Source organism: Megalobrama amblycephala, linkage group LG15 (assembly GCF_018812025.1).
Source record: "Megalobrama amblycephala isolate DHTTF-2021 linkage group LG15, ASM1881202v1, whole genome shotgun sequence".
NCBI classification, from domain to species: domain Eukaryota; kingdom Metazoa; phylum Chordata; class Actinopteri; order Cypriniformes; family Xenocyprididae; genus Megalobrama; species Megalobrama amblycephala.
The window spans coordinates 23809681-23881769 of record NC_063058.1 but is presented as its reverse complement, the minus strand read 5'-3'; the positions used below and the strand labels follow the sequence as shown (position 1 = coordinate 23881769).

Sequence of the window (72089 nt, the reverse complement as noted above, 5' to 3'; positions counted from 1 at the left end):
AACATTGGATTCGGACGTGCCTTGATGCCTTACTACCTTGAAATGTGTCCTCAGAAGGCAGCATTTTCCAGTTTTCGGACGCAGCCATAGTATGCATCGAAAACTGCCTTTGGAGGATGCATTCCAAGGTAGGAAGGCATCAAGACACATCCGAATCCAAAGTTAGCTTCACTTCCTGTCTTCTGAGATACCTTCATCGCAGCATAGATGTATCCTTCACTGCCTTTGATGTCCCACAATCCTGTGCTTTCCATTCTGTGACAGTTGAGCTAAAAGATAAGGATATTTGAAAGTTGCGGTTGGTGGTCAGTTTGTGTGTAAATGTATGTTTTTGAACATTGTTTTCCACTTTTATGTCCTTTCTAGTGAGAAATTACTGTTGTAGTAATTAAATATTCGCTTAGATATCATCAAAGCTTGTGCCATTTTGTTGTAGATCATTAAACCGCTATGCTGCCTCAGAAATCGGTCCTAAATGAGTTTCGTGAGGTGCCTTCAAAGTCGTTGCCTAATAGGGCTGCAAGGCAACAAGTCAGCTGCCTAAGTTTTCGGATGCAGCCATCGATTCAAAGATTTATGATTGAATGATTTGTTCACTTGAATTGAAATGATGCGGTTGAATCATTAATTCAAAGGCTTGATTCAGTGATTCGTGATTTGTTCATTGTAATTGGAATAAACCATTTAAGTCATTGTTTCAAAGATCTGATCCAAAGAACTAACTCAAAATATTTTAGAAATTTTCAATGAACAAATAAATAGTATTTAAAAAAAAAAATTGCAATCCAGCAAGAATTTTGTTCATAAATATTCAAACTGATAACTTGAGAATTTGACCAATTTCATTCAGTTCACTCAAATTCACACTCACACTGAGGGGAAAATAGGATTTCTCGTGCTGTGGGTAGTTATCCGAACTCTGTTTGAATCTCTGATATGCTCATTCCTGTGAAAGTGATTTCAGACTCTCCAGGCAGGTCTATCTCTGCCAGCTCACTGAAGCTCATCCGAGATGTTTCGGACGGCTTTAGAGTGTTTGTTTGCTCGATGTCAAGTCTGTCCCTGTATGTTTGACTGCGATAGCTCCCCCTCTGTCTCTTCTGAGACCCCCTGTTCCATTAGGATGACAAAGGCAATAACAGATTCAATTTAAAAATGGACGCAATCTTGCCGACAGCAGTGGGGTGGGATTTTGTGTGCGTGCGTATGCGTTTAAAATCAGACCGAATGGGACAGAGACGAATAAAACAATGATAGAGAACGAGTGTGTGTGGGTGTCTGGCAGGTACTCACCTGTGTATGCTCTGATGGTTCTGGAGCCTCAGGCTAGACTTCCTCTCATCCTGACCATTGTCAATCACACAAGCATGTTCCCATGTGTCCTACGGCGTGATTAAAACCCCAAACCCTCATGTGTGAGGTGCCAGCTTATTAAGTGTTTCGAGCTGTCACACATCTCATCACAGAAGCTGCAGGCGCCTCTGGCTGATAGACGGCTACACCAACACCTTATATATAGCCACAACCAATGTCCTTTCTGATAACTGGCCAATAACACAACTGACCTTTGCATCTAACTTTGTGTGTGCAGGTGACGACGGACCTGAGGAAGAAGTGCACAGATTCGCACACGGGCACGTCCGCCTCGGCTCCCTTGGCTGCTGGAATCATCGCTCTCGCTCTGGAGGCCAAGTGAGTGATGACAACCATGACACCTGTCTCTACGGACAGACATACGCACACATGTTCTACCCACTCCTGTCCATCATTCCCCCTCATCGGTTAGACTTCATTACCCCGTGCACATCATCTTCAGCCCTCTGACACACTCTGACATCAGCTTGACATAGCTCATCCAAAAAAAAAAAAAAGAGAGAGAGAGAGATGGAGAGAGACGTGTGATGGCTGCCAATCTACACTTCTCATTCAACGCCGATTGACCCCAAGGCCCCTATACATCATGATCATCATGTTCAATTAAAAGATCCTGCAGAGTATTTTATCCTGTACGCTGTGAGGCAGTAATAAGACATGGAAATCATGTCTCACACAAGCGTCAGGTTTCTTTGTCTTTTTTGTGTGTGGTGGAGTCTCGGGGCTTCTGGTTCGCACACAGTGTTTGTTTATGTGTGAGTTCGGCCCCTGCTGTGCAGGGCTGTGAACCCCACTGGTTCTGGCTTTGATCTTGCTTGCCCCACAATGAGAGAGACAGGGGACGTTTTTGGGGACATTTTTTATAAGGACCTCCATTTCTGTTCTCTTTCTGTCACAACTCTTTTCATCAGGCGAAAGTCTTTGTGATGTCGCGCTGTAGGTGACTTTTGAACGTCTGTGTGTAAGAAAGTCATACTCATTTTCCACTGAAATGCTTGTGCCTGAGCCAGTGCCTGGCCAGGGGATCTCAGAACTAATTTTACATTTTAATTTGTAATAGAAAAAAACCATTACCAAGGCTGAAAAAAACAGTAAAACAGCAATACTGTGAAATATTGTTACAATTTGAAAACATTTTTTAAATATTTTTTTAAATATTATGTATTCCTGCAATAGCAAAGAATTTATAGTTTCATTACTCTAGTCTTCAGTGTCATATGATCCTTCAGAAATCATCAATATGCCGATTTACTGAAGAAAACATTTCCTATTTTATTAATTTTGAGAACATTTGCTGCTAATATTTTTGTGGAAACCATGAACAATTTGATTATTTAAGGAATAGAAAGCTTAAAAGAATAGATTTTGTTTGCAACATTATAAATGTCTTACTGTTACTTTTGGTCAATTTAATGCATCCTTTCTGAATAAAAATATTGATTACTTTTAAAAAAAATAATCATACTTCATAATGAAGAGTTCAAATGCAAAATCCTCTAAGTCTGTCTGACATCTTTTCTTTTAATTGAGCATTTTTTTCCTGTTTAGGAAAAAAAAAAAACTGAATTTGAACCAGATCATCTTCAAAAAGTTTTGGAATTCAAGTTGATTCCTCAAACCGTTTTTGTAAAACACGCGAACGAATTGTATGTAGTGCTTGTGAAAATAGACGTAAGGCTGTATCTCCGCAATGCTTTATCGTATTCAAAGTTGGTACATGTCATCACAAGCATGACCTGAGGCATCATGCAGTGTTTCAGCGCAGCGCCACCTACTGGTGCGGAGATATGAAAAATTGATATTTTTGCTTATAACTTCTGATAGGTTTGTCCAAAAATCATTTGGTCTCGTTGGATTCGGGGCATCATGGTGAGTCGAATGATGTCCAATTGTCCCATATCGGACATTTTGACCATCGGCCATTTTGAATTTTGTGCTAAAATGCTGTATTTTACGAACGCATTAGTTTATCGTTACGAAACGTGGTATGGGTCATCAGCCCAATGACCTGAAGGAGCCTTAGAAGTTTCGGACCAGCGCCACCTTGTGGTCAAAAGTTATAACAAAATTTACAAAAATGCTAATAACTTTTGACTATATTAACTGATTGTAATGATTCCTTGGGTCATGCCGAGAACACAGATATCAAATTTGCCATCGTCGGCTGAAATTCCTGTCCGCCGTATTGTTTTTCTTTAATAACCTACTTTTTCGAACTCCTCCTAGACCGTTGCTCCGATTTTCACCAAAATTGAACCGTATCATCTTCAGACCATGCCGACAAAAAGTTATGGATTTCAAGTCGATACGTCAAATCGTTTTCGTATACCGGAGCAAAGAATTTGAGGCATGATGCAAAACCCACTGTTGAGTCTGTATCTCTGTAATGCTTTGACATATTGACACCAAACTTTGCAAATGTCATTGTCACCTCACTCTGACCATACCACATTAATTTGGTCATAGCGCCACCTATTGGTCGAAAGTGATGAACGAGTAAATTCTCATTTTTTATCTTTTTTCAGCTCTTTTGCCTAAAATGATCTTAATAGGTCTTTAATTGCTCACTGTTGCAGTTGGTCTGATGCTCACAGCCATGTTGGCTGGCTTATTGTGCCGTTTTTGTGCTTGGCCCCGTAATTGCTGCTTGCAGCTATATTTATTCTTGAAATCATGATTTCACATCTTCTAATTGGTTCTTCTGTGGACTTAGAGGCTTTTGCTGAAAAGGGAAGTGGCGTTTAGTGGTTTCTGCCAACGAACCGGTATTTCTGAATGGGTTAACACTGGGATTTAGCAGATTTGAAGTGAAAGTATTTAATAATTGTATACTATGTGCGGAGAGCATACGCTTAATATCATATCTCGTTTTTGACAGAAGTTTAGCGGCTTTTGCATCTCAACTCTTCGATTGGGATGTCTGCCAACTGAATGTTTGTCTCAGAGCTCTTATTGTAATTTATTGTTTATAATAGGAGTGATCTAGTGCTGCTTTGCAAGTCTAGCCATACTGTTGTTATTTATGAAAACTTGAGGTGGTGAGGACATTATTCCTCCCACTGTCCATTAATTTTCACATTCCTTTGAGTCCAGTATGGCATGTTTTCCAGCACTGCCACTTCATCCATATAGACGGGAAATCTGTTCAATATCTGTGCAAGTCCTCCCATGTACAACATGAAAATTTCAGTAGTCTTACATCTGTTAATCACTGAATGTAAATCGCTGCATCTGTGTTGTGGCTTTAGGTTTATAAATTGTGAATGTGACATGAATTTACACACTAAGTCAGGTCAAAAATATTGAAAGCTAATGAATTGGATCACCTTCTTCATAAATCACCCAGAAAAATATACGGATGCCAGAGAAGGATGTTTTTATACTGTTCTGCAGCATATCTTTACGCTAAATCCATTTCATTTGGGTGAAAATGGCTTGTCATGCAGGTATTTTTGTCAGTGCTTTGTCCAATCGCAGACATGGTTTGACCTGAAATACCCTGTTGAGAAATAACAGGGCTTTTCAACCTTGCCCGTGGGGGTCATTAACTAGTCTCAAAGCCGTTTGTTTCCGCCATGCAGAGCAACAGCCGACAAAACAAATAAGCTGGAGTCGTGAACCAAGGAAATACAGTTATAAATTGAATCTGATATTGCTGCTTTTTCTGGGAATACAATTTTGGGTCTTTAGTTGAAAAAAAAGGCCTCGTCGGCCGTGTAATTACAAAATGATGCATGGCCCCCAGGACGGAATATTTCCATTTGCAATTTTCTGTGACTCGGGTAAAAGAAAAGCTTTAATTATGTGTCTTTCAAAAAGACATCCCGTCACATCCAATAGGATAATTATGTGCAAATTATCTTTTGAATATAAAAATAAATCTGTTTCCCTGCTGCAGTGTAATACTCTGTCACTTTTCTTTTTTTTTCGGTGACAACCAGCATGAACCTGACCTGGAGGGACATGCAGCATCTCGTAGTAAGAACCTCACGTCCTGCCCACCTAATAACCAACGACTGGAGGACCAATGGTGTGGGCCGATTAGGTAAATGACAATTCACGTAACTAGTCAATTAGAGCTGTTTATTTATTGGACATGTCTAACCTTGTTACTTTTTCCATCTCTCTCTCTCTCTCTATGTGGCAGTGAGCCATTCTTACGGCTATGGTCTGCTGGATGCAAGTGCCATGGTTGCTTTGGCTCAGAACTGGACCAGCATTGGGCCCCAGCACAAATGTGTCATTAATATGCTGACCGAGCCCAGGTAAGGAAGGTCAAACACCTCATGCAGCACAGGCAATACATCAATACACCAGATTGGTAATGCCAACTAATGCCGGGTACCTGGGGAGCCAGAGGTCACCTTTTAAGGACAGGCAAACTAGACACATGAATTAGACAGCAAAATTATGGTGCATCATACAGTTGCTTGTGAGAGTGGAGTATAATTTCAGATTCTTCTGTGTTGTAGGGACATAAGAAACCACCTGATCTTCAGCAGAATTGTAGAGGCCTGCTCTGGGCAGCAGGACTTTGTGAGCTCTTTGGAGCATGTGCAGGCCAGACTCACCCTCTCTTATAACCACAGAGGAAACTTGGCTGTTCACCTCATCAGCCCACTGGGAACTCGTTCCACGCTACTTGCTCCACGGTAAACAAACACGTTATTAGCATGCATACATTTGCCTACACTGATTGAAGGCAGTATTTATTTGATCATAAATGCAGTAAAACAGTAATATTGTGCAATATTATTACAGTTTAAAATTATGTAATTTATTTGTGCTGAATTTTCAGCATCTTCAGTGTCACATGATCCTTCAGAAATCATTTTAATATGTTGATATTTGGGGGGGGGGGTTGTCAATGTTAAAAACAATTATACATTTTTTTCAACATTTTTTTGAAAGTTCAAAAGAACAAGATTTATTTGAAATAGAAATATTTTGTAACATTATAAATGTCTTTACTGTCACTTTTTTATGAATTTATTACATCTTTGCAGAATAAAAGTATTAATTTCTGAGATAATGATATTGAGGGAATGCTCTCCACACATAGTATACGTACATCAAATACTTTCGCTTGTCCCAGTGTTAACCCATTCAGAAATACCAATTTGTTGGCAGAAACCACTAAACGCCACTTCCCTTTGTCAGCAAAGCCTCCACAGAAGAACCAATCGGAAGACGCGGTTGTGTGTGTGTGTGTGTGTGTGTGTGTGTGTGTGTGTGTGTGTATGTATGTATATATATTAATTACAGACATTCAAATGTCTGCATGTACCATGAACCATCTGATGCCCAAAAAAACACATTTACGCATTTGCCTGGCCACATACAAACACAATTCACACCATTATGTTTATGAAACATAATTATTTGTATTGTAAATACACACTCAATTCATTTTATTGGCACATTCTCAGATAGACGTGCACACACATAGAGATCTTCCTTCTCTTCTGTTTGTTTACAGGCCTCAGGATAACTCAGCCGAAGGCTTCAACGATTGGGCGTTCATGACCACACACTCCTGGGACGAGGATCCACGGGGAGAATGGACCCTGGAAATCGAGAATGTGGCCGGACTTAATGACTATGGTACTGCAATAAGCTTTTTCATAATCAGTATTTTTGTCCTGTTTTTTACTTCAAACATCTAAACCTCCTTTAAAACAAATATAAATTTATGTGAAAAAGTAAAATGGTTGGGAAGAAGATAAAAGATGTTTCAGAGTATAAATATTGAATGAAGTTTAGTTTTCTTACCCCTCTGGCAAATTGTTTTTTTTTTCTCTCTCTCTCTCTCTCTCTCATTTTAAGAAGAAACCTCACAAAATTTTGTTTGATTTATGCTTGAAAGAAAAAAGAAACAATTTGACAGTGGGATAAGAAAAAAATAAACTGAATTCAAGATATTTTCTCTGAAAACAAGTCTTACTATCTTACATAAATTGCTTTTGAAATATTATCTGTTTTAAGGAGTACTTTTACTGCAAAACAAGACCAAAAAAAAAGATTAAGAAAAGGATTTTTGTGCTGTGTTAATGCCATTTGGCTTTTTGTTGATGGCCAAAGCGTCTTTAAAGTTCAAGGTCTTTTCCACAGGTGTTCTTTCTCAGTTCACACTCATCTTATATGGCACCGGTTCTAGTGCAGCGGATCCGTCCATATCCGATTACACCCGGCCTTCAAACAACAGCTGCAAAACCTTTGACACCCAGCAGATCTGCATCGGTAAGACACACATGCCCTGGACCAAAGGCCATACAAATAACCATACACAACCCTTAATAGACAAGCTTTTATAGGTTCAGAATCAGAAGGAAATATTTACACACACACACACACACACATAATAATTCCCTTGGCAATACCTCTGTCATATAGAAATGTTCATATGTCTCAGTATGACTACCAGTTGTGCTTATGAATATTAATATATGTTTATGAGTATAAATAATGCAAAACACTTCAGAGTGATGCCAGAGGTTTAAATTAGATAAACAGTGCATTATTAAAGAAGGGGGAAAGTTTTTAAATGCTCAGCCTCTTCTTGATGTCAAGTCGTACCTTTCCAACCTTCAGAGGGCAGTAAACAAACCTTAATTTTGTTAAACGAATGCTTGATTTTGTGTTATTTAAAATTGCTGTAGAGACTTGATGATGGATTTTTCCATCATGGCCTCATATTGTGCCTGCAGTACAAACTTTGCTAAAAAGTTATTTCTCTCATTTTTCATAAGGCGTTCTCAATGTTACTGCTGGTAACACTGAATTTTACTAGCTGAATAATTTGTCTCTTTAGGGACAGAAATGAAAGCACAACATGAAATGACCCTATTAACTTTAATAAATGTACCTGGTCTTATTCCAGAAACATGCTAATGAAAATGTGAATGTTTTGAAAGTATGCAGATCATAGTACGTAGTAAACTATGTACTAGTCACTAGTAAAGTAACAAAATAAGTTACTTTGTTTTCCCATGTATTGACCGACAGCTCTCCTGTCCTCATGTTCAGAAATTGGGAGTAAATGCAGAGACTAAATGCGAACATGCATTTACTCTTCTCACTTGCACAAGCAAACAGTCAGTATTCCCCAAAATCAATAAAAACAGTGAAATGCAATCTCAGAATATTACACAAGCCTGCAATCATTAAATATATTAAATTAAACAAATATATTTTATGTATTTAATCTTACTTTATTAACCAATGTCTTTGATGCTGACCTTTGATGATCCAATTGAGATGTGAATTTGCATTTCGTTCAGCCTGAGGCTTATTTATTTCACTTTTGGTGTGAAAGGGTCTTTACATTTGCAAAAAAACAGAACTTTTTTTTGTTATTAATATAATTACTAATATGTTATTATTATTACATAACACATTACTTTCCATAAAAAGTAACTAAGTAATGCAATTAGTTACTTTTTTTAGGGAGTAAATCAATACCGTAATGCATTACTTTTAAAAGTAACTTTTTAAGTTTTGTCAAAATGTTTATTTCCATATTCACTTTCTTCACAACCTTTGAAACAACCATGTCTCTTCTGCTGACATAACTAAGCCTGCATGAGTGGGGAAAAAAATCATTAAAACCAATAATATCATAGCCCACAATCCTTTTGGTTTCTCACAAAATTGTCACATTACAGAAGTAAAATATGTTTAAAATGCTATTTCATGTTCGTTACATCTGCGATTAAGCGTTCTTCTGATCTCTGTTTTCCAGAATGCAGCACGGGTTTCTCTCTTTTCTTGCAAGGCTGTGTGAAGTCCTGCCCTCCCGGCTTCAGCTCTGGGCCGCAGGTGCTTAACTTGTCGTTGGACAACTGGGTGGAGCACTCCACCGTACAAGCGTGCCTACCCTGCCACCCGGCCTGTCTAACATGCTTCGGGTCCGGGGAGAACGAATGTCTTTCCTGTCCCCCCCACAGTCACTTAGCAGTCACTTCTTGCTTGCACCAGAACCAGGTGCAGCGGAAATCCCCCAGCATTCCCGTGCTCCAGCACGAGGGGGATCCAAACCCGGAGGAATCCTTGCGTGAACCTGGGCTGTCCTCGAGACTGCCGGCGCTGGTGGCGGTGCTCAGCTGTGCCTTCATCCTGGCCACTTTCGCAGCCGTTTTTGTGCTGCTTCAGCTGCACTCCGGAGCAGCCAGCGCCCCGTTCTGTCGGAGGACCAAACTGCCGGTGACGGACGCAGGCGGAGGGGGGATACGAGTGGGCTTTGGTTTTGGACTCAGCCGGGGAAAAGTGTCCTACCGGGGAATCCCCACTGTGTGGGGGGACGAGGATACGGCGATGAACTCTGAGTCAGACAGCGAAGAGCTGGAGTATCACAGCGAAAAGACTGCTTTTATACGGACTCAGAGTGCTCTTTAGCACCCCCTATAGGGCATTTTTTGTACATCTGTCTTCCTCGTACTGGGATACAGAACTAATCTGCACTGCTTAGACTTAGAGATCTACTGCAACTGCGAGATGTTTATGTGTGTGTGTGTGTGTGTGTGTGTGTGTGTGAGAGAGAGCGAGAACGCCGTATATGAGCTATAACGTTGCAGTTGTGGTTTGACCCGAATGCGATTAAACCCAGGACATCTCCGCTGCGCTGAATGATTCCCTTTATATTCTCCTTTATTTGTCTTATTGGTCTGGCTCTAATGCCCTGAGATTTGAACCACTAAAGAGGATCAATAACATCAGTGGGTGTGTGTTTGTTTGCACGCCACAGCGCGTAGATGTGTTTGTTGTGCGCGTGCAGCTTTTGAGTAAACTTTGATCAGACTTTGTAACACGAAAAGGGCTGTAATTTGTTCCAGTCGACTTTTTATTAAAGTTTGGACTGTTTTATGCACAAAACTTCTTGCACTTTCTGCAACTTCCATTACTTCTTCATTTGTGCGATAAGTCCTTACAACAATATCTGCGTTCTGCTCTCTCTGCTAGTCAAAGACAGCTGCGGGACATTTCCACTGATTCGATCAGGGATGATTTAACTGTGCATAATTTCTGTTGCAATAGAAATGTTGCAACAACATCAGCGAAGTGAACCATAGCAGCATGGAATTAGATAACACACACAAACCTCTGCCTGCTAAGAGCCTCCGGCACGGATTCAGAACAGTGGGAATCACAGACAAACAAACGATCGAAATGCTGAAGTGAAACGCGGCTCTACGTGCAGAGATCTTATCTGTCAGTCAAGCTAGATACAGCACCATCTTTGGTTGATATGAGGAGCTCTCAATCAGAAAAACCTTGACAAACATCACATTTATGATTTTTTTGTTGTTGTTGCGTCAAAAGTTTCATTGTAACTTTTTACTTTACAGTACTTTTTTTTTTTTTTTTTTAGATCATTTAGGTTTGTTTTGTCTGTTATATCTCTGAGCTAATTAGCTTGTTCTTTCTCAAATGGCTCAGTGGATATTTATTGTGGGTTTTTAATACTAGTGTTTGAACAAAAAGAAACTTTGTCCCAGAGGTTATTTTATTGATTTTCACATCAGATTTTGACTTCAAAACTTGTCTGCGCTAACACAGAGAAGCCTCAAGAGGAAATGTGTCGTATATATTTCTCAAAAGGTCAATGTCAGCCCTGAGATATGAATTCAACTCGTATTTGAGGACCTCTAGTTGTCTAGTTGTGACATTTAAGTGGTACACAGATACAATTGCACTACAAACCCTACAATTCAACTGGTCCGAAAAGCTAGTATACTGCCTGCATAGGCAGCTACCTTCTAAGGCAGCATGCTTACTGAAAGAGAACCTCATAAATGACATATTTGGAGAGCTCTTCATAGGCAGCCACAAAGGAAAACATTCCAGTGTTTTTCTCCATATTGTGGACTTCAATGGCTACCAACAGGTTGAAGGTCCAAATTGCAGTTTCAGTGCAGCTTCAAAGGGCTCTACACGATCCCAGCTGAGGAATAAGAGTCTTATCTAGCAAAACTATCTGTCATTTTCTTAAAAAAAAAAAAAAAAAAAAAAAAAAAAAGTATATACTTTTCAACCATAAATGCTGATCTTGCACTAGCTCTACGATGCGATCATCATGTTGAAAAGGTCACATGTGATGTAGGTAGAAGTACCGAGCAAGTGTCTACAAAGCGAACGTGCAAAGACTAAGTCAAACGGCCTTTACAAAAAAAGGTAAAACAATGATGCTGGCTGAGTTTGAAGTTGGAGGAGAAAATAAGATGAGTTTTTCCCTACCCCAGTACTTCTACCTATGTCTACGCATCGCAGAGCTAGTGCAAAATGAGCATTTGTGTTTAAAAAGTGTGTATATATGTATGTATATATATATATATATATATATATATATATATATATATATATATATATATATATATATATAGTAAATAACCAATTGTTTTGCTAGATAAGACCCTTATTCCTCGGCTGGGATCTTGTAGAGACCTTTGAAGATAATTTATTCATTTAAACTGCAGTTTGGACCTTCAAAATCCTGGAATGTTTTCCTCAAAACCTTAATTTCTTTTCGACTTAAAGAAAGAACATGAACATCTTGGATGACATGGAGAGGTGAGTAAATTAAAGGGAAATTTTAATTCCGAAGTGAACTAATCCTTTAATTACATTTATTATCCATACTTTTTGAAATGTTTAAAGAAATGGAAGTATATCTACTGTATTACCAAAGGTGTCATCACTTTGTGCTTGAACTACTACAGGATCAACCTACCGTGGATAAATGTGTCCACTGAGCTCGTCTCAATGCATTCTGGGATTACCTTATACATGCATTACATGAATTCGGACTTAAGAGTAATTATCTTAGAAAGCAGCATAATGTCGCTCGGAGCACCGAATGCACGCCTGTGATGCCTTAAAATGCAGTCTCATTAGACGTTTGCCATTCTCAGTTATACCAGCATTTGGAAAAACACAATGAGGGCGATTCATTTTAACAGATCTTTCAGCACTGCATTAAAGCATTTAACAGTTTTGTTGCTGCTGTCAATACTGCAGTCATTAAATTAATTACAAACATCTGTTGCATTTGTGTTTAATGCCATTTAAAAGTACTTGAATATCTGTTGAAATGTTTTTTTTTTTATTGATGCCAATTTGCCATAATTCACATGGAGACACGCACCATCAGTCTAAATTAATAACACACACATTATGCATTTCGCTACATGAGGCGTGCAGTGGCGAATCATCAATATTTCATGTGTACTTTATAAGATGGCCTAAACTTTCAATGTTTCCATGACGGCAGAGGAAAACTTACACAGACTGTTTTTTATTCCAGCTCCCTAAAGAGGGAGGAGAGATCTAGTTTATGGAAATGGCACATTTAAAATGCTTTCCGTAATTAGTTCAGCTGGGAGGAACTGGATCTCATATTCAGCACTGGAAGCTTCTGCCTACTTGGCATTATAAGTGAGACTGAGGCTGCTACATACATACTAATTGAGCAATAAGACAGAAATATGGATGGTCCAGCTACTCCTGAGAGTGATGTCATGTTGTTTCTCATCTTCACTGCTCTTCTAAGGGAATATTGGAAATATATTTCCACCATGCTCAGCTCACTCCCATTGATTTGCCATCCAAACGTTAATGTAAGAAGCATGTCTTTGACTAATGGTACAAGAATCAGTCCTGCCGTCAGTTTGCAGTGTTGTATTTTTACTTCAAACGTTGCAGACATCTGCAGTGTGCACTTTATTATCCTCCTTAGATGTTCCACAATCGCTTAATAGGTTTTATCAGTCTCGTTAATGGGTCGAACGAGAGGCGCAGATCTTTAGTTCCTGTGAGACGAGGCACTATTTCTGTTCTTTTGAAATGATTCTATTAGGCTGAATGTAATGTATTTGTCATGTTCTTTGAGGAAAGGCTCAACGTGCTCTTCAGAGGTTCTGCTGACATTCAGAACAAGTAGGTGGTGCTGGATTGTTTGAACTGATGCTCGACTTGCATCTGAAGCAAAATCTAAGGAACTGTGGAGCTATTGTTAGTATGTTTATTCAACACCTCATAAGTATATCAGATGAGGTGCTATTGAGTTCAGCTTAATTCTGTAATAAGCTTATTACTTATTTACTCTCAAATTTGCTTTGATCTTATTGCAGGGAAATCTCAGTTCCAAACCTGTGTTTTTAATTCTTTTTGAGCACATAAGATGTTTTGAACAATGTTCACAACTGCTCTTTTTCAGAATGAATACAAGAGCTGTCAAGCTCCAAAAATAACAAATGAAGCAATATAAAACTGCCTCATGTATTCCAAGTCTTCAGAAACCATATGATATATTTGTGTAATTGTAATAACGAGACAGAGAAACAATATCATTGGAATTGTTTTTAGGACATTTTTTCCAGCTGATGAATGATAAAAACAGAGAGCCAATCAGAATCCACTCAAGAGCTTTAAAGCAGCAGATGACAAAACCGCAGCACACGTGGATGCTATATAATTATTTTTGATGTGAATGGGTCTGTAAATGGCATAACTACAGCATGCACTTATAATGAAAAGAACATTATTGTGCAGACACTATATAGTTATCGTTGATGTAAACGGGCCATTAGTATCTATTTGCGAAAAATCTCTCGAATAGCATTTTCACTTTCACATATTCAAAAATTGTGTTTGGTTAAGAGACATGCAAGGACCAATCATTGACATGAAACATTTTTGTGTCATTTATGAATATTATGAATACATTATTTTCAATGGTTTTAGGCCTTAGATTAAGCCAGGATTAGGCCTTAGTTCAATTAGGATATTTAAGTTGGGGGGGAAAAAACAAAACAATGACACTTATGTAATTTAGGATATGTCAGTGTGAGTTGCTTTCAGATAAAACAGCTCAAACATGCATTTTAGTCTTGGACTAGCTTTAGCATTGTCTGTGAAACTGGGGGATAATGTCTTAAATTTCATTCTGTTTCTCATAGAATGATTTACAATACAGCGGAGTATTATGAACTACTTTCTGGAGCTTTTTGGTCATTTTCACAGCTTGACAGCCCATGGTTACTGTTATTTGTTCATTGTGTAGGAAAAGTACAGCTTTGACATTCTTTTCATTTTGCGTTCCATCTGGGAAAGAAAGTCATGTGTATTCAGAAAAAATATGAGGGTGAGCGTAAATGACAGCATTTTCATTTTTGTCTCAACTAATCCCTCAAAAACGTCTCCATCTTTATCAGCGCTTCTCTCATCTTATTAAAGCTCTCAGTGGCGAGATTGAGTTTTATTGCCATCTCAGCCCTCAGACTTATTAAGAAGAATAACCTCTTTCTCAAATGCATGGGCTCAGGGAGCAGGTCGCCCTTTTAGCACACAAACCCATCTGCTGTGGAGGAAACCAAATCTGGTCTCAACTGAGCATGAAAGGCCATCTAAAATATATATATATATATATATATATATATATATATATATATATATATATATATATATATATATATATATATATATACAAACAATAAAGGCCAGTCTAACTTCAGTAGACCTGTCAGCTCTGTGAGAAGACAGTGGTATTTCCAGCTCTCACCAAAGGCTGTTTGGTAAATCAGTACCCGATATCCCAGCTATCACAGAGGTTGTTTAGATATAAAAAGCCACATCTCTTGTGGGCTTTTGTTAACTGAACTCAACATTTCACACCCCACGCCTCCTATTTAAGCCACATTAAATGGCAGACAACTCCCTACTGCCCCCTGTCTGTGATTCAGAGCATAAGACATCTGGCAACAATGGGAAACCAGTGCAAAATATCTCTTCAAAATGTGTACAACCACCAAGAATCACTTTTTTTTCCCAAGTGTGATCTTTATTAAATGTCCACTTAAATGTCTTTGCATTTGCTTGTATGAGTCATTTATGAACACACTCTCAATAGAAAAAAGAAAGAAAAACTAAATAAAATGAAAACTGAAAACCTTTTCCATCTCAGAACACACAACACAAATAAAGGACATCTAACAAAGATATCTGTCAGAATGGAAAGCATATGCATAGGAAAAACAAGCATGGCAGTGAAATGCACAGACAGAGAATTTGAAGCGGAAGAAACCAAATTACAGAGGGGAGAACATTCTGGAATAGCAAGCGCGCCCCGCGTTGGGCGCCAAAATCTGTTCCAAAGCAATCGGACAGACGTTTGGCACTCCGTACTTGGAGTTCCTCCTGAGGGGAATTATCTTCCTGATAGGACGCTTTTCTGGAACTTGATTAGCTGGAGAAGCCAGCTGATGGTCTGACTGATGTAAATGGACGTGGGCGCACTACAGAGAGATAATCAGGGCTGGACTTGAAAGTCAGAGAAGTGAGAATATTTTTCTGTAATTTAAATCAGAGAGACAGTACAGATTTTCCTGGATCAGACAGAGACAGGCAAGACACGAGACGACACGATAGGTTGATGGACAGACAGCATTTTCATGTTCAGAATTGTCAGATTCAAGCAAACCAAAGGTGACAGACAAAAGCCAGAAGAGACGACTGAGATGGCTCTGCTACACATTACGGATGGGTTTCCTACAGCGAGATAAGGCCTAAATGCATTTTCATGTGGGAAATTGGCTAAATCTGACCAAAAGGAACCCGTCACTACCCGCACTGGTACCTTTACCTGAAAATACTGTGAGAAGGTATATCAAGCGAATATATCAATATCCGAATAAGCTCATAGACTGATCTAGGTCTTAATAAGACAAATGCTGCATATCTTTAACATCTGATCCAGAACGGCATTGAAATACGGCTCAAACCTGCATATAATATGACAAAATATAAACGCACATTCTGCGGCTTGTTGCTATGCCAAGTAACACATTATGGAAAATGGTAAAAATAACAAAAATGTGTTGCAGATAAACAGCTAACTTATTAAGCAGCTTTATTCATTAACAGAAAGCACAAAGGAAAAGGAAGGAAAAATCGTAAAGCTCTTACTGTGTGATTTGAGTCATAACCTATTAAAAAAACCAACCAATGAAGGAGCCATCTGAAGACCTGACCACTGTTGGATCGTGGATGTCTTCTGCTGTCAACGAAGTGTTGCGAGCCATCCTGAAAGAAAGAGAGCTGTAAATGCCGCGTCTGTTACAGCACTGACAGCCTTCGCAGGCCGAGCGTGGTGATTGACATTCATAGAAAAAAAAAAACATGTGGCCGTCGAGCATAGGCAGAACTGTCCACAGTAGAGAATAAAGAACTGCGTGAGCTCAAACGACAGTGACACAGATTCAAGCGTAGCTTCCAAGGCTTTAGGAGTAAAAAACAAATAAAATGGAGAAACAAAGCAGCAAGAGAAGCTTCACATATTGCACTGAGTCCCACAGTTTTGTATAGATCCAGTTGTGAATGTAATTTGAGATATTTACATACAGTACGGACTCGAGGGATGACAGCATGATTATAAAGAATGTGAAACGGTCAGCAGTTCCAGCCAAAGACAAAAGGGAAAAAAACAAGACAACATAGCTAAAAATAACGGTCAGCTGCTGGAATAAAAAGATGTTGACCGATTACCGCTCTGACTGATAAAATCTCACAAAAAAAAAAAAAAAAAAGCCCGGACATTCTTATCTCAGCACCCGGACCGGCTACCAAATATGACTTTGGCTGGAACGCTCTCATCCTCATGTTTTTCCCCCCGTTTTGAGGGTTTAGTTAGCGCCTTCGTGTTGATTCAGATACGTTAAGTCTGGATAAACGATCTCCGAAAGAGTCTTCTGCTCATCCAGCTGTGGCTCTCTGCTTTAGCACAGGTTCCGAGGGTCCACACGGAGAGCCCGGTTCTGGTGCAACGTCACTCTAGCACAGCTTGAGCTTGTAGGCGGAGATCTCCATTGGCTCCAGATTGATGGAGGAGTCGTTAGAGAGCGGAGGCTGAGAGTGCATCAGAGACAAAGACATGGGCTGCAGGAGCTGAAGATCCAGCCCACGGAACAGGCCAGAAATGGAGAGCTAGGAAGAAAGATCAGAGACTCAGATTAAGAATGACTAAATATAGCCTTTATCAGACCTTCATGCATCCACACACACACACACACACACGTGTGTGTATGTACTAGCACAACTCTCTTTGTGAGGACCGGTTTGAGTTTTAGACTACTGGAGTGAGGACAAAGAGAGTAAAGTGAGGACTTTTTGGCCAGTCCTCAATTTCTGAGACCCCTTTAAAGGCCGGTTTGGGGGTCAAGACTTAAGGTTAAGGGTAGGTTTAGAGTCAGGGTTCAGGTTAGGTACTACCAGATGTGACACCGCAATGCGATAAAAGGAAAAAAGATAAATCATCATTAGAAGATAAGAGTTTTTGTCCTTACTAGCCACAATGGCGACACGACGATTCTATTTTGGAAACGGTTTCTATTTTTCTGCGACGTCGCAGCTGGAACACAAAGTATGGCAATGATAATCTCAGGTACTGTTTATGTGCTTTATTTAATGTTAAAAGTGTCTAATGCGAGTTTGAATATCTTTTTGTGTGACTTTATAGCCGTACTGAAAGCAACATTTGACAATTCACCTCAGATCTTCAAAATAAATTAAAGGAAACAAAAACGTTCAAACTGTCAACTCATTGTGAGTGTATTCTATGACAAAGATTGTTTCAGTAATTCAGTTTGTATTTTTAATAATGTTAAAATGGTTTATTATTCATGAATTTGATTGTGTGCTTATCCGAGTACCGGGAACTTGCAGAGAGAGCCCGATGATTGGCTGTGGTTTTTGATTGACTTTATCGCGTCTCATAGTCGCGTCGCGTCTGGTATGGATAGACAAATTGTTTGTCGCTGGAATTTTATCGCATCGTGTCTGGTTAGGACACCGTGTTAGTTGTGATGAGTAAGGTTAGGGTAAGGAGCTAGAGATTTCATTGTGTCAACAGTGTTGGGGGTAACGCATAACAAGTAACTTGAGTTACGTAATCAGATTACTTTTTCAAGTAACTAGTAAAGTAATGCATTACTTTTGAATTTACAACAAAATATGTAAGTTACATTTTCAGAGGTGTTGTGTGCACTGTGTGAACATGATGGTTATTGTAGTTCTAGACTAAATGTGAACAAGTATTTTCTCATCTCACTTGCACGAAAACATTCAGTATTCCTCAAAATGAATAAAAACAATGAAATGCAATCTAAGATTTTTATACAAACCTGTAATAATTAACTATACTAAATTAGACAGATAGACTTTATGCATTTAATCTCACTTTATTAACCAATGATCCAATTCAACCATATAATAATAAAATTACTTTAGATTAGATTTAGAAATAAACTTGAACTTCCATCTCTTGTATCCTATTCTTCTTTAATCCAGAATGGCAGCACAGCTGAAAGGTTTGTTTGAGTTGCGCCCTCTACTGTACAACCGTAAATATGTTTTTCCTTCAGTCTGAGGTTTATTAATTTCACTTGCCAAAAATATAACTTTTTTTGTTGTTATTAAAAAACAAACAAGCAAGCCCAGGTGAGAAAAAGTAAAGCAAAAGTAACGTAACATTACATTTCATTAAAAGTAATTAAGGCAGTTAGTTACTTTTTTTTAGGGAGTAATGCAATATTATAATGCATTACTTTTAAAAGTAACGCTGTGTGTCAGTGAATGTCCTCACAAGTATAGATGTACAAGAATGTGTGTGTGCTCATTATTTTGAATCAATTAGTTAAACTAGTTCTCTCTAAGGACACTGACCTGGCCTTGTGTGGTGGAGCAGTTAAAACCAGGATTCTGGGCCTCCAGACCACAGTCCAGGCCCAGTCGATGGAGGAGCAGAGCCGTATGGGGAGATGGAGAGTGAGCGTCCTGCTGATAAATGAAACGATATGAAATAAATGTCGATGAAAATAAATCTCCCACCAAACACACCCACAATAAAACCACCAGACCACAAGAGCTCAAACACTTAAAGTGTGATTATTTTTCCAAGTCCTCATCAGTTTCTCAGCAGGTGAAATCAATACAGACACTTTTTTTTCCCCAGGACACTCATTTACCAGGCTTTGGATGCTCCTGAGGTTCAGCAGGTGGAAGTCACAGGGCAGGGTGCCAGCCAATGGAGCAAAGGTACGCATGGGTGGCACGCCATGTTTCCTGGGCAACACAGGCAGTGCCAGCACCTCGTGGTTCAGGATGGTGGAGGTCATGTGACTGAGCAGTGACGGGAAGCTGACCGGTCTGCTGTCCACCGGCTGGAAGACAAAGACGTGCATCAGGAAACGCACAAGTAAAGCGACTTGATGAAAGTGCACTTACCTTCACATGACATACTGTGACCGCAAAAAGAATTTGGACACTTTTGGGGTCACTATATGAGATGAGCTCAACTCAGATTCTGCCTCTACATACTACTGATCTACTGCCTGTTATATGATCCACCTTATTTTTTAATGCAAAAGCAGGCTATTTTCTTTGAATATGTGAGACTTCCGATTCAATTAGCCACTATAGGCAAGTAACTAGAAGAATAACAAAGTGCAGTAACAATAATTCAGTAAACGGACTGTTTTTCTACAAGTAAAATAACTGGAAGGCTTCTTGAATGTGTATTCTAGTTAGCAATGGCCTTGCCTGCTTTTACATTAAAAATAAAATGAATAAAAGGTTTGGGGGCTCAGCAGCAGAGGTATAGATAGCGGACAGGCAACGACCTTTGGCCTCTTAATCCAGGTGGAAACCTGACACTTGTTGCTATGGTAACAAGCTGAACTAGGGCTCTTCAAACTGCTATAGCACTATTCTCCACCACTGCGGTGATGTTACCTCTTGCTGTCCGTCTCCTAAAATACCTGCAATGATTTTGTTTATCATGTTGGTGACTTTGGCATAGGAGCCAGCAGGCTGCATGCATGAGGAGAGAAAGACATGATGATAAGTGATAGACAGACAGGAAACAAAAAAAAACAAAAAGAGGTAGTAAAATGCATGAGGAGGGCTTGATGAGCTGTAATGAAAGGAAACACAAGGGGGAGCTCTGTTAAAGCCCATTCCTATTAAATTATTATCCAATATAAGACACTTTATTATTTATAATCTTTCAGGCGACAGCATGATTTGAATAAAAATATATATTATTTAAATCAGTTTGAGTCGCCGTGTAAAACTCTGAAGCGCATTAACTATTATTACACACTTGCCAGCTTTTAGACACTAGTCTCAGAACCACACTGTCCCTGGAGCCTTCACAAAGCTCTCATGAGTAACAATAGAGAGCCCCCTACAGGCCGCTGAATGAAATTAGAGTTTATATACGGCTCACACTGATAAAGGACACCCATGTTTTGGTATGCATAACAACATCTCTCTTGTGAAGCCGAAATTGCAGGCTCCAATTAGATTAATCAACTGATACACAACTGAAGCCAGTGAGAGTGCACAGGTTTTTATCAGTCAGCCAGGAAATAAAATTGTATTAAAAAAGGTATTGGGCTGCACTTCTGAAAAAAAAAAAAAAAAAAAAAAAAATTGTCATGGTTTGTCTCATCTAATACTTACTAATCTAGCACCCAGTAGCATGTAAACTACATTGAGCTTCGAGCATAAAGCTGTATAACAATCAATGTTTGAGCGTTGATTATTATTATAGAAAAAACAAATAACAAAACTAACCCCTACCCCACAAAAAGATTTTTTTTACTTTAAAAGAAGATATTATAATTTCATTTTAACTTGTTTTAATTTAATTTATTCTGTGATAAGCTGCTTTACATGTCTGTCAGGCAAAGGCTTCCTGTCTAAGTAACGTGTAATAACCTAAAGTTCGAGGAACAACTAGTCATTGTTTTTGTCATCTAATTCTTAAAATATATATTTAGTTTAGTTTGAGGCACTTATTAGCAAGTAAACTCTGTTCAGTATGTAATTTTTAATTACTATTATTACTGAAGCTTCTTAAATAGAGTTGGGTATCGTTTGAATTTTAGCAATTCCAATTCTGCTTATTGATTCCGGTTGTTATCGATTCCAAGTTTCGATTCCAATAAGGTAGGGAAAAAAAAAGTCAAACATTTAGAAGCTAAATATCATGAACAGAAATCAGCAGCCTTCAGACCACTTACACTAGGAACTTTTGGCTCTATGTTTTTACCAAAAGTACAAACTACACTAATATAAATTTCAAATAAAGTGAGTTAATAAAGTGAGATTAAATGCAAAAAGTCTATCTGTCTAATTTAGTATAGTTAATTATTACAGGTTTGTATAAAAATCTTAGATTGCACTTCACTGTTTTTATTCATTTTGAGGAATACTGAATGTTTTCGTGCAAGTGAGGTGAGAAAATACATGTTCACATTTAGTCTAGAACTACAATAACCATCATGTTCACACAGCGCACGCAACACCTCTGAAAATGTAACTTAGATATTTTGTTGTAAATTCAAAAGTAATGCATTACTTTACTAGTTACTTGAAAAAGTCATTAAAGATAAGTAAACAGTAATAAAATAAGAACAAATAAACAAATTAGAAATACAAATACTGTAAATATAACTGGTAAAATAACACTGGATAATTTTCTTTTTATAAATAAAATACAGATTAATCCTTATTAAAGTTACAAAAGTTATTCAGTCAAGATCAGTGAATGATTTTCTATTTCTTTTGTAATTTGATTTACATTAAAGCTGCAGTCTGTAAGTTTTGCCTCTTTGTCGTCATTTCTGTTTGAATCCTGCAATTGCGGCTATTTGCGCACTTATCTTTACATGGGTTGTGCATCGGCATGGCAGATGAATTGATGTTTGCTGTCAGTCACCACACTGGTGTGGATACTGTACTTCTGAATCACAGATTGTAGTCTTGGAAATATGACCAAAATAAGAATTTTCATCAGAAAATGTCAACAAGTAAGTAACATTAGCCACTTTTGTTCTGACCAACCTTGGGTAAAAAAAAATTACAATAAATCAATAAATCATGCTGCCAGTGGTGATTAAATCTAATGATTGCTTTACCCGGATCACGTCAAACCATGCAAATTATTATTGTTATACTTTGTTCTCAAATCGTTAAATGTTAACGACATCCGCATTGCGTGACTGTGTATTTATTGTGTATTAGCATTACCTGTAGATTTCAATTTCTGTAGCCACTCCATAGTCCGAAGTCTTTTGCTTTTGACTACGGGTGAATCTCCAGTTGTCACTGATGGTTGACATTTGGACCTTTCTGGATTACATGATTTAGCCTACTAGCTGGGACTCGTTCTTCATGTAAATAGACGTGGTGTAATGATGCAAAGACGAACTGCTGCATGCTCAAATTTACCGCGGAAGCCCACCAGTACCACTCGATTATTACAAGCGTACCATTGTGAATCGGGCTAAGGTAAGGAGATAGTTTTGAACATTGGCTAGTTATGTACTTGCTCAAAAATTGATTCTGGATCATTTTTAACCCCAAAAATTTACGGACAGCAGCTTTAATGACAGATAGATGGCAGCAGGTTTATTAGGCTGCTGTCACTTTAAGACCGAATGCACGGATCCATTACACTGTTACACGCGTTTTCTTTCTACAACCATTTACGTTAATTTAAGACAAAACCGACTGTGTTTACAAGGATATTTTGTGTATATTTGTCTGTTTGGGTGTAGAAAGACACGAAGGAGAGCACAATTCAGTATTTGTGCATTATATGAGAGGAACAGCACTCAACAGCCGTATTGAGTTCTCTTTCACATCTTCTTGCGCTTGAATGGTTTAAAATCACATTAAAATGCGCACACAGGAATCATTAAGTGGAATCTAAATCCGTGTGTCTAATCCAATCACCGGTTCTTGGAAATTTGGAACTGGTTCTAAAATGAAACCGGTTCTCAATACCCAACCCTATTCTTAAATGTAATTTTAATTTGTGTGATTGGTTGATTTACATCAGTCAGTTGGCGGTTTTTGGTTAGAATAATTGTGTACTAATCCAAAGTTTGAGTTTGACATTTCCTTCATATCTTTGTCCAATCAGAACTCACATTTCCACTGCTGCTCCTCCTCTCCAGCAGAAGGCGGAAACGGTTGGCCGTTCGTTTGTTGTCCTTCAGGCCCTGCCCTAAACCCCTGTTATCGTCTTGCATCAGTCTGCGGTCTAGGATCACCTCCAGCTGACCTGTAGAAGATGGAAAGAGCATAAGAGGGAAAGATGAAGAGGGAGAGGAGGATAATACGATAGAGCGAGGCAAGGCATTAGACAATACACTCACTTCATCTTCATTATTGGATACATTGCATCAAATCAATACAGAACCAGAGTGCTGTGTCCCACTGTTAGTGTTTTCCACCTCCCTGCCGTCTCAGTCCCTGATTCATGTTCCATCCTGCTAAGAACTCACCGCTGTGGATCTAAAAAGTACCGGTACTTCGGTACTAAGTCAATACTAAATTGAAAACAGCATAATAAGGCAAGTTTTTCAACAGTATTGGCACCTTGATTTGGTACACAGGTGTAAAAAGTGTAAAATCCTGCTCAACACATGAATATTAATTTAGATATGTTTTTGTTGCTTAGTAACCTTCCTGAAGCATCAAGTCATGTAACCTAATTAATATTAATAAGCCAATTAAAAAGTTGAGCTACATGCTGTGATTTTAAAGTTTATGTAAATAATATCCAATTAAAGTAGTTTAATTAGGTTTTTGTATTTTAAAAAAAAATTAAATAAAAATGTCTCAAATATTGTGCAAGATTGATTTAAAGAGTTCACCCAAAAATGAAAATTATCCCTCTTCACCCTCAAGCCATCCAAAAACCATCCATATTAAAAATATCCTGCCTCTTCAAAGCTTTATAATGGTAGTGAATAGCGCTCGTGATTTTATAGCCCAAAAAAAAAAAGCATCCATCCATCATAAAAGTAATCCATACGGCTCCAGCGGGTTAATAAAGGCCTTTTGAAGCGATAAGTTTTTGTACGAAAATTATCCATATTTACAACTTTATAAACTATATTATCCATTTTCCAGCAAACATTCGTATGCAAGTCGGCTTACGGAAGAAGAGTAACCTCTGACCCGATGCATGACGTATTGATGAGTGGATCACAGGGGATAGAGCAAAGCAAAACACCGGTCACGAATTAGAAGACTAAAACGAGAATTTTTAAATAGAAATGTCGGAGGATTTCGATATAAGAGTAGAGGACCTTGAGTTTGTTGTCCAGCCCTATTTGTTTGAACCAGAGCTTATATGTTGCATCAGAGCTGATGCTTCCGCCCTAACTCGACTTGCGTACAGATGTTTGTCGGAAGCTGGTTATTATAGTTTATAAAGTTTTAAATATGTATATATATTTCTTACAAAAACCCATTGCTTCGCTTTACAAGGCCTATGGATTACTTTTATGGATTACTTTTTATGGATTACTTTTATGATGGATGAATGGGCTGAATAAAGCTGATATATTGTGCAAGAAGTTTTACTGATTTGGCATGGATTACTGTAACATCAGTATTTGCGAACCCAACTCACCGCTGGCCAGGCTGCTGACACCCAGTGCCTGGGCCGCGTGGAGCGTGAGCCGGTACTGGCTGTCCTGAATGTATGCCATAGTGGGCATGGGGTAGAAATTAGCTTGCAGTGGAAGTTTCTGGAAGTACCGGCGAGGCTGGATCTGAAGAGGAGGGAAATCGTGGAGCATTAGCTTGATTATCTGGTAGATAAGTAATCTGGGTCTAGGCCAAACTATTATGAACTTCTGCTCCATGATGCTTTATTTTATTATTTTAAAGACTCCGCAGCTTGATGTGCCACATCTGTTTGAACCTGACACATTACGAATCTGTAGACATGTGAACTTCACCTGGAAGCCGTTGAGGTCTGTGTAGAAAGTGTCTCCGCTCTGGATGTCGGTAACCAGCCGCATAGCCAGCTCCTTGTTATTTTGATCTCTGATGTCCACCATGGTGGTAATGTCCAGAGAAAGACCATCGACTCCTGAAAGACAGAGACAAAGAGTGATGTCAGGAATAAATGATCAGACAGGGCAAGATGTCCTTACACGGTCGTGTTTGTGTGCGGAACAGATGGACGTCTAAAGATTGGAGGGAGTACCTGGAACATTATGAATGCGGACCGTCTGCTGGAAGTGTTGATAATGTGCCACAACCTCAGCGAAGAGAGGACCTTCCACCACACGCACTATAGGGGCTTCTCTCTGCGAATAGGGCTGAGAACGAGCAGAAGGAAAGGTGTTAATTCACCCCACGTTGTTTGATAAATTGTTTTTCACCCCAGTCAAGACTACCGGAGACTACCTTGGCATTTCCGTCCGGCAGGAAGAGATAGGCCCCGCTCTTATCCTTGGAGGGTCGAGTTCCGTATGTAAGGAACTGAATCTGTACCCTCACCTCCTGGGGATCGTCTTTACGTCGAATGCTCTGATGGAGAAAAGAGTGTGTGAGAAAGAGAGAGAGAGAGAGAGAGAGAGAGAGAGAATTAATCATTTTAGACTTTTCTGCTGACTCAAGACTCTAAAAAAAAAAAAAGGACACAACAGCATATGTACTACAAAAATAGGACAGGGATGCATTTCATTTCATTTGGTAACCAATAAGAAAAAAACAACACTTGTCCAGATGACTGAACATAAAAATAGACTGTTGATGTCATAGCTTTTTTTATTAACATGCGATATTTGCTCAGTGGAGCTGATTTTCAGGACATTTTTTCCCTTTCCTTTTATATATTTTCAATATTTTCTAGTGATGCACAGATATTACAATTCTGGCTGATACTGACAAGCTGAAAATTATTGTTACATTTATTATTATAATTCAAATAATGGTTGATATTAAAATTCACTACTATTTTGTCTAAATAAACTAAAAATAAAATTAAATGTTATAAAACTTATAAAAAGTTAATTTAGGCATGACAACATTATACAGTATGAAAAATGGATATTCATTATGAGATTTGCTATAGATTACATTTAACAGTAATCTATATTCATCTACTTTTAAGTAAAAAAGAGCATTAAATGATAAAAAAAAAGTAATTAAAATGGTAAAACAAGAAATGAGCGAGCACAATTAAATATCCAAAATCAGCTGATATATACACCATATAGACTGATGTCAATAAATTAAAAATCTCTAATATTGGCTGATAACTGATAAATGGCTGATATTAAAATTATATACTATTTTGCCAAAATAAATAAAAAAAACTATAATGAATCATTTTAAATCCTACAAGTGTATGTATGCATCACAACATTATAAATGTAAAGTACAGTATTAAAAAAAAAGGATATTCATTTTTAGATATGCAAACAAATATGGGAAATGAGCATGGACAAATATATAGTGTCAGCTATATATAGAATTAAATATTTTCTAACATTGGAAGATAACCAATATATTGGACATACCTGTTTTTTTTCCCTTTTCATATAAAATCATAGGGGAATTAATTAACTAAGAATGAATTTTGCCATTGATTCAATCAGTGCATATTCTGTCTGTGTTGTTTTAGCAGTCGATTCACTTAAAGTCCCCCTGCAGCCAATCATTTTATCCCTTAAAACTCATCTTTGATCACCAAAATGACATTTTAAACTTTCAACTTTTACTCATCTTACTGAGGTAAACGCTGCACAATGGTATCACTCTTTACAACGTTGGACACATAACGGTAATTAATATGATTAGCCTTTTGCTTGACTATGTTATCAAACAGCTAATAATGTCACACAAACCATGTTCACATTCACGAGTCAGACAGCTGCCTTCTAACAGTCAGTATCCTTAGAAACGCTTTGAACTCAGAACATCAGTGGAGAAAGGCATATATATACATAATTCACAGCTATATTGTTAAATGTACACTTTTTTTTTCCCATCAACAGAAAAATATACCAGTATGGCTTCTCTTAAGACTCCCCTGCTTCAGAGCGGTCATAGATAATGATATACTAAAGCCCGCCCACACGCTGACGTGATTGGTTAGTTTGTGACGTCAGAAACACCAGCGATTTCAAACAGAGTTTTTGAGAATTTCTTTGTCTTAAAGTATATTAAAACCACCACATAGACATATCAACAACATTAAAAACTTGATTTTGACCACTTTAAGGAATGATGCAAATCAGATAATGGTGTAAAGGTGTTTTAAATGTTACACACACACTCACATATAAACAAAAAAAAGGGGAATTCACTAAACTTCATGTGGCATTTTCGCATTTTACCCTCAGCTTTGGTTAATTTCTATTTCCTGTGAGTTAAAACAAAGACAGTGCATGAAAAAAATCATCTCACCTCCAAGAGGCCTGTGGTTCCAGAGAAGCCTAGAGTGAGAGACTGGCTCTGGATGTAGAACGGTTGGGCGTCTACCGTTTGCGATCGCACAGGCAGAGGGTCCAAACTTCGTATGCTCTGACCCCGCCCCGGTATCCTGAGCAGCGTTTCAGAGCGCAGGGTCATGGGGGAGTCAGCAGAGTCGTACAGGTGGAAGATGGCCAATCCCAGAGCAGGGAGACGTGCCATGAAAGAGGCCTGAAGGAAGAAACAAGCATGTAGGATTAAGACTGAATTTATTCGAGATGCTTCCAGGGAAAATGAACACGATTGGACACACCTGGTAAACCTCTCCACTCATCTCAACAGCGGACATCCACTGCGCGCTGAGCTGAACCGGTAACGTTTGCCCGTCTTCTGTGAGCACCCTCACTCTTGCTGAATTCACCAGCACGGTGACCACACACAGGCGCTCCTGCTCGACAGGGTTAAACAGCACCAGATACCTGAGAAAGAGGAAGATGAGGAAAATCATATCTACACGCCCCAAAAAATGGCCGCATTTGAAGCATTCAAGATATGACGCATCTCACCTGGGAGAAGATTCCAGCTCGATAAGTGTGCGCTGTGGGAGAGAATCCTGTGTGGCGCGTCTGTCATCCTACAATCACATGGACAGAGGTCAAAGGTCAGTCTCTTAAACACACTGGCTGATTTTAGTAAAACCAACACTGCTCCTCACCGTCTCTAAGAAAGGCTCCGTCTGGTAGAAGCGGTAAATGTCTTTATTCTTTATTAGCAGGAAGTGTGCAGCATTAATGATCACTCGTTTCAGACCGACCAGAGAACGTAATAGCCTGCAGGGGAAAAAGAACCGCTTGCAAATCAAAAGTCGTCAATCCAATGCTGAAAATTGCCCATCATTTCACAAATATCACCCTGAGACACTTCCTTCGATCTCTAAACATCCTCAGTCAGTAAATGAGAATCAAATCTGCAAGCTTTTATCCAGAGACCTGTTTCCATAGTCGATGACAACAGCCTCCTTGGCAGTGCCCGTGATGGCATCATGGTGCTGGAACAGCCCTATGTTGCGTCTGGCGTCGGTCAGGAGGGAGTAATCTGAAATGGGGTAACGCCCTTCCATGCCTGCACGCCTCACGTGAGCCACCGCCAAACTGTAGAGAATTTCTGCCCCTCTACAAGAAACAAACACAAAACCAAACAAACATTCGGTTTTAAAATGCAACAATGCATGACACTGAAGGAAACAGCAAGACTTGACAAGCTGAGAAACCGATGATAACAGAATTTAAAAAAGCAAGTAATGGCGGTAATTAGGCAATGCCTCGTGTTAATTCAGGAGAAAAACATGTCACCCACGTGGAGAATAACTACAGCAGAGAATAAAGCATAATTGAATCCCTGCCAAATAAAACCAGACACTTTTCAAAGTTGCTAAAATAATGGATTAAATTTAAATAGCTCAATGGCAGTTTGTCAGTGCGAAATTAAATGTGTTGCCAATTAAAAATTAAAAGGCTTCCACAAAACATTGTTAGCAAAATTTTGACTGAAAGCTACTTGTTGAATTGTTAATAATGTGTTAAATAACAGCTTTATGTAAAAATGCTCTTCAGTCCCCGCTTAATTTGCAGAGACAATTATAAATGAACCATCTGTAGTTTGATTTGTGAAATAAAGGTAAACTGTGCACTGATTAAAATTCAGTTTCACTAAAATGTTGGCCAGTAACGATAAACACAATTATTTTCATGTTATAGCCATAAACCAATAAATAGCTGCTATTAATAATTAATAGTTAATCAATAATAAATCAATAATTTTTCAATAAATGTTTTTTAAATTAAAAATAAAACAAATACAAACATTTTAAATGCTACAAGTGAATTTAGGCATCGCAACATTATAATGTACAGTTAAAAAATGGATATTAATATAGGATTTGCTAAAGATTACATTTAACGGTGTAATAAAATCATTAGCGTTTTTAATAGGTTAACTTTAAGTGAGTGTTTGATGATGGTAAAAGTACTCTATATGTAAAAATAGGGGTAAAGGGTTAGTTCACCCAAAAATGAAAATTCTGTCATTTATTACTCACCCTCATGTCGTTCCACATCAGTAAGACCTTCGTTCATCTTCAGAACACAAATTAAGATATTTTTGATAAAATCCAATGGCTCAGTGAGGCCTGCATTGACAGCAATAACACTCCCTTTTTCAATGTCCAGAAAGCTACTAAAAACATATTTAAAACAGTTCATGTGACAAAACTGGTTCAACTTTAATATTATAAAGCGACGAAAATACTTTTTGTGTGCCAAAAATAACAAAATAGCGACTTTGTTCAACAATATCTAGTGATGGCCGATTTCAAAACACTGCTTCATGAAGCTTCATGAATCTTTTGTTTCGAATCAGTGGTTCAGAGCGCGTATCAAACTGCCAAAGTCACGTGAACTATTGAAGTTTCAAAACACTTATGATGTAACGAAGCCTCGTTTACTGGAATCACGTGATTTTGGCACTCTGAACCACTGATTCGAAACAAAAGATCCGTAACGCTGCATTCACACGGGGCGTTGGCGTTAACGCTTCTCATTTAGTTTGAATGGGTGACGTCATGCATTGCCGAACTGAATTGTGGGTTCCGTCGCGTCGCTTCACTCGCGTTGCAAGCGGCAGAAGTTGAAGATTTCTCAACTTTTCAAGCGCCAACGCAGGCGTCAGCCAATCAGATCGCTTTATGCAAACACCCTAGAGCAGTCGCTAGCCAATTGCGTTCGTGCAACACCGGAAAGTAAAGTGATTGGCTGTTATCAACACAAGCTTCAGACACGCCCTCCGTCAAGCGTTGACGCTGACGCCCCGTGTGAATGCAGCGTAAAGCTTCGAAGCTTCCTGAAGCAGTGTTTTGAAATCGCCCATTACTATATTGTTAAATAAAGTTGCTATTTTGTTATTTTTGGCGCACAAAAATATTCTTGTCACTTCATAACATTAAGGTTGAACCACTGTAGTCACATGAACTGTTTTAAATATGTTTTTAGTAGCTTTCTGGACATTGAAAAAGGGAGTGTTATTGCTGTCAATGCAGGTGTCACTGAGCCATCGGATTTCATCAAAAATATCTTAATTTGTGTTCTGAAGATGAATGAAGGTCTTACAGGTGTGGAACGACATGAGGGTGAGTAATAAATGACAGAATTTTCATTTTTGGGTGAACTAACCCTTTAAATATCAGTGGTCACTTTATTAGGTACAACTGCTTGTTAACACAAATACCTAATCAGCCAATCACATGGCATTTTTTAACTGATGTTCTACAGAAGCAGAAGACACATCGGGATCCACTCCTATCAGCTAAGAACAGGAAACTGAGGCTACAATTCAACAATACAATAGAAGATTTGAAAAACATTTAACTAAACTGAGCTCTCTTTCAAGTTGTCAAGCTTTTTCAGATTTATCCATATATCTGCTCTTCTCTTTCTCCCAGATGTTTACATTTTGGAACGTTTTATGAGACAGCAAGTGTATGCCAACTTATGGATGCGCAACTGAAAAATCTGCAGCAACTGTGTGATGCTACCAAAAATCTCTGAGGAATATTTCCAGCACCTTGTTGAATCAATGCCATGAAGAATTAAGGCAGTTCTGAAGGCAAAAGGGGGTCCAAGCAAAGTGTACCTAAATAAAGTGGCCAGTCTGTGTATATAAGCTACTAACTATAGTACCAATATAACATTCACCCCTTGCTAAATCAATTTCTTTTCATCCATTAACAGTGATATATTAGACATAAGCTGAATGTTTCTCCGACTAACCGTAGGTGAGACTCTAACACACGGTCCAGGTTTTTGTAGAAAGGACGTGAGGTGTAGTATCCACTCCAGTAATGGTCCTCTCTGTCTGCATAGGCGAAGAAGTCTCCGCTCAGCACAGGGTAATTGGGTGGTCTCGTCCCCTGGGAAACTCCATTAGCCTTGTACACCGCATTAAAGTAGTCTGTCAGTGTTGCAAACTGGGCCTGAGAACACAGAGATTTGCATTTAGGGCAATTCCTATTAATTACGCATTTTCCAGAATCAAAAAAATCTTCACTCACAAACAACTTAAATTATTCATTTAAATTATTCCTAGTTGTGCATCAATGATGAAAGAGCTTTTTTGTAACAGAAAAAAATAGATCTACACCTAATTAAATCATCCTCCTGACAAACATACAGACAGTTATTGTAGTTTTGTATCGATAGACGGGTCAGAGGCTCCATGTTTATCTGTAAACGTACCTTTACATGCATTTCTGGGTGGGAATTCATGTAATCAAACAGTTTCTGGTAGTTGAAGTACTGCTGGTCCCACTCTAATGCTTTATCGTAGCGGAAGTCGTCCCCCAGAGGAACCAGCAACACTTTACTACGGAACAGCTTGGATTTTTTACGGTATTGATCAAGCAGAACCCCAGCTCTGAAACAGAAAATGTCAAATATAAAGTAAATCCACTGGATTGTTTTTTTTTTATTATTATTAAGGCTATCAATTGATTAAAACAATTTAAGCATTAAACAGACTTAAAATCGATATGTTTGGGCTCAGTAGATGTTTAAATAAAAAAAAAATTATTCTTTTCTTCAGCAAGGAAGCATTAAATCAAAAATTGTAACAAAAGATTCCCGTTTAGTAATGATGCTGAAAATATAGCTTTGCATTTACATTTTAAAATATATTAAAATAGAAAAGTTATTTTAAATTGTAATAATATTTCACAATATTACTATTTTTACTGTATTTTTATTAAATAAAAGCATTCTTGGTGAGCAGAAGAGACATCTTACAAAAACAAAAAATATTAACGATGGTTGTGTGTGTGTATACACAGTGGGTACGGAAAGTATTCAGACCCCCTTAAATTTTTCACTCTTTGTTATATTGCAGCCATTTGCTAAAATCATTTAAGTTCATTTTTTTTCCTCATTAATGTACACACAGCACCCCATATTGACAGAAAAACACAGAATTGTTGACATTTTTGCAGATTTATTAAAAAAGAAAAACTGAAATATCACATGGTCCTAAGTATTCAGACCCTTTGCTGTGACACTCATATATTTAACTCAGGTGCTGTCCATTTCTTCTGATCATCCTTGAGATGGTTCTACACCTTCATTTGAGTCCAGCTGTGTTTGATTATACTGATTGGACTTGATTAGGAAAGCCACACGCCTGTCTATATAAGACCTTACAGCTCACAGTGCATGTCAGAGCAAATGAGAATCATGAGGTCAAAGGAACTGCCTGAAGAGCTCAGAGACAGAATTGTGGCAAGGCACAGATCTGGCCAAGGTTACAAAACAATTTCTGCTGCACTTAAGGTTCCTAAGAGCACAGTGGCCTCCATAATCCTTAAATGGAAGATGTTTGGGATGACCAGAACCCTTCCTAGAGCTGGCCGTCCGGCCAAACCGAGCTATCGGGGGAGAAGAGCCTTGGTGAGAGAGGTAAAGAAGAACCCAAAGATCACTGTGGCTGAGCTCTAGAGATGCAGTCGGGAGATGGGAGAAAGTTGTAGAAAGTCAACCATCACTGCAGCCCTCCACCAGTCGGGGCTTTATGGCAGAGTGGCCCGACGGAAGCCTCTCCTCAGTGCAAGACACATGAAAGCCCGCATGGAGTTTGCCAAGATGGTGAGAAATAAGATTCTCTGGTCTGATGAGACCAAGATAGAACTTTTTGGCCTTAATTCTAAGCGGTATGTGTGGAGAAAACCAGGCATTGTTCATCACCTGTTCAATACAGTCCCAACAGTGAAGCATGGTGGTGGCAGCATCATGCTGTGGGGGTGTTTCAGCTGCAGGGACAGGACGACAATCGAGGGAAAGATGAATGCGGCCAAGTACAGGGATATCCTGGTCGAAAACCTTCTCCAGAGTGCTCAGGACCTCAGACTGGGCCGAAGGTTTACCTTCCAACAAGACAATGACCCTAAGCACACAGCTAAAATAACGAAGGAGTGGCTTCACAACAGCTCCGTGACTGTTTTTGAATGGCCCAGCCAGAACCCTGACTTAAACCCAATTGAGCATCTCTGGAGAGACCTAAAAATGGCTGTCCACCAACGTTTACCATCCAACCTGACAGAAATGGAGAGGATCTGCAAGGAGGAATGGCAGAGGATCCCCAAATCCAGGTGTGAAAAACTTGTTGCATCTTTCCCAAAAAGACTCATGGCTCTATCAGATCAAAAGGATGCTTCTACTAAATACTGAGCAAAGGGTCTGAATACTTATGACATGTGATATTTCAGTTTTTCTTTTTTAATAAATCTGCAAAAATGTCAACAATTCTGTGTTTTTCTGTCAATATGGGGTGCTGTGTGTACATTAATGAGGAAAAAAAATGAACTTAAATGATTTTAGCAAATGGCTGCAATATAACAAAGAGTGAAAAAATTAAGAGGGTCTGAATACTTTCCGTACCCACTGTGTGTGTGTATATATATTATATTTATTTATTTATTTATTTATTTATGTAGGGGCATAATTGTGCTATTTTTTTTTTTCAAATTATGCTTTATAATTTATACATTTTATTAATACAAGTAATTAATTTCAATATACAGTTTAATCATATTATTTTAATTGTATATCAAATGAATATCAAATATTTATATAATTTATAAATTATTTTACTAAATGAATGTTTAAATTGTTTTCATCTTAGCAGTTCAATTTCACGTCATACCAAAAGGAGGAAATGTCTCATGAAGCTAAAAGTGTACCCATAAAACCCTCTGCCTATTCCAGTAAACCTCAAAGACCTCTGAAGTGTAAGGACAGGTGCAAACTAATTGCTACAAGCTTGTTAATATCCTGGTTTTCTTCTGTGGAGCAAGAGAGAGAGAGAGAGAGGGAGGGAGGTGGATTTGGGTTTGGGCCCAGTTCAAGCACAACCCATATAAATACAGCTGGCGCCAGCTGGGTGATGGACAAATGAATTTTGTTGGCTAACACAGGAAATTAACCTACATTCATTCTTTGGCTAAACTCCCCCGAATCAAATTAATTCCCTGGTTTCATATTAATCAGCCCTACAGCCTCACCTCTCGGCCACGTTGGCATCTGTGATGGCTCGGGGTGGCACCTTCCAAGGGCAGTTAACTCGACTGCCCGGCAGCCTCTTGAAATCAAACTGGCAGCAAATCTTTGGGTCTGGGCCACACGTGTGAGGCACGTCGTAGCTGTAAAACGGCATCATGTGGCAGAACATGTCTGTGCTCGATTCAATGTCTGTAGATAAAGAAAATTAAATAAACTCAGATGTGTAGGTCTCTAAGCCACTGAGAAGGGTGGGCAAAACTCCTTGGCAAAGCCTTCAAAAGGGGTTGCCAAGGGTTTGAGTTTTCCTAAACCTTCATTAGACATTTAAAACATTTCCAACATGTAGATAATGATTACAAATGCCATATTCTGGTCTATTATAGTATATAGTTAAGTAGATTTTTTAGATTTTCTGAAAAAATGAGTTGTACTTGTGTAACGAGATTAGAACCAACGTCTCCGGCATGGGAGGCGGGCACACTAACAAGGACAATAAAGACCACAGCCTTTATAATCGCCCCCCTAAACCTCACTCGCATCCGGGTCACGGCACCAAATGTAGCCAGTCCTACTCAAACTGGTTGAAGTGAAGTTTACCTGCACAGCTTTTACTAGCTTGCCTCCGTTATTCATACAATGAGAGTCTAAAGGAATTTTTAAAGTATCATTCATGTCTGTAGCATAAAAGTGCCAATAATCAAGAACAACTAGGTTGTTGTTGTTAATACAAAATATTAAGATGAAAAATTTAAACTTAAAAAAAAACTTAAATGAAAATTAGAATATTGCCTTGGCAACTAACGGAAAGAAAATAAGTTGAAGTAGTACTAAAATGAGTAAAACTGAAATAAAAAAAATCAATTAAATTTAAATAAATAAAAATATTAAAAATAAAACAAAAGCTAATAAAAATGACACAACCATATAACAAAATTACTAAAACTAAAATTAAAATCTGAAAATAATAATAAATAACAGTATATAAATGATACCGAAATAACACTGCTAATAAGGTAACTTTTATGTGTTTATGTTTATGTGAACACGTTTTTGTAGTTGTAGTCATTTACCCCAGGCCTGCCTCCACATGAACTCAAGGCTCCGTGTGGCAGAAAAGTGCTTCTTGATAGAGTAATGGACCCTCTGGATCAGCATGCTGGTCATGTTCGCCCGTTTCAGTAGGTAAGGCATCGTGGCGCTGTGCCCAAACGGATCAACGGCCCAGCCTGAGCGAGGGGTCACACCTGCAGTAACACACCCATTAAATATTCCATACCAATCTGAAGGAACCACTTTTCAAATCATACCCGCATCTCTCATATCTATAGCAAATGCAGTAAACACTAAGCCACACCACCCCAAAAAACAATCATACCCAGATTTCTCTCCAGCCACTGATGGCCTTCAATGAGCTGATCAATCATGGCGAAATAGTGAGCGTTGGCTTCATCCGTCATGACCCAGCCTCCCGTCACCATCTCAAGCTGTCCGCTGAGGATTAGACTGAAAGAAAAAGGGTTTAAAGAGGATTCTTAAAACTAAAAGCACAGATCGCAAGAGGAGGTGAGGAAATCCACAACATTAGATCAGGCTATATAAAGAGTTTCCCACAAGCAGATGGACTAATTAACCTTCAGCAGATTACTGAGTTAAGAACATGAACTGATCAAGAATGGGCATGTGGGACCAAATCAAAACAGACTGAACAAGACACTGAACAACCAACACTGCAAAGACCAATTTTTCATTCATAATGTCATGTACTTCCAGGAAAATATTGTGGCTCAATCAAAAATTGATTGGACTGAAAAATAGTCTGTTTATGACAGGTACACTACAGTTTAAAATTTTGGGGTCGAATTTTTAAATAGTTTTTAAATAGTTTTTAAATGTTTTTAAAAGTCTACACTCACCAAGGCTGCATTTATTTGATCAAAAATGCAGTAAAAACAGTAATTTTGAAATATGATTACAATTTAAAATACCTGTTTTTATTTTAATATATTTTAAAATGCAATTTATTCCTGTGATAGCAAAGCTGAATTTTCAGCAGCCATTAAATATATTAAAATCAAAAGTCATTTCAGAGATGGAGCAAGTTATTACATTGGATTTTTAAAATGTTCAAAATATGCCTTTCAAAATGCCAGTTTTAACATTTTACCTTCAAATGTTTATGTTTTAATGTTATGGCGGATACACTAACAAGGACACAAAAGACCGTAGCCTCTACAATCACCCTCCTAAACCTCATTCCCAATCTGGGTCACGGCACCAAATGTAACTGGTCCTACTTGACTAAATCATTTCAGCAGGATTTGAACCACTGTCTCTGGCATGGGAGGCGGATGTGCTAACAAGGACACTAAAAACCACAGCCTCTACAATCACCCCCCCTAAACCTCACTCCCATCCGGGTCACGGCACCAAATGTAACTGGTCCTACTTGACTAAATGTTCTGAGCGGGATTCGAACTGGCATCTCTGACATGGGAGGTGGATGCGCTAACAAGGACACTAAAGACCGTAGCCTCTACAGTCACCCTCCTAAACCTCATTCCCAATCTGGGTCACGGCACCAAATGTAACTGGTCCTACTTGACTAAATGATTTCAGCGGGATTCGAACCACTGTCTCTGGCATGGGAGGCGGATGCGCTAACAAGGACACTAAAAACCACAGCCTCTACAATCACCCCCCCTAAACCTCACTCCCATCCGGGTCACGGCACCAAATGTAACTGGTCCTACTTGACTAAATGTTCTGAGCGGGATTCGAACTGGCATCTCTGACATGGGAGGTGGATGCGCTAACAAGGACACTAAAAACCACAGCCTCTACAATCACCCCCCTAAACCTCACTCCCATCCGGGTCATGGCACCAAATGTAACTGGTCCTACTTAACTAAATGCTCTGAGCGGGATTCGAACCGGTGTCTCTGGCATGGGAGGCTGGTGTGCTAATAGGGACAATAAAGACCACAGCCTCTACAATCACCCCCCTAAACCTCACTCCCATCCGGGTCATGGCACCAAATGTAACTGGTCCTACTTAACTAAATGCTCTGAGCGGGATTCGAACCGGTGTCTCTGGCATGGGAGGCTGGTGTGCTAATAGGGACAATAAAGACCACAGCCACTACAATCACCCCCCTAAACCTCACTCCCATCCGGGTCACGGCACCAAATGTAACTGGCCCTACTTGACTAAATGCTCTGAGCGGGATTCGAACCGGTGTCTCTGGCATGGGAGGCTGGTGCATTAATAGGGACAATAAAGACCACAGCCTCTACAATCACCCCCCTAAACCTCACTCCCATCCGGGTCACGGCACCAAATGTAACTGGTCCTACTTGACTAAATGCTCTGAGCGGGATTCGAACTGGCGTCTCTGACATGGGAGGCGGGTGCGCTAACAAGGACAATAAAAACCACAGCCTCTACAATCACCCCCCTAAACCTCATTCCCATCCGGGTCACAGCACCAAATGTAACTGGTCCTACTTGACTAAATGTTCTGAGCGGGATTCGAACTGGCGTCTCCGGCATGGGAGGAGTGCGCAAATTATTACATTTTGATAAAAAATTACAAAGACAGCCTTAGAAAAAACAGTGTAAAGTTTGATTTTATATTGGATTTTTAAAAAGGTGAAATATGAGTTTCAAAATGCAAGTTTAACATATTATTTACCTTCAAATGTTTATTTAATATAAAAAATTACTCACTTGCGCATTGCCTCTTGTTTAGGTACATCTGCACTTTCCCACCATTTGGCGAAGAATGATATTTCCGACCAAATGAACTTCCGACGAGGATCTTCCGCCAGCTTCACCACCATGTTGTTGAAGATATGCTGGGTCTGGTCATTGTAGTACTTGTCAAATGTTTTGATCCATCCTGTCGCAAAAGAAGTGCAGCATGAAATCACAGTTGAAATCATCCAAGAGAGCATACAGATCTGATGTAGTTCTGCAACCACAGCATGAAGTGACAAAAGAATCTGTGCTAAAAACAAACACTCTTTTGATAAAACACTGAAAAGTTTAGAAGAAGCATAGCTGTTTGGCAGCACTTTGCTCCCCAAAGAAAAACCTGTTCAAAATAATACTGTTCAAAATTCAGAGGCACCAGCGCAGGAAGAACAGATCCGTGCTGACACTGAGAATGGCAGAAAGACATTTAGAGTTGCGGAAAACTAATTGAAACATATTGGAACGCTTTCAGTATTACACAATCTGCATTAAACACGCATCAGCTCAAAGATCAGTGAAACGTTACCGACACCAATAAAACAACAGGGAATCGGGTCACTCAGTATTAGATTCAGTCCTACAGTTCTTTCATAACGCTGCAAAAAAACGCCAACTGCAGATTTGGAACTTATCTGTCCTGTGGGTGATGTTGAAACTCATTGTGGTTTTTAAGGTGCTTCACAAATTGTGCCAATGCTGCAAAACGCAAGCCCAGCAACTGACCCACTTTACCTGCACAGCTCTTTTGAATACACATGGCTAGGTGTTAGACTGAGGATGCTGCATCAACAACTAAAATAAAATGAAAAATGTTGCATCCACTTAAGGACTGCGTGTGAAAACTTTATGGGAGAGATTGAAACTTTATGACATTTTAGGTTGCTTAAAGAAATTAAAGTAATTTAAACTTCAAAAAAGGATGAAAAGGACCATAAAATATAATGCAAGTAGGCAATGCTCCAATCAGGATTTTCACAGCATTTTGTTTTTAACAAAATATTGTGCAAATATGCCTATTTCAAATAAATGCTGTTCTTTTGAACTTTCTGTTCATCAAAGAATCATGAAAAGATCTGTAGAAAAATAGAAAATAGTTTTTTTTTATGTTGCAATAATATTTCTCAATATTACTGTTTTAAAGGAACACTCCACTTTTTTTGAAAATAGGCTCATTTTCCAACTCCCCTAGAGTTAAACAGTTGAGTTTTACCGTTTTCGAATCCATTCAGTCGATCTCCGTGTCTGCCGGTACCACTTTTAGCATAGCTTAGCATAGTTCATTGAATCTGATTAGACCGTTAGCATCTTGCTCAAAAATGACCAAAGAGTGCAGAAGGTGCAATGATATTACGCAGCGCCTCTCACAAATGTCCCCATGGTTGCAAGGCACGCTCCCTGTGCAAACAGGGGGTCACAGCCACTGCGTAATATCATTACACCTGCTGCACTCATGATACGGCAGCAAAGTTCCTTGATTATTACGCCAGAACGAGAGTATAGTTCCTAGCCATATCGGCCTAGAAAATCACAACTTTTCATTTTTTCATTGGTCTTAGAACACGATGTAACTACAGAAGAGTCAAGTTTTAAGTAGGAAAAATATCTAAACTCTTTGGTCATTTTTGAGCGAGATGCTAACGGTCTAATCAGATTCAATGAACTATGCTAAGCTATGCTAAAAGTGGTACCGCCAGACCCGGAGATCGGCTGAATGGATTCGAAAATGGTAAAACTCAACTGTTTAACTCTAGGGGAGTTGGAAAATGAGCCTATTTTCAAAAAAAGTGGAGTGTTCTTTTAAATGATTTTTGATCAAATAAATGCAGCCTTGGTAAACATGAGAATCAGTAATTCATGTTTATAAGGAAATATGCTTAATATCAAATTGATATTAAATACAAACCAAGTGTAGTTCAAATTAATGTGACAGATGTGTATTATTATTATTGTAGTATATATTTATTATTATTTATAACATTATTATACTTTAATAATACATTATCTTAATCACTTTCATAATTTGTTTACATTTACTCATTTATTATAAATATCTAAATATTGAATTATTGTATTTATAATGGCATTTTCTGCCTTATCATTGTGTTGGATATTGATAATAGTACTGTTTTATTTTAGTTTTTTCCTTTAATAAAGGGAAAATGCACTTGTGAGAAAGACTGAACAGCTTCTGCTGTTAATACCATTTTCTCAGGAAATTATTATTTTTTTTTTAATAGAGACTTAGAGAGTTATATTCTTCCTTATAACCAGCGTTATTATGATTTAGCCACATCTGGTTCAGCAGTTGGCAGACATCAAAAAGAACAGTTATGCAAGCTTTTCATAGTCTTCATACCTCTCATACTCTACCTCTAAAAGAAGCAGTTTTGCATCAAAACATCAATCAGTCATGTGCTTGTCCAAGATCACCAATAGGAAGTTATTATGGGCTAATTCTGATTAGCAGGCAAGTGATCAGAGTATTGCTACAAAGATCGATATAACTCATGTGCTTCTGAAGCCATATGATAGCTTTGAATGAGAAATTTAATTAGTTTATTAAATGAAAATCTTCTCCAGTGGGAGGTTAACCAAAAATGAAGGGCAGATATAAACTTTATTAGTGAATTAGTGAAACTTGATACTTTTATGGTGCTTTTGGGTCCATTTTGAAACTTGAGGCTTCAGTCCCAGTTACACGACCAACAGAAATAAAAAAAACAGTAGTTACACTAAGACTAATGCATTATGGATGCAGCAAGAAATCCGATAGCAGGACAACAATTTGACATATAAACACAGCTAAAGGTTTGACTAATTCAAAACGGAGTTAAATTTTAAATCCTCCCCAAGTTCAAAAAAGAAAGACTAGAGCTTCATAAATTCTTCAGGTTGATGCACCAGACATGTTTGAGTGAATGAAGTTTCGATCCCTACCTGGATCGTTGTGCGAATGAGGGACCACAAACACTTGCAGGGGCTCGTCGTCCCACTCGTTGGGCTCGTAGGTGATCTCAAAACCTTGCTTCCAAACACCTCCATCCACATTATCGAAGTTCAGCAAGGAGTATACGTCCAGCATCTATGGCCAAACAATCAATTCAGAGACTGTAATGAATGTGATTCTTCTGGAACAGTCTCCAAACATCTTTACAGAAGCCTCAGAATCTCCACTTGGAGACACAAAAATGTGATATATTAAGATGTTACATTCAGTGATTTTCCACAAAACTGGGCATGGAGCAGACTTCCTGATAAATACCACATCTCAGGGCAATTTGATATAACTGACAGATGACACAGGGACTGTATTTAGTGTAGGCGTGACAGCCTGAAGCACAACAATGCACCCAACGGAGAGGAAAAGTGCCTGTTTACAACATGTCAGGTCTTAGATGTGTTTTGAATGTTTTTTTTGATACACTCAGAATATTTAAAAATTCCAAGTAAAGTATCTGAGGATTCCAAAAATGCTATTAAAGGTGCACCAAGTAATTTTTTAAAGAAATTAATCATACTATTGATAATGGGAAAGCGCTATTCAAGAGGTAGTGCTCTTAAAGGTGCAGTGAGCAATTTCTAAGAAACGCTGTTGAAAGTGGATCAGACTGGGCATCACAACACACTTGCAGCCAATCAGCAGTAGGGGGCGTCTCCACTCATGATGGGGGAGGAGAGAGAGTGAGCAAGAGGGAGATTTAAATAAAGACTGTAGAAAGAGAGATGGCTGAGAGACATTACAAAAGAGAAAAGATCAGAGGAATATCACTGGAAAAAGAAGGGTTAAGATCAGGCAAGAGCTTTAGGACCCGTGTTAATATTAGAAAAGCTTGCCAGCCCTTTAGGGACCTAAGAGTGAAGGCCTGAAAATGGACGCCAAGGTTGCATTGTTTTTGCTCCATAAAGAGATAAAGAGATATCCACTTTTGCATAGCGTATTTGTGCATTTTGGGGGCGGAGCAGTGTTTGTTTGGATTGATTTCAAATACCAATAGTGTTACTGTTATTAAGAGGTACATTTGATATTTTATTGACTTGTATATTATGTGTAGGATTCACTGATTGTCATTCTTGTAAAATACATGTCATAACTGCAGAAAGGCAAAAGTTGCAGACTCAAAACTGTGTGATTACTGATGTAATTCTTAGCAGGTGTAGGCAGGAAACTCTTAAACAGCTAAAACCACAACACCTGAATCCCAGAGCCGCACTGCAATCCTCTCCCAGATAGCACTGCATTCAATTTTAAGTCCTTCCCCACACACTCCAACCCACTGAGACGCCGTTTTGATTCTCACCTGCAGGTCAGTTTGGCTCCTGCGGCCCAGTGCGAACTGGCAATCCATTGGTTTGACGGAGAGAAAGGTGGGCCTGCCATCAAAGGGCAACACCCAGGAGCCATTGGCGCTACGGAAGGGGAGATGTCCGCTGGGAGAGATGGCCCCCGTATCCGTGAGCTCCAGCACAGAGTCTTTGATGTGGCTGATGATCTGATGGTTCTCCTCCAGGAGCTGCTCCAGCTGCTCGATGCGGTTCTGCAACACCGAAATCTGGCTCTGAAAACAAGGAGGGGGATGGAGGTGTAATCTATCTACCACCACAATCTACAACATCACATGACTGACCTGAGTGCTCTAGAGGGGACGGCACACCAAGGAACACAAAACTGGCAAGGCTAATCTGTAACACATCTAGAGTGTCATAAACTAAATTTTTACATTTTCGAAAGAAAGTTTGAGTAGTGTCACGATTTTGAGTTGGCATGCACCAATATTAAAATTCCTCCCCTATAATTTATGTCATGTTATGGCCGAAAACCAATAGGACTGCCCCCTAATAGTCCACTAAACATTAGTCAAGGAGAAGAGGCTTGGTCGACTAAATTTTATTCGCGGACCAGGGCTGCGTTTCCCAAAAGGATCGTAAGCTTAAGTTGATCGTAGCACCATTGCCACCAATGGAGCTACGATCAACTTAGGCTTACGATGCTTTTGGGAAACTCTGCCCAGTCCGGCTGCTTTCAAAACACTTTCAAATTCAAACACTTCCATCTGCTTTCAAACGCTCCCATGCGATGATCATTGTAGCCAATCTCAGACATATCTGTTGAGTGCGTGAACACAATGGCCAATCAAGTGCTTACGAATCCGCTCAAAGTGTCACATTTCTGTACCGAATGGGACCGAAGTCGGTAGTTTTGACAACTCTAGTACTGTGGGAAGTATGGTTGTCATAAGCATCGACTTGGTACCAAGTCGGAACTAAAATTTTAAAATTGTGACAATACCAGCACTTCCCACTAGCATTTTGAGCACTGTTGAGAGGATTCTTAAACACCTCTGATTGGCCATTGTGTTCACACACTAAACATACATGTCTGTAATTGGCTACAATAATCAATGCTTCAAAATTATGTTGTAAATTGTCATCACTAGCCGCTTTTCCACTGCCGGGCCAAAGGCGGGCGTGCTAGTGCGTACCAGGGCCGGTCGCGTTTCCTCGGTTCAGTGCTTCCTCGGTGCCAAAGGCACGGGTTTTTCGGCCCGCCGAAAACCTTGGTCCAAAGCGGGCCAGCTGGGGCTTGAGAGGCGCGGTCGAGGTGAAAGGTGGAGCTAATCGTAGTCAGGTGATGGTCTACACGCTGAAATGGGTTGTGTTGTGTGACGTTTGATCAAGGGAGGTGTGTTTAAGGGCGGTTTTTAGATCAGCGCTGCGGAGCTAGCGGACCGACAGTGGAAATGCAACTTGATTTTGGCCTCGGTGCCTAAGGTCTGTGGCCATAGGCCCAGCCCGGCACGCTGTTAGCCCTGGCTCGCACTGGCCCGACAGTGGAAAAGCGGCTAATGATGCTCTTCACCGAACGCTTACACAGAAGTGTTTGAAAGTAGGCGTCTATTAGCGGATATATTAGGGATCCACTGATAGACGCCTGCTGATCAGTGATCACATGAACACAATGGCCAATCAGAGGTGTTTAAGAATCCACTCAAGAGCCCTCAAAATGTTAGGGGGAAATGCTGGTATCGTCACATTTTTACAATTTCAGTACCGACTTGGTACCAAAGTTGGCACTTCTTACAACCCTGGTGGAAAGATTTTGGGATGTTTGAATTTTATACTATTTGGCCTAAATAAATTCAAAATAAAACACACAAAAAAAAAAAAAATCAACTTTTTACATTTTACAAGTAAATTTAAAGGGTTTCTTAGTGGACAAAGTCAAAAGAAATGATATTGTGGTCCTTAGATATATCTCAGATCCTTTCTTCAGTGTTGATTTATGGGATTTTTCTGCCATTTTATCATCCCCCAGGGTGATCACAAGTCTGATGGCTTAGAAAAGCAATAGCACACCTCTCTTCAAAAAATGGCACAATTTGAGGTATCATTCAGATCCGTAGTACAAAGGGTGAGGGATGAGTTACATGTTAACATATAATACTTAGGATTGGGAGTTGGTTTAAATCCCTTGCTTTAGCAAGTATTACTAATATCAAGTGTCACAGCAGCTGTAAGTGTTCACTGGTGCAAATCTCACTGACAATCAAATTGAAAAAAGATTTAGTACAGGCTTTGAAATACAAACCGTATCTGAATTTGCATAATGTGCGTTATTTTTCCTGAGGCTTACGATACGAAGCACATAAAATGTGCTAAATCCCACACCATCAACTATGTGTCATCCTGCATGCAATTTCTAGAAGAACACCAACACATTTTTCTAATAATTAGGTTTTTTGCATTTAAAAAAGCCTTTGGTTTGCGATAGGGAAAAAAAGCCAGCACTCACAGAGAGTTATTCACTAGCTAAATTAGTAGTTAATTAGCTCAAGACAGAGCCAGAAACAAATTGGTCACATCACTAGCTGTACACTTGCTTGGCTGAAAAACCCTCCCCACCGAAGGCTTTGATAAATGGAGCCATTCAAACAGACCCACACAGCAAAAAATGGAATCCAGGACAAAGGGATTTCATAAAGAAATCACCGACTCACCCTCGGAAAGTTCCCGGCGCTCTGTCTCCTGGCGGGATCGTGCTGGACGCGGTCCAACATCAGGTAGAGAGAGAAGACGGCCACACAGAAGATGGCCCCGCCGCAAACGGTCACCTGCTTCTTCAGTTTCATCCTCCTCTGTTTATCTGACGGATGCTAATGTCGAGGTCAAGGGGAGAGGAGACAAAAGAAGAGAATGTTAACATGCACAAATGTGGTCCCAAAAGTGAAAAAGTGCAGTGTTGTTGGAAAAAACTCAGCGTCAAGTGTTTGTCAGCGATGTTTGAAGTCCACCAATTCTAGAGCAGGGGCTCGTGGGATAGGGGAGGGGTAGGGGAGGCGGTGTATATACACGGGGGACGGCGATCAGTGGGAGCCGAGCAGCAGTCGGTCAACTGCGACCAAACCACAGCCAATTTCAGCCTCCTTCAAAGTGCCCCTTGTCCTCAACCATTCAAACCGAAGAAAGGCAGGGGGAAAAGAGCAACACAGGTTCTAAACAGTGGGAGCCCAGACAGGGATCTAGTGTCCCTCCGGCAAAGCCTGTCTATGTGTGTGTGCGTATAGATGTCGTTACGGTGAGGACATGTCCCCAGCACTTTATCAAACAGCTTCCGACACGGGTGGATGTGATCGAGGAAGTATCTCCAGTTCTTGAGCAGTCTATCAGTTTGCTTTTTTTATAGAAATAAAAACCATTTAGTTCAGTTGGACAACGGACACTACAGTGCAGCAGGAGTCAGATTTCACTTATATGATGAGATGACTGACAAGACGATGGCAGCAGAGGATTTGGTGCGCAACAGATCCTGAGCGTCATTGACTAAAATCTTGTAAACTGCGGTCATTTTTCGTAATGCGAATACGAAAGCGAAAGTAAAAAGCGAGAGCACATTCAAAAGCCATTTCAATGATAGCGGCCCACAAATTATAGGCCTGTATACACAGAGTACACGTGCTCACGGATTAAAAAGCGAAAGTGAAAAGCGAGAGCATATTTAAAAGCGATTTGTATAATAATTATTAATAATAAATTAATATATAAACTTGTGTTGTCACAAGTGTATATAACGGTGTGAAAATTTCCTCACCTTAACATCACTTGGGAAAATCAGAACCCAAAATCCTTCAAATTAAGCTGATGAAAGGATCCTTTACATTTATATCTAATTAATTACATGATGTGGCGATTAATTAATCGCAAATGAATCGCACATCAAATTTTGGCTGAGAAATTACCCCTAAAAGATCATTTTAATTAATTATTGTGTAAAGCATCAAATAGACATTAAAAAATTTAGCTTCAGAAAGAAACGTTTTATTTGATTCAACATAAAATTTATTATTTTTTAGTGTGAAATATAAGATTATTTTTGGGTAAATATGGCAATATGAAATTATTTTTAATGAAATTATACTCTAAATAAGAAACTAAAACTGCCAGTAGATGGCGGTAAATGTCTTAATGATTAAGTGAGTCATACATTCATTCATACATTTATTCAATTCGTTCAAACAGCTGATTCATTCAGGAGAGAAGTAAATGGTTTTCTTTATGAGTCATTCGTTCAACCGATTCATTCAAAACGCGAATTCAGAAATGAAATGCCACTGTGTGTTGCTCGGAGATAAACGGCTCTGCTTTTTCTTTATATTTTTGTTGGCAAAATTGAGCAAAACTATATTATATGATGTCAATCAACAATCAACTGTATGAAATGTCAGATGACCTACGTAGGTCTAGGGCAAGGCAAGTGTGTTAAATGCGTTATTTTTAATACATTATTTTTTACCGTAATCAATTATTCTAATTAACGCATCAAATATTTATTAATTTATTGTACAATATGATAAAAATTATACATTTAATAAAATCGAATCAGTGACTCGGAGCGCCAAAGTCACGTGATTTCAGCAATTTAGTCGGAGATCCTAATCTCTGATTCGATTCGTAAAGCTCTGAAGCAGTGTTTTGAAATCGGCCATCACTATATTGTTGAAAAGTCATTATTTTGGGGTTTTTTTGGTGCACAAAAAAATTCTCGTCGCTTTATAATATTAAGGTAGAACTATTGAACTCGCATGAACTTATTTAAATATGTTTTTAGTACCTTTATGGATCTTGAGAGTGGAAATGTCATTGCTGTGAATGCAGGCCTCACTGAGCCATCAGATTTCATCAAAAATATCTTAATTTTCTGAAGATGAAGGAAGGTCTTACGGGTGTGGAACGACATGAGGGTGAGTAATTAATGACATTTTTTTTTTCATTTTTGGGTGAAAAAACCCTTAAATACAGTTCTTAATATTGTTTAAACAGTATTGTTATTAACTAAAACTCAAACTTAATTTATTAAAAATAATTTTTGTTAATTGAAATAAAGCTAAAATGAAATAAAATATATATTAGACACATAACTTTAAAAATTACACAAAAATTTGAAATGTTGCCTTGGCGACTAAAATAAATATGTTTAAGATTAAGTGCTAAAATTTCTAAAAATAAAATAAAAATAAATTACATGAAAATATTAAAAAACAAAACTAATAAAAACGACTAAAAAAAACTACATTAGGGAAAAAAATATATGAATAATAAATACTAGAATATTATATAAATAATATTAAAATAACCAAATGATCCAAATGATCTTTGGATTTATAATTGTACTATTACTTTCCCATGTACTGTTGTCAGTTTTGACTTGAAAATGAGCAAATAATTAATTGTGCACAACCTAATTAATATTCAAGAGCTAAGTCTTTGCCAGTCATCCAAGTGGATGCTGCACACTGGTGGTGGTTGAGGAGAGACCCCTGACATGATAATAAAGTGTTTTGGGTGTACAGTAGTACATAGTAAAGCGCTGCATAAACGCCTCATTCATATAAATGCCTTATTCAATTCATGATGTCACAACCAATACAGCAGTGCCACCCAGCTGTCTTCACTTTGAGATGCCCGTGTGTGTGTGTGTGTGTGTGTGTGTGTGTGTGTGTGTGTGTGTGTGTTTTCTCACTTACAGGGTTGAGTGTAGTCCTTCACACGGCAGCGGTCGCTCCTGTCTGAGCCGGTCGAGGAGCCATCGCAACGAATGCAGGTTTCCACCAAGCAGAGAAAGGACCAGAGTGGAATAAGAACGACCTGGCTCAGTACGCCCCCTCTTTCTTAAGCCTTTTTTCTTTCCAGCTTGGCTGATGTGTCTTCTCAGGCTCTAATAATGCAGATCTGCTTGTGCACTATGCTTTTAATGCCATAATGTATCCACCAAAGTCTGTAGCGTTAATATTTTGTGGCCGAACACGTCCCTTTTCTGCGCTCAAGGACGACTGACCTTGATTCAGAATGATTTTGGATTGTAAAGTCCGACAACAGGAGGCAATTCTGGGAAGTGCACGAATTGTGCCAAATTTGACAATGGAAGGTGGCGTCTCGCATACAAGATTCAAAAACAAGACAAACCCAGAGCAGCGTGGCCTGGATTTGCCTGTAAAAACAAGCAGGTGTTCTTCCTCCTTTGTCTCGCAAATCTAATATGAAGTTAATCCTGTCAGCTCCGAGTCAGGCAGTGTCTTAGCGCTCTCCAGAAAGACTTGGGATTAGGCCTTTCCTACAGCACTGGTAAACAGCTCAAACGATCCCACGTCCAAAATGGAGAAGTTCCAGGAACGGCTACATAAAACTGAGAAGGCTACAAAAGGGAATCGGCTCTTGATGGAAGATAGTAAACCTAGTTTTAGAAAACTAATGAATAGAGTTGGTTTGAAGCTCTTTCTTCCATGTTTCCTATTTTAAGCTCAGATTTCCACAGCAAGTCTCAGAAACGGAGAGTCGAGCACCTGTGAAAACAAACAATCTCAGTGAACTGTGTAGTTTAATGGGTCTCCCAAATGTACGTGTAACGCATCGATTACATGAGTCTACCAAAGCATAAATCTAAACAATGGCAGTCAATCAATACAATAAAGTTTTTTTTTTTAAAAACACACATTATTCCCAATGCAAAAGTAGGGGAATTTCGTTGACTAGAGCCTGTATTCATTTTTTTATTATTATTATTATTATTATTATTTTATAATTGCTTAATTATTATACAAATCAATGAACAGGTCATATTAAATAAAACAATTTATTAGATATTTTAAATATATATATTAGTTTATTTTTTATTTATTTAGATATATATATATATATATATATATATATATATATATATATTTATTTATTTATTTATTTAATTGAGATATTTTAAATTATATATACTGTATATACATATATATAATTTAAAATATCTCAATTAAATAAATATATATATATTTTACATATATATATATATATATATATATATATATATATATATATATATATATATATATAATAAATAAAAAAATAAACTCATATATATATATATATATATATATATATATATATATATATACACACTTTAAAATATTTCAATAAAATAAATAAATGAATATATACACATTATATATATATATATATATATTTTTTTTTTTTTTTTATTGTTTTTTTTATTCCAAATACACATATATACACATTTTATATATATATATATATATATATATATATATATATATATATATATATATATATATATATATATATATATATATATATATATATATGTGTGTTTTTTTTTTTTTTTTTCCTTTTTTCAAATTTTAAATATATTATGCCAGAAAAAAATATATATACTAAATTATTAGTGATCGGCAACAAAAACATATTTGTCTAAAATAGCAATACAAAACAAAAAAAAGGGAATTTTCGGTTTTGATCGGGCAAAAATCTGGCCAAAACAGTGACGTTTAATTAACGCTTCTCAAATGACGCGTTGGAGATGTAGCGGGATGAATGAAAACTTTAATTTCGGTTTGGGTAAAAAATAAATAAAAATTATTTTGGTGCATCACTAATAGTTATCCATTCTTTATATCATACATTAAAATATCTGAATAAAGCATGAAAAATTATTGATTTGAGCTTCACTGTGAATAATGATAGTCCGATATATCGGCCAGATTGATTACTTAACTGCTGTTTGTTATTGTTGGCTGATAATTAAGTTTGTTTAACTGATTATCAGTAGCAAGTTACTTCGGTAAAGTTGGTTTTATATTCGCACATTCGGACTTCTGATAAATTCAGACTTTCCAATAAATGTGCAATAAATTAATGTTTGCGAATTTTAAGCAGCGACATGATATTGACAACCAACGATTGTCAACTTACAACATTTTTCCCAGTCGATCAAAATAGGCAAGTATTGTTTTAATGGCATATTTACTTGTGAATGTCCACTGAATGTCCAATGTAGTGTGATTAACAAGGCTATTGAATACGGATTTCCGAATGTGCGAATATAAAACCAACTTTACCGATGTTAGCAAGTTCCCTTATCAAAGGGTAATAAACATTTTAGTACATTTTGAATAAATATTGTGGATAATGTTTTCCTTTATATTGGTCATCCAGCACCATTGGTATTGGCATCAGTCATTAAAAATCCCACATAGGTCAAACACCAATTAAATGTGAACACTGCAACAGATAAAAGAGTGTCAATTCATAGTATTGCCGTTTGCTCTTAAAGGCATAGTTCACCCAAAGATGAAAATCATCATTTACAGTTGTTGGTCCCATTGAATTCAATATTTTTTTTTTTCATACTATGAAAGTCAACTGTTTGGTTAACCATATTCTTTAAAATACCTTCTTTTGTGTTCAACAGAAGAAAGAAATGTATAGAGGTTTGGAACAACATGAGGGTGAGTAAATAATGACAGAATTTTCATTTTTGGGTGAACTATCCCTATAAGAAATAAAAATAAATAAAAAAATTATATTGGTGCATCCCCGAAACTGAAACAATCACAAAAAATCACTGACTGCTTTAAAATGAAAAAAATAAAAATGGTTTAAACATACATATATATTACAATATAAAGGATAAGTGAGGAAATAGATCAGCATGTAAAACTACAGCAGCCTGATCTTGCTCTGAAAGTCCCAAAGACCTCAACATGACTGCAGCAGAAATGCTTCCCCACTTCCCACAAATATGCCTGAAATATTGTCCTCTTGTGTGGGAATGTTATCAGCACTGATATCAGCACCCTTTAAGCACATAATTCGACATTAAACCAGCTTGTTGCCATAGACAGATCCACTGAGAACCAGTGCAAGCCTTAGCCTACATCTGCATATGGAGGCAAGTTACTCGTTTAGCGCGTTATTTCCGATCTATCCACCTCTAACTGACATTCCCACTGAAAATCACACATATATAAGAGTTTATAGGCTACATCTGCAGGTAAGATCGCGTACTATGCGCGTGCAGCATGTAAATACATTGGCTCTGGTCTATTCTTCAATACAAACGCGCGATCAAGCTACAGAAAACACCTTTTTTATGTTTGAAATCATTATAATGCACTTCTAGCGCCTTTTGAAACGGCTTACCTGTTGGTGACAAGGATTTAAAACGAGAAAGCAGTCACGGGACATCAAATATCTACCCGTTATTTCCTTCTGAAAGACGTCTGTGATCCTGTGCGAGAGCTTGAGAATGGAGCAAAGCATTGTGGGAAGTGAAGTTTTCTGAGGGCTGAGGCGCACTGGCCTCTGATTGGTTAGATTTTTGTAGGCGTTAAATGCCACAAATATATAATTCCGATGATTTATCATTATATATTGTGAAGACCGGGGCTAGTTGTCACATTTGTGACAGCTGTAGTTAATGTTTAAAATTGCAGGTTTATTTTTGAAAGTCAATTTCTGGATAGATAGATAGATAGATAGATAGATAGATAGATAGATAGATAGATAGATAGATAGATAGATAGATAGATAGATAGATAGATAGATAGAAAGCAAATATTTAAATTTAATTTTAATGTCCTCTGTCACTGCAATCGGAATTCCTTCGTTGGATGTTACTGGACTTATATGGTCAAGAAGAGCAAAAGAGGCGGAGCTTCGAATCCTACAGCGGCCCAGAGGCTTGGCTCATGAATATTAATGAAGTAACAAGACGTTCGACCAGTAAGATTCGGCAGCGTCATCATCGCGCATCAAAACCAGGAAGCGTACAGGCAGAACAGTCGAGAACAGAACTACTGCAACTATTTGGACCATTAGGAATATTTTACGGCGTTTTTTTAAAGAAACAAACAGTGTAGACTATTAAAAACCCAGGCGTTTTTTTTATCTGGAAAAGCGAAAACAAAGACGCAAAGAAAGGTGAGATTGCATCTATGGTCACCAAGCAACTTCACCATAGTTGCTGTTACAGACACAGATGTTATGATGCCTGTATAATACAATGTGTATTATTTGCAAAAACCTTTATCATAATGCAGTGCTTAATACATAATTCAACGCTTTTGTGTATTATCTCTTATTGTCCTTTATTTTTAAATTCATTTGTGTTCCACAACTGTAGCTATTCAGTATGTACAGTCAATAAAAGGTCTGTTGTATTATATTCTGTTTCCAAATGTAATGTGTTTTATGAATATATAGATGACCCAGGACTCCTCTGCACTGAGGGAGGAAGGAAACAACCATTTTAAAGCCGGTGATGTGCAACAAGCTCTCAGCTGCTACACCAAAGCTCTGAAGCTCAGCGACTGTCAGTCCGAGAGTGCAGTTCTGTACCGCAACCGAGCAGCATGCTACCTTAAAGTTGAGGATTATACCAAAGCAGAGTCAGATGCCACCAAAGGTAAAAATTATTTTAGGATATTATTACCTTAAAAAGCAATCTTCATCACTCTAACCAAGTTGTGTTCCTCAAGCTTTGGACGTAGATCCAGGTGACATCAAGGCCCGGTTTCGTCGAGCGCAGGCTCTGCAGAAGCTCGGACGGTTGGATCAGGCGTTTATGGACGCTCAGAAATGTGCACAGCTGGAACCCAAGAATAAAGCTTTCCAGGACCTGCTTAGACAGCTAGGAGCACATATCCAGCAGAAGGTGGGAGGTTATGAGAGGTGCTTGCAAAGAAATATATCACTGCTACTATTTATGATCTGAAAATGAAACCATATTGTGTTTCTACATAGGCAGCACAGCTCTCCTCCACAGACGCACGAGTTCAACAGATGTTCGAACTCCTTCTGGACAGCTCAGCACCCATTTCAGACAGACAGAAGGTGGGCAAGGTGACCTTCAAACTTATTATGACTTTAAACATGCAGTCTTTGAGATGTTCTCTGCTTGTCTTCATGTTTTTAATCAGGCTGCTCAGAATCTGGTGTTTCTTTCACGGGAGGACGCAGGCGCCGAGCAGATCTTCAGGAATGATGGAGTCAAACTCCTCCAGAAGCTTCTTGAGTCCCAACAGGAGGAACTGATCCTTTCTGCTCTCAGAACTCTGGTTGGCCTGTGTACTGGACACCAGTCGAGGGTGAATAACTTCCCATCATAATCAAGTTTAATAGTTAAGCCCACAGGCAGGGCTTGAAATTAATGTGGATTTCAGCAGTGGCGTGCAACGCAGTCAATTCTACTAGACACTTTGGCGGGTTGAGTTTTATATACAGTACAGTTCAAAAGTTTGGAACCACTAAGATTTTTAATGTTTTTAAAAGAAGTTTCGTCTGCTCACCAAGGCTACATTTATTTAATTAAAAATACAGTAAAAAACAGTAATATTGTGAAATATTATTACAATTTAAAATAACTGTGTACTATTTGAATATATTTCACAAAGTAATTTATTCCTGTGATGCAAAGCTGAATTTTCAGCATCATTACTCCAGTCTTCAGTGTCACATGATCCTTCAGAAATCATTCTAATATGCTGATCTGCTGCTCAAGAAACATTTAATGTGTACAATTGTACAAAATATTTGTGTACAATATTTTTTTTCAGGATTATTTGATGAATAGAAAGTTCAAAAGAACAGTGTTTATCTGAAATCTAATCTTTTGTAACATTATAAATGTCTTTACTGCCACTTTTGATTGATTTAATGCATCCTTGCTGAATGAAAGTATTAATTTCTTTAATTTCTTTTCAAAAAAATAAAAATAAAAATTCTTACTGACCCCAAACTTTTGAACGGTAGTGTATAATGCTACAGAAGCTTTGTATTTCAGATAAATGCTGTTCTTTTGAACTTTCTATTCATCAAGGAATCCTGAAAAAAAAAAAAAGTACACAACTGTTTTCAACATTGAAAATAATTGAAAATAATTGAAAATAATCATACATGTTTATTGAGCAGCAAATCAGCATATTAGAATGATTTCTGAAGGATCATGTGACACTGAAGACTGGAGTAATGATGCTGAAAATTCAGCTTTGCATCACAGGAATAAATTACTTTGTGAAATATATTCAAATAGTACACAGTTATTTTAAATTGTAATAATATTTCACAATATTACTGTTTTTTACTGTATTTTTAATTAAATAAATGTAGCCTTGGTGAGCAGACGAAACTTCTTTTAAAAACATTAAAAATCTTAGTGGTTCCAAACTTTTGAACTGTACTGTATAATATATACATTTTTCAATTGTAGTCTTTTAAAAAGGCATCTGATATAATATACTAAGTGCAATGTAGTGTTGTCAAACTTTTTTTTCCGATACATATCGATACTGAAATATCTGAAATGCTTCCAATACTCATTTTCCACAGAATAGACACACAATACCAGCTGCACTTTCTCGCTCTCTCATCTCTCCGACAGCGAGTTGACACACAAACCCGCCTTCCCTCACTCACTTGTTTCATTTGCTCCAGATGAATATTGTTCGTGTTACAGGGCTTGAATTTCAGCATGGGATTGCATGTATTGCGCATAATTTTACACATTCCTGCAGATTTTGCGCTCACTTCCAAAGTGCACGCACATAAAGCTGCCTATCAGTAATAAATTGAGTTATTTTTCGATGCTTATTGCTCTTAAACAGTCAAATACACTCAAAATAATGTGAAAACGCTGGTCTTCACATAAACAGTCAGTTATGTTTTAAGTGAACGTAAACAGTTGAGAAAGAAAACGTATGGGTAAGTGGCCGTTTTCTATTCCAATGTGTTACTTTTCCATCGTTTTTCTATGTAAACACGCTTGACAGACGTGCATGACCGCTCTCACAGCGCCTCGCACGTGAGCACCGCGTTTTTAAGATGCCGTGTCAAGTTAAAAGAATTTCAACTTTTACACGCAGTGCTGCTCATCAATGTCAGTTCCAAAACAGTGGACCAATCAGAAGAACTTGGAGGTGGGACAAGCATTGCAAGCTTCTGTTTACAGTATTACAGTATTCAGTTTTATTTGTTTATTATTGCTGTTATTGCATCACATCTCAAAAGTGCATCTCGAGACCCATTTTTTTAAACCCATTCCTGAGCACTGCGTCTCACATTTTTAGACGCAAAGACACGTTCTGTGTGAACGAGCCCTAACAGTATAATGTATCCGTGCATCAGGTCTTAAAGTGACAGCAGCCTAATATACCTGCTGCCAAATTATGAGATAATATTAAAAATATCTATATGGTAGTTTTCCCTATGGTATCGATGTCATAATTGTGGCCAATGAAAATTTTGAGTGGCTAGTAACTTTGGATAACCACTAGCCACAGTGTCTGGTGAGCAAAAAAAGTTTGTCAAGCCCTGCCCACAGGTATTGTGTCTATAGCTTCTCAATCTATGCATATTGTTGTGTTTGTAGACCATGGCCATTGTGAACGAGGTTGGCATGGACAGGTTGTGTGGTGTCATGGGTTCTGCTGCATCCACCGTGTCTCTTTCAGCATGCCATCTGCTCCAGGTGATGTTTGAGGCTCTTACGGAGGGCATGAAGAAAGAGATCAGAGGGAAAGACGAGGCCATACTGCCAGGTGAGACCGACCTTCACTTTGAGAGCTCAGTTCAGCGACCTACTTTAAGCCCATGACAAGACCAGAAATAATTTCCAGCAGAGAATTTCTGTTCTACTTCTTTAAGACTGGGTTATGGCAGTGTAAAGACCAAAAGTAATGTTTATGACCCCCGACATGAAGCAGAGGGCATTTGTATCACCTTTAAGGAGTTTATTTTATGAAAATGACTGGCTTACAGTATATATTCACAGTTATTACATGACTACTCAAATAAGTAAATAAATACACACAAGCATAAACACATAAATAAAAACTGATGAAACAGTGATAAAATATAAATGAAATATTGATTTATGTTTATTTTTTATTGTATTACACAAGAAGAAATAGTTATTTGTGTTCACGCGCTCAACATACATGTCTGTGATTGGCTACAATGATCAACGCTTCAAAAACATGTTATAAATGGATATCAATGACGCTCTTAACCGAGCGCTTACACAGATACACACAGGAGGGTTTGAAAGCAGGCGTCTGTCAGCGGACCAGTTCGCTAATAGATGCCTGCTTTCAAACACTCCCGCTCCTGCTTTCAAAACGCTTTCAAACTATTCTGTGTGTTGATCATTGTAGCCAATCACAGACATATCTGTTGAGTACGTGAACACAATGGCCAATCAGAGATACGAATCCACTCAACAGCGGTCACATTTTTAATATTTCAGTATCGACTTGGTATCGAAGTCGGTACTTTTGACAGAAAAATTTAAAAATGATAAATATTTCACTGCAGAATTCATGATTGACCAATCAGATTCCAGTATTCCAGAGAGCCATGTAGTAATTTTCTTTGTTGTTTTTTTTCTTTTATATTTCCTCCAGTCTGAAAACCTGTAAAGAGTCTTTAAAACATAATATAAAACAAAATTATTATAAAACATAACTGTAGGAAATTGCTCTAATAGGCTTGCTGCGATAGACGCTGTTACTGATGTTCAGCCACAACACCGGTTATGTCACTTGCCCAGCGCAGCACCAACCCCCACCATCGTTTTGATTTTTTATAGTAATAAAAATCACATTAAGTTAGAGAACAGACTCTACATTTAAAAACTGAACGTGTCTGCTGAATGCAGCGTGAGCCAAACGAGAGTCGCAGCACAGATCAGCAGCAGGAGTCAGATCTCATTTATTTCACTAGCTGACTGACAAGACAATGGCGGAAGATTTGGTTTGATGTAAAAGCACCTATTTGGCAATATTTCGAATTTAATTCCAGTGCTAATATGGAACCTGCAAAGGATTAGTTGTGTTTTTCTATTTGTTGTGTTTTTCATTAAAGGATTAGTCCACTTTTAAATAAAATTTTCCTGATAATTTACTCACCCCCATGTCATCCAAGATGTCCATGTCCTTCTTTCTTCAGTCAAAAAGAAATGAAGGTTTTTGATGAAAACATTCCAGGATTATTCTCCTTATAGTGGACTTCAATGGGCACCAAACGGTTGAAGGTCAAAATTACAGTTTCAGTGCAGCTTCAAAGGGCTTTAAACGATACCAGACGAGGAATAAGGGTCTTATCTAGCGAAACGATTGGTCATTTTCCAAAAAAATGTAAATGTATATGCTTTATTTAAACAAATGATCACCTTCCAAGTGCTTCTGCCAAAACCACACTTTTGTATTCTTAAAAAAGCTTACGCTGTATGTCCTACGCCTTCCCTATTCTACTTGAAAAAATGGAACTGGCGCTGCGTTCGTTCCGCTAAACCGATCGTTTCGGTAGATAAGACCCTTATTCCTCGTCTGGTATCGTTTAAAGCCCTTTGAAGCTGCACTGAAACTGTAATTTTGACCTTCAACCGTTTGGAGTCCATTGAAGTCCACTATAAGGAGAATAATCCTGGAATGTTTTCATGGAATGTTTTTCAGGTGTAAAAGAGGGAATACCCCCCACCCCCCGTTGATACTGGTATTACCGGTGTGGTCACACGTCGATTAACCGGTGGGGAAATTTCCTCACCGTCACAACCCTATGCTATAATAATATATGCAAAACACCCCTTGGTATTATATTAATACTTTAGACATTTCTGGTGTCTTCTAGATTTGAAATATGAAAAATAATTGAAAATGCATGAATTTTGAAAATGTTTTGTATGTGTTGCAGAACCGTCCCATGAGCTGCGTTCCATGTTGCGTCATCTAATTGACATGCTCCCTGCTTCCAGCGTGTCCGGAGCCGGACGTGACAGCGCCATCAACCTGCTGGTCAAACAGGTGCCACGAAAATCATTCAAAAACCCAGACAACTCGCTCACACTGTGGGTCATCGACCAGGGTATGTTTGACAGTGTTTGGCCACAAGATCTGCTCTCATTTGAGATTTAGTGTAGACTGTTTTTTCATCACTGATGTTAAAAAATCTTTGATGGCTAAACAGATTATCTCATAGTTTTACTTTTCCTTTTAGGGCTAAAGAAGATTCTAGAAGTAGCAGGAACTGTTCCTGAGGTCGAGGGTGGGCCGCCACTGACGGACAACACTCCCATGAGCTGCTCTGTTCTACTTAATAAGCTTTATGATGACCTGAAGAGTGATAATGAGAGGGAAAACTTCAGCAAGCTCTGTGAGGAATATGTCCAGTAAGTGACACAAGTTATGTATATATATAGACAGACAGAAGATAGACAGACAGATATATATCCATTCACGTTTTCTACAGGCATCACTTTGGCAGCTTAGATATGGGGAGGAAACTACGAGCGATACAGGCGGTCTCTGTACTGCTGCAGGGCCCCAGTGATGTGGGAAATCGCACCCTGGAGCTGAGCGGTATCATGGATGCCGTCATCTCCCTTTGTGCATCCGAAAACATCACTCACCAGCAGGTGGCAGTGGAGGCGCTCATTCACGCTGCGGGCAAAGCCAAGAGAGCATCATTCATCACAGCCAATGGCGTGGCTCTGCTGAAAGACCTGTACAAGAAAAGCGAAAATGACCGAATACGTGTGCGAGCGCTGGTGGTCAGTATTCAGACTCAAAGACATCTGAGTTTTGAGTTATCTTTTGTTTGCTGACTTCTGTATGTGTATGTGTGTTTTCTAGGGATTGTGCAAACTTGGCTCTGCTGGAGGCACAGATTTCAGCATGAAGCAGTTTGCAGAAGGTTCAACACTTAAACTCGCCAAACAGTGCAGGAAGTAGGTTTTGAGTTTTGTTTAATAGCTTTTTAGTGATCAGTTTTGCATATTAGGCAATCACTCACATTTCTTTCAGCGGTGTAAGAAATCTTTTTTCAATGGGTTTTCAAACTGATGTCAGGGGGATGAAAAAAAGGAGATTTAGCTAAATGTTTTTAGGCCCTGCCTGGGTTAACATATTTATACTTTATATATTAATAGGTTTAATGAAATAATTTATAACATTTGTTTATTAATGTATTATTTATTGTTATTCAGTAAATTATTTGTATTTATTAATTTATTACTTTTTATTATTTAAATATTTATTATTTAATAAATATTTTTATTCTATTTTACTTTTTAATTTATTAGTTTTTTATTAATTATTGAATAATTATTTTATGTATTATTTTAAATATAATTTATTTGACATTACATTATTACATACATTATTACATAATATTATTTGACATTAGATTATTACATAGACAATATAAATTAAAATATACAGTACAGTCCAAAAGTTTGGAACCACTAAGATTTTTAATGTTTTTAAAAGAAGTTTCGTCTGCTCACCAAGGCTACATTTATTTAATTAAAAATACAGTAAAAAACAGTAATATTGTGAAATATTATTACAATTTAAAATAACTGTTTTCTATTTGAATATATTTGACAAAGTAATTTATTCCTGTGATGGCAAAGCTGAATTTTCAGCATCATTACTCCAGTCTTCAGTGTCACATGATCCTTCAGAAATCATTCTAATATGCTGATCTGCTGCTCAAGAAACATTTAATGTGTACAACTGTACAAAATATTTGTGTACAATATTTTTTTTCAGGATTATTTGATGAATAGAAAGTTCAAAAGAACAGTGTTTGCATCACCCTTTGCAGTGTTTGGAAGCTTTGCATCACAGGAATAAATTACTTTGTCAAATATATTTAAATAGTACACAGTTATTTTAAATTGTAATAATATTTCACAATATTACTGTTTTTTACTGTATTTTTAATTAAATAAATGTAGCCTTGGTGAGCAGACGAAACTTCTTTTAAAAACATTAAAAATCTTAGTGGTTCCAAACTTTTGGACTGTACTGTATATATATATATATATATATAAAATTGTGTAAAAAAAGATGTATAGATTGTAAGTGTCTTACAATCTATACCTCGTTTATGTCTTTATAATAGTGCTGTCAAAGGATTAATCATGATTAATTGCATCCAAAATAAAAGTTTGTGTTTACATAATGTTTATAATATAAATATAAACATAATATAAATATATTACATTTATATATAAAATATTTATATAAAATGCAAATTTTATATATATATATATATATATATATATATATATATATATATATATATATATATATATACACACATACACACACATACACACACACACACACACATGTAAATATTTCTTAAATATATACATGCATGTGTGTGTTTATATATACATAATAAATACACACATATTATGTAAACAAACTTATTTTGGATGTGATTAATCACTTTGATTAATCGTTTGACAGCACTCATTTATAATATCAATATAAGTGTCTTATGGACATGAAACATTGCACATTTTTCACACATTAACATATATTGTTGCCTTTATATTTTAAGGAGGAGGTTTCTCACAAGTGCATCATATTTGGAGAGTTTTTACTAATTAAAGACTAATCAGAATATTCTCATGTTGAGCTGTAGCATGAGACCTATGCAGATGTTTTAGTTTTGCAGCTACAGCAAAAGCATTTTTGCTCAGGAGTGCATATGTAAATTAGACCCCTTTAAAGAAGTCAGTTGATCTATAATTGCAAAGGTGTTATGTGCAGGTGGCCTTCAGCTGTCTTTTTCTTCCAGGTGGCTCTGCAATGAAGCTCTTCCTCCAACATCCCGGCGCTGGGCCATCGAGGGTCTGGCCTACCTCACGCTAGACGCCGATGTGAAAGAGGACCTGGTGGAGGATAAAAAAGCGCTTCAGGCCATGTTTGAGCTAGCTAAGGTAACGCCCTTCCCACTGTTTTGGAGATACACATCCCCCATTATACTAATCCTTGACAGATACAGCAAATCCCTCATGTTCTCACTTTCTTTGCAGTCTGAAGACAAAACCGTGTTATTTGCTGTCGGATCTACACTGGTTAACTGCACCAACAGCTATGATGTAGAGAAACCAGACCCTCAGATGGTGGAACTAGCTAAATATGCTAAACAGCATGTGCCTGAGGAGCATCCAAAGGTAACATAAACAGAACCAACGAGATGATGGATACGTCCACCAAAACTGAACGTAGTTTCATCATCATTTAGTAGTTTTATCATCATTTATGTTATCTCATTCTATTTGCCATCCAAAACCCATATCACTATCATATATACTTTTTTTTTTTTTTTTGAGGAACTCAAAGGGAGATGTTTAGCAGAGTGTTCACGCTGCTCTTTTCCATATAACAAAAGTATTTGTTGACCAAGGCCTGACAAGCTCCAAAAAAGCACTATAAATTTAGTCCTTGCAACATTTTCATTTGCAAAAACAGACCAAAAGTCATTATTTGCTCATCTCTTTCCTGTTGTTTTGGAAGAAGGAAAGTCATTCAGGTTTGAAACGACATGAGGGAGAATAAATGACCAAATTTTTTTTCAATTTGTGTTCATGTAGGATGCCCAATCGTTTGTAGAGAAGAGGGTGGTGAAGCTCTTAGAGGCTGGGGTGGTGTCAGCGTTGGTTTGTATGGTAAAACAGGAGAGTCCTGCCCTCACGGAGGCCTGCAGAGAGTGTATCGCCAGGTCTGTCTACTTTGAAGCTCAATCAATTTGAATCAATCTGGCAGAATTCAAAGGCCGCTACTGTGAAAGTACTTTAATTGCACTCCAGTTTTGGCCCTTTCCCACTGCTGGCAAAACTACTGTCCCAAATTCAGATTAAGCCTTAGATCAATTTGCTCCATCAGGGGAGATTGTTTGAAAATGGATTTTAGTGTGCAAAATGGTTATTCTCTGTCCAAGGAAATGGCCCATTTATCAGATGAAATGAGTCACTCTCTTCCTCTTCCTGACAGGGTGATTTTGGCTCTGGTGGAGAGACATGAGGACAGAGGGTTAGTTGTGGCACAAGGAGGAGGAAAAGTAAGTATATTCTCTCATCATGCCAATTGAGTTACATTTCACACCATTATTTTAATATACAGTACAGGTAAAAGGTTTGTGGTTGGGAAGATTATTTAATGTTTTTGATAAAAAGTCTCATTTATTTGAGCAAAAATACAGTAAAAAATGTAATATTGTGAAATACTATTACATACGGAAGAGGATTAGGGCCAAGCAATAATAAAAAAATAAAACCATCTCGAGATTAAAGTTGAAAAATTTCGAGAAAAAAAATCGTTAAATTTCAAGAAAAATTTTAGATAAAATGTTGAGAATAAACTCATTAAATTACGAGAAAAAAGTTGTTAAATTACGAGAATAAATTTGTTAAATTATGAGAAAAATGTCGTTAAATTTCGTGAAAAAATTCGAGATAAAATGTTGAGAATAAACTCGTTAAATTACGAGAAAAAAACTTGTTAAATTTCGAGAACAAATTCGTTAAAATGAGAAAAATGTCGTTAAATTTCAAGAAAAAAGTTGAGATAAAATGTTGAGAATAAACTTGTTAAATTATGAGAAAAAAACTTGTTAAATTTTGAGAACAAATTTGTTAAATTACAAGAAAAAAACGTGTTAAATTTCGAGAAGAAAGTCGTTAAATTAAGAGAACGTAATTTAACGACTTTATTCTCAACATTTTATATCGACTTTTGTCTTGAAATTTAACAAGTTTTTTCTCGTAATTTAACGAGTTTATTCTCCACATTTTATATCGACTTTTTTCTTGAAATTTAACGAGTTTTTTCTCGTAATTTAACGAGTTTATTCTCCACATTTTATATCGACTTTTTTCTTGAAATTTAACAAGTTTTTTCTCGTAATTTAACGAGTTTATTCTCCACATTTTATATCGACTTTTTTCTTGAAATTTAACAAGTTTTTTCTCGTAATTTAATGAGTTTATTCTCAACATTTTATTTCGACTTTTTTCTTGAAATTTAACAAGTTTTTTCTCGTAATTTAATGAGTTTATTCTCAACATTTTATCTCAACCTTTTTCTCGAAATTTAACAACTTTAATCTCGAGATGGTTTTATTTTTCTATTATTGCTTGGCCCTAATCCTTTTCCGTAATTACAATTTATAATAACTTTTCTATTTTATTTTAATTAGTGCAGTCAAAATTAACCCGTTAAAGCATGCGATTCATTTTTCCAGTTTAACGCATTAAAAATATTTAACACAGCATCCGTTTTTTTCATCCTTTAGCTAGCGTTACATTATATGATCACGCTATCATTCATTCAAGTGCTATTAAACCATTCAAGCATGATAAGACCCAAAAAATAACTTAACTCTGTACTGGCACGCTGTCTGTGAATCTTTTGTCTGTGTGACAGACAGAATCAGGACTTGTGCGCACAGAAAGCCACTTCAGACAGTGTGCCGGCCGCACTGAGTTCTTTTTTGCGCTTGAACGGACAAAAACCACACAAAAGTATGCCAAAATGTCAGCTTTGTCGAGTATCCTCATAAGCACAGTTTAAATGAGTTAAATAAAGCCTTAAATGACCATAAAGAGCTGTGAGGACATCAGATGTGTGTGTTAGATATTAAAGTGACAGCAGCCTAATAAACCTGCTGCTGTCTGTCACTGATGTTAATCCAAGAACAAAAGAGAAAGAGAAAATCACTCACTGCTCTCGACTGAATAACTTTTGTAGCTTTAATAAGGATTAATCTGTATTTATATTTATAATTTATGCAGCGAAGACTGTGAAGTGTTTGATAACTTTATTCAATTTCTGTATATTTCCTACCTGCTAGATGAAATATTTAAAATACACTCTATATGTTGTTTCTACATTAATTTGGAGATTAAATGTGAAATTATTACAAAACAAAATATATAAAAACTTTAAAGTTTGGTGCGATTTAATAATGATTAATTACAGAATTTCTTTCAAAAAAATAAAAATAAAAACCTCAAACTTATGAATGGTAGTGCATGACAGTTTTCTTGTTTGCTTGATGCAGGCTTTACTACCGTTGGTTTCTGAGAGCACAGATCGGGGGAAGATCAAAGCAGCACAAGCTCTAGCCAAGATCACCATCACATCCAACCCTGAGATCGCATTTCCGGGCGAGAGGGTACGTCCGCACCCTAATTAACCAGTTTCACTGATTTCAATCAGGAATTAAATGTATAACATGATGATTTATGTGTTTGTGTAGGTCTATGAGGTGGTGAGGCCCCTGGTCAGTCTTTTGGCGCTTGACTGCACGATGCTGCAGAACTTTGAGGCTCTGATGGCCCTCACCAACCTGGCTGGCATCAGTGAGAGACTCAGGTCAGCTGTCACCAACTAAACGTATTTGTGTGAAAAGGCTTCTCGAACAAGAAAAAATGTACAGAGAGACTTGGATCTGTCCATTAGGAATTGATTGAATGGTTGTGGTTTACTATTGGTCAGTTTCATGTGAGCGACAGGTTCCAGTAAACACTTTATCAGAGAAGAGAAGTTAGTTTGATTAAAGATTACAAGGGCACATGAATTTAAAAATAAATAAATGATTTATAATAAACATTGCAATATTCCATTCAAAAATAAGAATTGTTCATTTTGATTTTTATGGTGACTTTAAGCCAATGAACAGCAGAACAACCCCCAGTCAAACCACATTTTAACCCACAGGCAGAAGATCATTAAGGAGAAAGCCGTGCCTAAAATTGAGGGCTACATGTTTGAGGAGCACGAGATGGTCCGTGCTGCTGCCACCGAGTGTATGTGCAATCTGGCCTTAAGCGCTGAGGTACGTCACTTTTTGGACCTAATTTTGAGCTAAATCCTTCTGGAAAAAACTGATTTTTATGGTTGTGTTTGATGTATCAGGTGCAGAAGTGTTACCTGGCTACAGACAGTGACCGTCTCAAGTTGTTGGTGCTCTACAGTGGCGAAGATGATGAGCGACTGAGGAAGGCTGCATCAGGCTCGCTGGCCGTGCTGACAGGGGAAATGCCCGAGCTGTGTACACGTATTCCTGACACGGTGAGTCTTACTTGATTAAAGTGCCCCTATTGTGCTATTTTAAAAGTTCACTTCATTTGTCGTGCACTATGATCTTTGAAACTTTGCGGACCTTTTACATTCACAAACAGCTGTATTACACATCACATGAAAGGTAATATCTGAAAAAGCATAATAGGGCACTTTAAAGGATTAGATCACTTCATAATTTACTCACCCCCATGTCATCCAAGATGTCTTCCTTTCTTCAGTCGAAAAGAAATTAAGATTTTTGAGGAAAACATTCCAGAATTTTTCTCCATATAGTGGACTTCAATGGGGATCAGGTTGAAGGTCCAAATGTCAGTTTCATTGCAGCTTTAAAGGGCTCTACTTGATCCCAGACAAGGAATAAGAGTCTTATCTAGCAAAACGATCAGTCATTTTCTAAAAAAAAAACAAAATGTATATACTTTAACCACAAATGCTCATCTTGCACTGCTCTGCGATGAGCCACGCATTACGTAATCACGTTGGAAAGGTCACACGTGACATAGGTGAATGTACAGATCCAGTGCTTACAAAGTGAAGTCAGACGCCCTTTACAAAAAATGGGTAAAACGACAATGTTGGAGGAGAAAATGAGATGGAGTTTTTCACCCTACCCCGGTACTTTCGCCTACGTCACGCGTGACCTTTCCAATGTGATTATGTAATAAACGCAGAGCTAGTGCAAGATGAGCATTTGTGGTTAAAAAGTATATACATTTTTTTTTTTTTTTTTTAGAAAATGCAAATCATTTCACTAGATAAGACTCTTATTCCTCGTCTGGGATCGTGTAGAGCGCTTTGAAGCTGCACTGAAACTGCAATTTGGACCTTCAACCTGTTGAAGTCCACAATATGGAGAAAAATCCTGGAATGTTTCCATCAAAAACCTTAATTTCTTTTTGACTGAAGAAAAAAGACATGAACATCTTGGATGATTATCAGGAAATTTTAATTCTGAAGTGAACTAATCCTTTAAGACATTCTTCATTTTAATCCACTTCTTCCTCTTCTTCTCTAGACGAGTCACTGGCTGGAGATCTTCCAGGCTCTGTTGCTCAGTGAAAGTCAGGACCTGCGGCATCGTGGAGTGGTCATCATAATGAACCTCATGCAGGCCGACAAAAGTCTGGCAGAGAAACTGATTGAGAGTGAGGCACTGGAGATTCTGTCTGTCCTGGCTAAAGGAGACGATTCCAACCAGGACTCCGTCCGGAAAGCCGCCCAGCGATGCTTGGATCTGGCTATTGAGTACGGCCTCATCCGAAACAATGAGCGAGAGCTTAATGGTAATTCCATGTGATGCAGTCTAATGAGGGTTTGTTCCCAACCCTGAAGCCTTTTATCCACTATGGATAAAAAAGCAGCACACATTTCATACTGTCTAAAGAGACCAAATATTGAGTTTATTCACTTCCATTCCATTATGTGCACATTATGTTTATTTTACATGCACATTCCAAGACATTATATGATTATTGTACTTAAATGTGTGACACACACTGAAAGTATTAATCTTAAAATTATGTTATGTATGCTTTGGCACATTTGTTTGACCTCCTGACCATGTATATTCAAGTCTTAATTGTTGAATGTGAAATTATGTATTCTGGTTTTATATAAACACTACTTTTGTTTGAGGTGTGGTGATCTTTCGTTTACTTACAGATTTGTTTGGGTTTAACAATGTTGACTTTTTCACACTGTTCTGCAACTAGCAAATGTTCAAAAATAACTAAATAAATAATGTAATTTGTAAAGATTTCATTTTAATTTATCACCATTTCCTTTTACGTGGGAATTGGTGTGAATATTTCTAGTGGCATTTTGCTCATATATTACACCTAATGTTTCATAGTAGGTGAAAATCCTTCATTTTTAAATTGATATTGCTGATAATTGAAAGGGGTTTCTAAAAAAATCAATATTTTACTATTTTATCATTAAAAGGGGGAAAAAATGTTAAAGGATTAGTTCACTTTCAAATAAAATTTTCCTGATCATTTACTCACCCCCATGTCATCCAAGATGTTCATGTCTTTCTTTCTTCAGTCGAAAAGAAATTAAGGTTTTTGATGAAAACATTCCAGGATTATTCTCCTTATAGTGGACTTCAATGGACTCCAAACGGTTGAAGGTCAAAATTACAGTTTCAGTGCAGCTTCAAAGGGCTTTAAACGATACAAGACGAGGAATAAGGGTCTTATCTAGCGAAACGATCAGTCATTTTCTAAAAAAAAATGTAAATGTATATGCTTTATTTAAAAAAACAAAAGTCTTCGACTGAAGAAAGAAAGACATGAACATTTTGGATGACATGGGGGTGAGTAAATGATCAGGAAAATTTTATTTGAAAGTGAACTAATCCTTTAATGTACATAAAAGTTTTTTTTTTTTTAATATTTTGTTGAATAAACATTTTAACTGATTTTCTGATTATAAAACAAGCAAAAAAAGAAAAAACTTGACATTTTCAGTGGGGTCACTTTTGATTTAATATGCAAATATGTGCATATTTAACTATTACTTAATGATTATTTTCATACATTACCATTCAAAAGTTTACAATCAGTAAAACGTTTTTGAAAGAAGTCACTTTTGTTCACCAAAGCTGCATTTATTTGATCAAAAATACAGTAAAATGATCATATTGTTACAATTTAAAAGAACTGTTTTCAATTTTCATATATTTTTAAATATAATTTATTCCTGTGATGGCAAATCAGCATCAAATTCAGCATCATTACTCCAGCCTTCAGTGTCACATGATCCTTCAGAAATCATTCTAATATGATTATTTGCTATTCTGATTATTATCAATGTTGAAAACAGGATTCTTTGATGAACAAAAATCCTAAAGAACCTAAAGAACAGCATTTTAAATAGAAATATTTTATAACATAAATGCCTTTACAATAAATTTAATCCATCTTCGTTTGGTAAAAGTATTAATATTCATCAAAACAAAATTGTACTGAACCACAAACTTTTGAACAATAGTGTAAATAAAAAAAATATAAATAAACAGATAAAGCCAAAGAGAAACTACAAATCGCGTTGAAAACAAACGGCAAGAGCCCTCTCGCTTTCCATAGATTCCAATTGTGTGTCATATGACTCGTCTTGACAAATCAGAGGCGTTCAAAACGTGCACGAGTTGAGTTGTCATTCTTGCAACCGTTGGCGTTTTTGGAAAGGAAAAGAGTTATAAATGTATGTAATGTAACTATGGATGATTGTGCCGTTTTCACCTACACTACCAAGGACTTTATAAATGATGTTTGTTCCGGAAATCAGAACCGGTCCAGATTTGACATCGCGCTGCGGTCCGGTTGGACTGAGAGGAAGAACGCCGGGCTGTTCAGGTACCAGCTGGACGATCTGGAGACGCGGATCCTCCCCGGTCCCTGTGGATACATCGCTCAGCTGAACATCATGAGAGGCATCGAGAGGCGAAAACCTCAGGAGATCCTGAGCGTCCGGCAGAACTTTGACCCAAAGCAGTTCAATTTCAACAAAATCAACCCAAAAGAGCTGCTCTTTGAATTACAGTGTGAAGGGGGGTGCCATCAGAATGGTTCAAAACGAAGGTGCAAAGTGATAATAAACGTGAGTCCGCTGGAATTCGGTCACTGTCTGCTCGTACCTGAACCGGACCGGTGTCACCCACAGATACTGACCCCTTTGGCCGTCCAAATGGGGATAGAAACGGTCCTGCTGAGCGCTGATCCAGGATTCAGGGTTGGCTTCAACAGCCTGGGTGGGTTTGCCTCAGTTAACCATCTCCATCTTCATGGCTACTACCTAAACCACCAAATGAGGATTGAGACCTCCCCAGCAGAGCTCATCCTGCCTAAAAAACACTTGTATCTCCTCCTGGGCTTCCCAGCAGGCTTTCTTTTCTACACCCAGGGTCCAAACCTGGATTCGACCGTCAATGGGGTGTGCAGTCTCACTGATATTCTGGTTGACAGGAACATCGCACACAACCTCTTCATCACCCGAGGTTGTCCTCCGCAGAGGGAGCGTGACCCGTCTTCATCCCGAATCGGGGTGAGGGTTATCGTATGGCCCCGGTTGTCCTGTTTTGGGGCCAAAGAGGAGTCTGCCTTCAATGTGGCCCTGTGTGAGCTCGCCGGTCACCTTCCCTTCAAAAACAGAGAAGACTATGAGACAGCCAGTGAGGACGCAGTGCAGGACATCGTTCGGAAATATTTGCTGCCCCAAGAAGAGTTCAGTGAACTGCAAAAGCATGTCATGAAATGTTTATTATAGATGGCACGTGTCAAAATGTCCTGTATTAAAATTTCAGGGAATATAGAATAAATATTTTCTGTATTAAATATCAGATTTTATTAACACATATGTTTCATTCTGTCACTTGAAGTTGCATATGAAGTGCTGCTAAGTTATGTAGTGTTATTATGTGTCGTGGAAACAGTGATGTTTGTGTATGTATATAATAAAAATATGTCTGTTTGAATTATTTGTATAATTCACATAGTATAGTATTCACATAGAATAGTATAAATAATTGCACATCAAATTCAGCTGAGAAATTATCCCCTAAAGATAAGTTAAAGGGTTAGTTCACCCAAAAATGAAAATTCTGTCATTTATTACTCACCCTCATGTCGTTCCACACCCGTAAGACCTTCGTTCATCTTCAGAACACAAATTAAGATATTTTTGATAAAATCAGATGGCTCAGTGAGGCCTTCATAGACAACAATGGTAATTCCTCTCTCAAGATCCATAAAGGTACTAAAAACATATTTAAATCGGTTCATGTGAGTACAGTGGTTCAATATTGATATTATAAAGCAATGAGAATATTTTTGGTGCACCAAAAAATACAATAACAACTTATATTGTGATGGCCGATTTCAAAACACTGCTTCGGGAAGCATCGGAGCAGTTTGGCGGTTTGACACGCAATCCGAATCATGATTTAACACGCTGATTCATTGTGCTCCGATGCTTCCTGAAGCAGTGTTTTGAAATCAGCCATCAATAAATAAGTCGCTATTTTGTTTTTTGGCGCACCAAAAATATTCTTGTCGCTTTATAATATTAATATTGAGCCACTGTACTCACATGAACTGATTTAAATATGTTTTTAGTACATTAATGGATCGTGAGAGAGGAAATGTCATTGCTCCCTATGGAGGCCTCACTAAGTCATCGGATTCAACAAAAATATCTTAATTTGTGTTCCGAAGATTAACGAAGGTCTTACGGGTGTGGAACGACATGAGGGTGAGTGATAATGACAGAATTTTCATTTTTGGGTGAACTAACCCTTTAAAATAAAGAGAATTCTGCCATTTTAACCAGAACACGGAGTGTGTCATTGCATCGCCTGTCAATGACGTCATATCCGCTACGCCTTTGTTTTGAATAAGCGACATCTAGCGGCGAAAATTATTACATATTGTGCCTTTAAGGCTAGTCCGTGTAACCGGGGGAATAAGTGACAGTGCCATCTACAACAATAATAGAAAAAACATTTCAAACAGTTGTGTGCTACGTTTATTTATTTTTAAAGAGACAACGCATATTCATTCATATGAGCGCTTGTGTCCATCATGTAAATGTGACAGATTCAGCCATACAAGCTCATTTTCACCTGCAGGTGTGACCTCATCACTTTGCATGCTTAATTCACTGATAATTTCTTGGCATTTATTTTAGAGATATATTTGGTGATCTGGGTATTCTATACATACATACAAAAAATAAAAATAAATAATGTGCACAACATGATGTAACCTATATCTACCTCAGCAATTGTAAAGTACTTCATACAGCACAAAACTTGAAATCCTTCTCTATAGCGCTCTCTAGTGGTCTGAGGTTGAATCGCGGTTAAAATATTTAGATTTGGGGAATAAAATAAGGATTTGTTTGCTTAGTAGGCTACATTCATATTTCGTAAATTTATTTATATTTTATTTACAGTTGAAACTCAGTTATTATTAAATACTTAATTTATTTAATTATAAAATTAATTCAATCATCACTTGCCTGTCTCATACACTATGATTCCTGATAATATCACGGTTCCATTACAGATTGTTCCATCCCAAACAAACAGCCTGACGTCTAAACTGTACGTAATGGCAGTATTTCATAGAAACGCCAGGTAAGCGGACACTGTTATATCTGAATCAGTTTTTGATCAGATCGTGATGAACAAAGCTGGTTCTGCTACACGACACGCGCACCGCCCCATCTAACGACGCTCATTCAGGACAGCGGTGTATGTTTCTTCATTACAAAAGGCCCATGAAAGAGAAGATAGTTTGATGGTGAAAAGATATTAATCTTCCCTTGAGGCTCATTATAGTTATGCGACAGGAATTTCACCTC

The 72089-nt window shown here is 37.8% G+C and overlaps 4 protein-coding genes across 9 annotated transcripts in view; 3 read left to right on the top strand and 1 right to left on the bottom strand.

Annotated features, from left to right (window-relative positions):
* The window catches only part of furinb (furin (paired basic amino acid cleaving enzyme) b), a 118747-nt gene extending 108502 nt beyond the window's left edge, over positions 1–10245 (top strand). For all 4 annotated transcript variants that reach the window (XM_048157689.1, XM_048157691.1, XM_048157692.1 and 1 more), the window contains exons 10-16: positions 1592–1692; positions 5316–5419; positions 5522–5639; positions 5847–6026; positions 6854–6978; positions 7486–7614; positions 9116–10245. In XM_048157689.1, the coding sequence (XP_048013646.1) occupies positions 1592–1692; positions 5316–5419; positions 5522–5639; positions 5847–6026; positions 6854–6978; positions 7486–7614; positions 9116–9768 (1410 nt within the window). In that variant the 3' untranslated portion in view covers positions 9769–10245. The remainder of the gene's footprint in view (positions 1–1591; positions 1693–5315; positions 5420–5521; positions 5640–5846; positions 6027–6853; positions 6979–7485; positions 7615–9115) is intronic.
* Positions 10246–15182: 4937 nt separating this feature from the next.
* Positions 15183–48666, bottom strand: man2a2 (mannosidase, alpha, class 2A, member 2). Of its 2 annotated transcripts, XM_048157684.1 has the most exons (24): positions 48525–48666; positions 45501–45656; positions 42804–43061; positions 41443–41587; positions 38479–38650; positions 36127–36254; positions 35822–35995; positions 34754–34940; positions 31944–32121; positions 31479–31681; positions 28644–28826; positions 28370–28484; positions 28221–28288; positions 27968–28133; positions 27649–27885; positions 25642–25764; positions 25439–25553; positions 25188–25321; positions 24857–24998; positions 23364–23497; positions 20155–20232; positions 19389–19583; positions 19087–19200; positions 15183–17349 (listed from the first exon to the last, which is right to left on the bottom strand). In XM_048157684.1, the coding sequence occupies exons 2-24, from the start codon at positions 45630–45632 to the stop codon at positions 17197–17199; spliced, it is 3534 nt and encodes a 1177-aa protein (XP_048013641.1). In that variant the 5' UTR covers positions 45633–45656; positions 48525–48666; the 3' UTR covers positions 15183–17196. The 2 variants fall into 2 exon arrangements, with proteins under 2 accessions (XP_048013641.1, XP_048013640.1); XM_048157683.1 differs by lacking the exon at positions 20155–20232.
* unc45a (unc-45 myosin chaperone A) lies at positions 48516–67357 on the top strand. 2 transcript variants are annotated; one of them, XM_048157686.1, is made up of 19 exons: positions 48516–48653; positions 53047–53248; positions 53322–53497; positions 53587–53676; positions 53763–53930; positions 56210–56378; positions 58531–58701; positions 58834–59005; positions 59086–59386; positions 59469–59563; positions 61432–61573; positions 61670–61810; positions 62231–62358; positions 62631–62697; positions 64699–64812; positions 64897–65012; positions 65358–65475; positions 65556–65711; positions 66739–67357. In XM_048157686.1, exons 2-19 carry the CDS (start codon positions 53047–53049, stop codon positions 67018–67020), a joined length of 2808 nt encoding a protein of 935 aa, XP_048013643.1. In that variant the 5' UTR covers positions 48516–48653; the 3' UTR covers positions 67021–67357. The 2 variants fall into 2 exon arrangements, with proteins under 2 accessions (XP_048013643.1, XP_048013642.1); XM_048157685.1 differs by lacking the exon at positions 48516–48653 and adding an exon at positions 52573–52764.
* Positions 67358–68837: 1480 nt separating this feature from the next.
* On the top strand, positions 68838–70200 carry gdpgp1 (GDP-D-glucose phosphorylase 1). The gene has a single exon (XM_048159347.1). It carries the CDS (start codon positions 68946–68948, stop codon positions 69990–69992), a length of 1047 nt encoding a protein of 348 aa, XP_048015304.1. The 5' UTR covers positions 68838–68945; the 3' UTR covers positions 69993–70200.
* Positions 70201–72089: the final 1889 nt, after the last annotated feature.

Excerpts from the sequence above, each read along its gene's own strand:
- man2a2 (XM_048157684.1), bottom strand. The coding sequence starts at position 45,632 with ATGAAACTGAAGAAGCAGGTGACCGTTTGCGGCGGGGCCATCTTCTGT. Across the intron at positions 25,322-25,438 it reads CCGCATTCATAATGTTCCAG|GAGTCGATGGTCTTTCTCTG; the intron begins GTACTCCCTCCA and ends TCTGTCTTTCAG. Across the intron at positions 17,350-19,086 it reads GCTCCACCACACAAGGCCAG|CTCTCCATTTCTGGCCTGTT; the intron begins GTCAGTGTCCTT and ends CTTTCTTCCTAG.
- unc45a (XM_048157686.1), top strand. The coding sequence starts at position 53,047 with ATGACCCAGGACTCCTCTGCACTGAGGGAGGAAGGAAACAACCATTTT. Across the intron at positions 53,677-53,762 it reads CCATTTCAGACAGACAGAAG|GCTGCTCAGAATCTGGTGTT; the intron begins GTGGGCAAGGTG and ends GTTTTTAATCAG. Across the intron at positions 62,698-64,698 it reads TGGCACAAGGAGGAGGAAAA|GCTTTACTACCGTTGGTTTC; the intron begins GTAAGTATATTC and ends TGCTTGATGCAG.
- gdpgp1 (XM_048159347.1), top strand. The coding sequence starts at position 68,946 with ATGGATGATTGTGCCGTTTTCACCTACACTACCAAGGACTTTATAAAT.